At 51.3% G+C, this 70577-nt stretch overlaps 2 protein-coding genes across 2 annotated transcripts; one reads left to right on the top strand and one right to left on the bottom strand.

Moving 5' to 3' along the window:
- Positions 1-1119: 1119 nt before the first annotated feature.
- IL9 (interleukin 9) lies at positions 1120-3935 on the top strand. The gene is made up of 6 exons (XM_021702092.1): positions 1120-1236; positions 1334-1372; positions 1458-1490; positions 2677-2816; positions 3574-3583; positions 3828-3935. Exons 1-6 carry the CDS (start codon positions 1120-1122, stop codon positions 3933-3935), a joined length of 447 nt encoding a protein of 148 aa, XP_021557767.1.
- Positions 3936-17249: 13314 nt separating this feature from the next.
- On the bottom strand, positions 17250-54271 carry SLC25A48 (solute carrier family 25 member 48). The gene is made up of 7 exons (XM_021701981.1): positions 54118-54271; positions 49467-49510; positions 44731-44802; positions 42433-42691; positions 27005-27262; positions 24473-24606; positions 17250-17372 (listed from the first exon to the last, which is right to left on the bottom strand). The coding sequence occupies exons 1-7, from the start codon at positions 54161-54163 to the stop codon at positions 17250-17252; spliced, it is 936 nt and encodes a 311-aa protein (XP_021557656.1). The 5' UTR covers positions 54164-54271.
- Positions 54272-70577: the final 16306 nt, after the last annotated feature.

The raw sequence follows: 70577 nt of genomic DNA, 5'->3' as shown, positions 1-70577 counted from the left end.
CATAGTGATAAAAACAGCCACATCAAAGGGCCAGGAAGCTAAGATACAATGTTTTAAACGATAAAAAATGGGCTCAGGTCATGATCTCGAGGTAGTGAGATTGAGCCCCCTGTCAGGCCCTGCACTCAGCAGGGAGTTTACTGGAGATTCTCTCTCCCTCTGTGCCTCCCCTAACTCACTCTCTCTCAAATAAATAAATAAATCTTAAAAAAAATAAAAGATAAAAAATGGGGATGACAAATTAGTATCTACCTCATTTGGTGGCTTCATGTAGTACATGGCTTAATTCCCATCAAGTGCTTAAAATGGTGCTTAGTAGGTAGTAAGTGCTCAATAAATGTTAGCTGTTATCCTATTTCAAGCACCTAGTGTTGACTGGATGCTGTGCAGTCCTACATAATTTCCTGAAAGACACTAAGGAATCCTCAAGGCCAATTCTAATAGCCACTGTTGCTACATTCTTGCTGGTACAGTTGAAGAGTTCCTCTTTCAGACACCTGTTTAAAGGAATACTCGCACAAAGATGCATTTGTATGAGGTGGAGGATCTGGCCCCAGATATGAAGAACACCGTTAAGATTTGAGAATAAAGTATAGTAAGATTAAGGTTGCAATGACTTCACCAGCGTGATCTTGCAAAACCCTGACAGAGCAGCTCACAGGCATGATTTCTCATTCTCCCACCCCCTCCTGGCCCTTCATTAGAATACCGATGACTGGCTAGTATATCAGCATTTCCAATAAAGTAAAAAGGGGAAAATACAGACCTGGGCTGTCATGGAAAATATTCTAACTCTCACAACTAGAGTATCTGCCTTAAAAAAAAAATTATGGTTTTAAGATCTTTAACTTTTCCTTCAGCATCTCTGTACCCAACTTTTTGAAAAGCATCTTTTCTGGGGAATGACATTTCCTAGCACAATGTCACATAGTCTTTGCCAAGTGACTCAGTTCGATGTATACATATTTTTTCTTTCAATGTCAAGTGACCCAATCTTACATAGAAAAAGTGGGCACCTGGTATCAGTTTGATGTCAGGGTTTTTCCAGGTTTGCAAGGGAGCTTTAAATACGACTCGATTTCAAGGCATCGGCAAGCCAACTTGCACCTCCGTGTCAAAATGCTCCTGCCCTCAGTGGTGCTTGCCTCTGCCCTGCTCCTCTGCTCCATGATGAGCCAGGGGTGTCTGATCTTTATGGGGATCAGGGATGTCACGTACCTCATTGACAAACTGCAGGTAAGCTGCAGAGGGGGGTGCCAGTGGGGAAGGCGACATAACGTAAGAATGAAAAACCCACCACCCATTATGGGTTTTGCTTTTCTACTTACTTTAGGAACATCCAGCTTCAAAATGCACCTGCAGCAGTGCCAATGTGAGTCAATGCTCTTTTAAGACCTTTCCAAACTTATTTCCACGTTTGCATCCGGCATCTTCACTCTGGAATTTTTCTTTTGCAGGTGACCGATTGTTTGTGTCTGCCCATCCCTTCTGTAAGTATAGTGGAACAGTATAATCTTGACGTTGTGTTCTTTAAAAGTTCTCAAGTAAAAATGAATTGCTCTATTTGATACTTTAAGTAAGAAAATGTTACTCGATTGTAATTATTACTGCTCAGTGTTTCCTTTTAAAAGCAGGCTCCTGAAATTCTATACCATATACATCACTTTGTATTTAGTCAGCTTTATGCCCTTCTCAGAGGTTTGAACACTATTCAATACTTTCAAACGAATCTTGTATGTCTTTTTAGATTAGTGTCCAGGTGCACAATTAAATCACGCCGGAGCTGAGAATATCAGAATATAGCTTATATCATATTGCTTACTGATTTATTTCCTAAAACTCTAGGGTTGCAAAACAAGTAAGTAAAAGTAACTCTTTTTCTTTCCTCTTGCATAAACTCTCCAGGTGCTATACCTTCTCTCTCCTTCCCTCCTTTCCTATCTGTCTTTTTGGCTGATTTAGGTTGTACAGTTTGAATGGGGGGAGTTTAGGATGTCTAAGGCAGAGGGAAAGTGGAAAGGGCTTCCAGAGGGTCATTCATTCCCCACATAGGCAAAGAGGAAGTGTGGCAGGAACTTTCTGGTTTAGGTGAGGAGGGAGGTGCCTCCTGCATTATTCTCCCCCCAAGCAAAGCCTGGGAGAATCTGAACTGCTCACCCTAGCTGGGGTCAGATATCACATCCCATCAGGGTACATCCCTTAGGTGAGACGAGTGTGGGGTGCCTTCTGAGGACAAACCATGCATCTAAAGCCCAGGCCAGCCCCTCAGTTTACATTCCATGATTTTAGCTACTGCTGAAACACCAGCTCTATTCAATTGACACATCCCATCAGACTGGTGTGATCTCTCTACTTTGGAACTTACTGTCACAAGACATAGAACAGAGGAACATCAGGTGCAAAGGAGACTAGAACTAGTTGTTTTCCACCATCCATAGGCTTTGTGTTCCTTGGATGGAGCATCTGGAAATCTCCAAGGAGTGTCACTGAGGAAAAATGGTCTTGCCTTGAAAAGCTAAAGATCATCTCCTAGACTGGGAAGGGACCTGTCTAAATATAATACCAGTTTAGGTTACATTGGATAAATTAAAATAGCATCTGAAAGCATTCTCTTTGCGATTCTTCTCAAAGTGGTCCTCAGAAGGTTTCTTTTAATAAATTCTTTTTATTTACCAGGACAACTGTACCACAGCATGCTTCCAGGAAGGTCTGTCCCAGATGACCAACTCCACAGTGGAAACAAGATACCCCCTGATTTTCAATCGAGTAAAAAAAACAGTCCAAGTCCTAAAGAACAACAAGGGCCAGGTGAATTTGTTTTTATCTGTGATACACTCTACTTAGTTGTTTTCATGTGAGGGTCAATGACAACTCTATCGAAATGAAAAAGGATGGTAAAGTTGGAACTGGTAGTTCAAGGTCAATAAGAGACCTCTAAGAAATTTATTCAGAATGACAAAATTAAAGTGAGATCTGCCCCGGATAGCTCATTATTCCCTCCAGTTTTAAAAAATACTCACACCCATGTTGCCATTTTCTTCTTTCCACCCTATTGAATAAGGAAAGCATCTGTCCTGATTGTAAAAAGAAGCTGAAATCTAGAGGATCAGAGCTGTGCCTCAAATGATGCTAAATTATACGAGAGCACCTTCTCTTCTTCAGCATATGCCCTGGTCCCTGGAGGGAAAGGAGGGCGTGAACTCTTTGGGAATTAGCATCCCCCCAGGTGTCCCCAGAAGGCTGAGAGCCCTTCCCTCAGCTACTTAACTGAGCTACTTACAGTCAACAGCGTGTAGTTCTAAATGCTTAATATTTATTGCTTCATTACAATAACAACTGTTTCAGTGATCATTTATCACCCTCACTTTATGGAAGGAGGGAACATGCTCAGTGAGGTTCACCAAACTCCCTAAGTGGCAGAATTGAGATTGGAAGTCTGGTCTATCTGACCCCAAAGTCCCACTCTTAGCCATAGGGCTATTCAAAGACCTCAAAAGGATAATGAAATGTTAGGACTCGAAGAATCCCAAGAAAAGTTTTCCTCTAATGAGGAGATTTAGGACCACTTGATAGGTGTCCGTATGTGTGTGTGTGTGTGTGTCCGTGTGTGTCTGTGTGTCGTACCCCTGAAATGGCAATACAAAGCCGCTTACACTGTCTACACAACATGCTAGCCCTGGACCTTCCTGTGCATTCGCTGTTTCAAGCCCCTGCTGCCTGCACACCCCGCCCCACCGCACCCCTACCCCACCTAGGGCTGCAAGCAGGGTGGTTCCTGGTTCACACTGTTTTCGTCACTCTGTCTTTGCTAACTTTTCTCCCCACAGTTTTCCTGTGAACAGCCATGTAACCAAACTACAACAGGCAACACACTGACATTTCTGAAGAGTCTCCAGGAAACTTTCCAGAAACAAGGGGTGATGGGCAAAGTATGAAGATGAAATATTATTTATGCTATTTATTGAATGAAAAAGCTTCCTGTTTAAGTTGGGGCCGTTAAAAAATCAAGTAGAGCCATGCTAAATCAAAATCAGTTATAATTACCTTGTTTAAAATTGTATGTCTTTATTTTGGAATAAATATATATGAAGGAAAAGAATACAATCTGGTCTCTGGGTGCTTATTCGCTCCTTGCTGCTCAGAAAAAAGAAAGCTACAAACACCGTTAAGGGACTGAATAGATCAAGGACTCCTGTAATAACAAGATTCCTGATCCTGAACAGACTGGGAGTCCCACTGGCTGTGCCTGGGGACACAGAGGGCACAGTTAGGAAGGGTGTGTGGGGACAGTCTGAGGGCTGCTCTTAAGGAGGCTCAGGGCACCCTACTTGTGGGTGCTGAGGGAGGGATACTCAGGGCACCATCAAGGAGGGCAGGGAACTGAGAAACCACCTGTGCACCTGAAACGGGAGAAGGCAGTGTGGTAAGCCCAGGAGGTGGGAGCCTCCCCAGGAATGTGGGCACCTACACACAGAAGACAGCAAAGTACTTGAAGTTAAGCCAGGGGAAGACCCACAGGGGGGACCCTCTGAGTTAGAGCCACCTTGGGATCAATAGTCACCTATTCACCCCCAAAGACCTTCTGCTAGTACCTACCCCATGTCAGGCAGAGTGCCCGGCTGGGGCGCAGAGCCTAATGGGGACTCTCCCGCAGGGATCCTTGGACTAGGTTGTTGGCTTGGCATGCTGTGGCTGTCTCTGATGGTACATTTTATATTCAGCTTGACTAGGCCACAGGGGGCCCAGATATTTAACTAAACATTGCTTCTGGGTGTGTCTGTGAGGGTGTTTCTGGACGAATTAGCATCTGAATGGGTAGACTGCGAAGCTCTGCCCAGTGTGTGTGGGCCTCCTGCAACTCCACTGAGGGCCTGAAAAGGCAAAGGAAGAATTGGCTCTCTGACAGCGTGAGCTGGGACATTCTTCTACACTTGGACTGGGACTTACACCATCAGCTCCCTGGCTCTCTGGACTCATATTATTACCACACCAGCTGCTTTCCTGGGCCTGGAGCTTGCAGACAGCAGAGCATGGGACTTCTCAGCCTCCTTAATCACCTGAGCCAATTCCTTGTTATCTATCTGTGTATCTATCGCTCCAGCCTATGGGTTCGATTTCTCTGGAGAACCCTAAGTAATAAACTATCCATCTGACTTTAACACTCAACCTGCCACTTCCCCCAGGACCCCAGATCCTGTCTTCTGTTCCACCGTACTTACTACCTTCTAAGATGCTCTGGCATTTCTGACTTTACCACGTCTATTGCTTACTACTGTCTTTCTCTCCCTGCCCAGATGCCAGCCCCCTAAGGGCAGAGAACTTCATTAGCTCACTGGTGTAGCCCAGATGCCTGTCCTGAGTCTGTACCCCTCCTGTACCAGAGCAGAAACTCCATAAATACGGACGACTGAATGAAAGACCTTCAAGAGGCAGAAGCAGAGTATGACCTGGTCTGGAGCTCAGGAATGTGCTCACCTGGAGAAGAGAGGGCAACACACTACAGGACTCAGAGAGGTGAGGTCCCTTCCCAGAGCTCCAGGCTGGCCCCAGGCTGGGGGTTCAAATGACCTGGCCGCGTGGGAGGGGGCCGCCCGCCAGCAACTTCCTGCCGGGCCTGTCTGGCTCTGTGGGATTGGCAGGGTGGAGGCAGGGTTAAGGCGAGGGTCTTGGGGTTGGGCTGGTCTGACAATCATAATCACCCTCTCCCCCACGACCTAAAGGGTTAGAGGCTTGGGAAGAGCTTACAGGAATCTACCGTGGGGAGCGTTTTTCCAGGTACTGTCAAAATTAGAATGGCTTCCCCTCCCTATTGAGCTGGATCAGCCTTGGGTCCTTTTGATCATAATAATACAGAAAGTTCAGAGCATCAAGAATTCCTCAAGGAGCTTTGCTCGGCTTTTCTTTTTATCAGTTATGATGTCAAGCAATATCAGAACTGACCTGAACTTTATTTCATTTTTTTGAAAAAGGTTTATTTATTTATTTTAGAGAGGTTGGGGGGGACGGTGAGGGGTAAGGACAGAGGGAAAAGGAGAGACACTCTCAAGCAGACTCTTAAGGACCAAGAGTCAGATGCTTAACCACCTGCACCACCCAGGTGCCCCAGAAGTGACCTGTCCTTTAAACAGCTCTTGGCCAAAAGTAAGATTCTTTGATAGTCTAAGTAGCCCTGATCCCCGGAGTTGTGCAGACCCTTTAGGGATGGGGTGGGCACAAGCTCGGTGCTGCACGGCAGCCAAGCTCCTCCTGCCTGGCGGAGATGGAGAAGGAGTTTTAGCGAGGAGTGCCTCGGCCAGGGGAGCCCAGGTCAACTTCTGGGGTGCAGAAATTGTGGGTCCATGGGGACATCCAATCATAATTGTTTTAATCTTAGTTTTCACAGAAAGAAACAAGTTTCTCAGTGATTTATTTACAGTGACGCAAATATGAAAGGGCAAAGTCAGATTTTCTCAGTCAAGAGGTTTTCAGAAGGGGACCCATGGTTTAGCCTTTATCCTCTCTCAGTGCCAAAGGCTGTAAGCATTTTGTAGTGGACGCAGACCTTAAGACAAATAGATAGTCGTCACAGCCTGTTGACCCACCTGCTTCCCAAGAGAAGCGACAAGCATCATGTGGTAGTGGTGGGTGGGCAGGCCGGGGGCATAGGTTCTGCCAACGAGGATTTCTGAGCATCTCCCGTAAGAGTGGGTACCAGACTCTATGTTCCACTATTACTGTTTATAGTAGTATATCCCAGCATCTCCCACATGATTTCTTCCCCGACACTGGAAGTTCTGAGCACTAAGTGTCCCCCGCGCCCTCCCTCTTTCTGCACAGGGCTCCCCAAGCTGGGTCTTGCTCCTGCGAGGCACCCTGAGCACAGAATCCAGGGGTGGCTGTCTTGCCTGGCTCCCTAGCTGGTCTGGGGGTCCCAGTGCACAGGGCACTGAGGAAAAAGGTCTATCTGGCTAATACATACATTATTATCTATTCATATTAAGCATGTAATTACTAAGCACTTACTCTGTATGCCATAAGCATGCATTATCTCATTTAATCCCCTAATAAGCACAGGAGGTAGGGATTATTATTTCCGTTTTATAAGTAAGGAAATCGAGGCTCTGAATGGTTAAAGACCTTCCCAAGGCCCTATACCTAGTGAGACCTAGAGCACGACCCCTGCCCCAATGTCTCATCCCAACCCTATTGCTCTCTCCACTCTGTTCTTATTTTGTGTATTATCAGGTGTGTTTCCTCTGACTACAGTCTGAGGGTAAACAGATTCATAATAATACGGGTCCACACTCCCTGATTCCAAAACCCGAGGACCAGATAGTTTTCAGAATTGAAACTGGCCTTCTAGAAAGGGAACACATAGCTCAGATGCCTTAAGTTACATAAACCCCAGAGCAGGGCCTGGGGCAGGATTCTGTAATGAAATACAGAATACAGAAATATTCTGCAAAAAAAAAAACCCCACATGAGCAGTCACAGAAAGTAGTCAGGTTTTGCAGCCAAATGAGTCTCAAGAAATCTTGGGCTTTCAAGACTGTTTGGATTTCAGAATTGTGATAATTCCCTACTCCTGGCCCCACTGACAGAAGGTGGGGGCACTCCCTCCCAAGGGCTTATCGGGGGCCAGGCTGGGCATCTCCCGAAGGGACAGAGGCTTCTGTAGCCCCCTGGATGGCCGCCACAGGGCCTCCAGGGTCTTGGCCACAGGGGCCTTCTCTCGTCTCCTCCACTTGGGTTTTCTGAATGGCCCCCCCCCACACACGTTTCCCAGTGCAGTTTACAGCCTGCAACAATGGGAGCTGCCACCTCAGCAGAACTCCCCCCGTGCGGGGATCAGAGCGAGGACAGATGCTGGTGGCTGGTGATGATTTCTGAACACAGCCTGGGGGTACAACCAGCTGCCCCAGAAGATGGGCTGGGAGATGAGCTGCAATCCACTGTCACAGATGAGTCACCGCTGTGGCCTGGTGGTTTCCCTCAGCTGTTCTGCAAAAGTCACATAACCCACAGGATACACCCCTGCAGGCCAGCTCAGCGTAGAGTTCTCAGGGCCTGTGATGAGGTGCGCAGTAATTACTTTCCTGCCTCAGTCAGGAGAGTTGAGATTTATCTAAAAAGCACCTCGGAGAAAGGAGAAGAAGGAACATGTATTGAGTGTTTACTGTGTACCAAGCACTCTACTAAGCATGTTTTATGGAATATCTAGTTGGATCTTTACAAGAACCTCGTGAGGTAGAAATATAATTCTTGTATATAATTATTCCCGGTGCGCAGATGGGGAAACTGAGGCCCAGAGGGGTTAGTATAACTTGGCCAGGGCACACAACTCACGGGAAGTGAAGTCAAGGTTCGGACTCAGGTAATTGGCTCTAGAGCCACATCTTACATCTAACCAGCAGGAGGGTGGAAGCTCTCAACACAGCCATCTGCCTTGTCCAGGTTACCCAGCCCCAGTCCAGGGTACACTGATGCTGACCAAAGCCAAGCCCACAGGTTACTGGCCGTGACCAGTCCCCATCTGTCTGTCTATTTGCCCATCCATCCAATTTGAAGCAGGAAGATATGGTGAAGGCTCAAGCCTACCATTCCTTTCCGAGCCTGCTCCCCTCACCTAGTCTAGACCAAGACCTCTCTTCTGCTGCAAAGGGAGCCCTCAGAAGAAATGTAAAGACCACCCACCCACTTCAAGTGTACAATTCAGTGGTTTTTAGTGTCATTATAGGGCTGTGTGACCATCACCGTGGTCTAAATTCCAGAACACTTTCTTCACCCCCAAAAGAAACCCTGCACTCATGAGCAGTCATTCCCTATAGACCAATAGTCTACTTTCTTCTCTATAAATTTGCCTCTTCTGGATTTTTCCTATAAATGGAATCATACATTATGTCTCTTTCTGTAACTGGCTTCTTTTACTTAGTATGATGCTTTCATTCATGTTGTAGCATGTATCAACACTTCATTCCTTTATTGCCAAACAATATTCTGTTGTGTGGATATACTGCTTTTTATTTATCCACCCATCAGTTGATAGACATTTGGGTTGATTCTACTTTTTGGCCATTATGAATAATGCTGCCATGAACATTCACGTACAGGGTTTCATGAGAACATATGTTTTCATTTCTCTTGGGTATACACCTAGGAGTAGAATTGCTGGGTCATATGGTAATTTTTGTTGTTGTTAGAGAGGAAGAGAGAGAGGGAGGGGAGTGGAGAGGGGCAGAGGGAGAGGGAGAGAGAGGATCTTAAGCAGGCTCCATGTCCAGTGCAGAGCCCAATGTGGGGCTCGATCTCAAGACCCTGAGGTCATGACCTAAGCTGAAATCAAGAGATGCCTAACTGACTGAGCCACCCAGGTGCCGCTAGGTCATATGCTAACTCTTTTTAACTTTTTGAGGAACTGCCAAACTGTTTTCCAAAGTGGCTGCACCATTTTACATTTCCACCAGCAGTGTATGACGGTTCCAATTTCTCCACATTCTTGTCAGTCATTGATATTTTCTGTCTTTTCAATTATAGCCACCCTAGCGGTTATGTGGTGGTATCTCATTGTAGCTTTGATTTGTATTTCCCTAATAACTAGTGATGCATCTTTTCTTGTGCTCATTGGCCATTTGTATATCTTCTTTGGAGAAATGTCTATTCAAATACTTTGCCTATTTTTTTATTGGGTCACTTGTCTTTTTATTGTTAAACTGTAAGAGTCCTTTATATATCCTGGATAGAAGTCCCTTATCTGATTAAAGATCTGCAAATATTTTCTCCCATTTTGTGGGTTTTCATTTTATTTTATCGATGGGATCATTTGCAGCACAAGTTTTTAACGGTGGTCCAAATGGTCTATATTTCATTTTGTCTCTTGCACTTTTTTTTTTGTCACTTGCGCTATTGGTATTCTAAGAAACCTCTGCCAAATGCCAGTTCATAAAGATTTATTCCTATATTTCCTTCTGTGAGTTTTATAGCTTTACCTCTTACCTCTAGGTCTATGACCCATCTTGAGTTAATTTTCATATATCGTGTGCAGTAAGGTCCCAACTTCATTCTTTTGGTATGTGGATGTACAGTTGTCCCAATACCACTTATTGGAAAGACTCTTCTTTCACCATTGAATTGTCTTGGCACCCTTGGAAAAACCAATTGGCCATAAGTGTAAGGGTTTATTTCTGGACTCTCACTTATATCCCATTGATCTACGTATCTCTCCTAATGCCAGAACGACATTGTCTTGATTACTGTAGCCCTGTAGTAGGGAAGTGTGGGTCTTCCAATTTTATTTTTCTTTATCAAGATTTCAGCTATTCTGGATCCTTTGCATTTCCATATGAATTTTAGGATTAGCTTGTCAAATTCTGCACCCCTCTCCCCAAAGAAAAAGCCAACTGGGATTTTGAGAGGGGTTGGATTAAATCTATAGATCAATTTGGAGAGTCTTGCCACCTTAACAATATTTAGTCTTCTGACCCATGACATAGAATACTTTTCCATTTATTTAGATCTTTAAAAGTTTCTCTCAACGAGGCTTTGTAGTTTTCAGTGTACAAGTCTTGTACTTCTTCTGTTAAAATATGCCTAGATATTTCATTTTTCAAATGGTATTGTAAATGGAATTGTTTTCTTAATTTCATTTTTGGAATGTTCATTGCTAGGGTATAGAAATATAATTGATTTCTGTTGTTGATCTTGTATCCTGAAATCTTGCTGAATGTGTTTATTGGTTCTAATATTTTTTCAATGGGGTCCTTAGGATTTTCTATGGACAAGATCATATCATCTGCACATGAGGTGGTTTAGTTCTTCTTTCCAACCTGGATGTCTTTTTTTTTTTTTTTTTTTTTAAGATTTTTTTTTTTTTTTTGAGACAGAGAGAATGAGAGAGAAAGAGAGCACATGAGAGGGGGAAGGGTCAGAGGGAGAAGCAGGCTCCCCGCCGAGCAGGGAGCCCGATGCGGGACTCGATCCCGGGACTCCAGGATCATGACCTGAGCTGAAGGCAGTCGCTTAACCAACTGAGCCACCCAGGCACCCCAACCTGGATGTCTTTTATTTCATTTTATTGCCTAGTGGCCCTGGCTAGAACCTCCATGCGATGTGGAATGGAAGTGAGAGCAGCCTTCCTTGTCTTGTTCACGATCTTCGTGGGAAAGTATCTAGCCTTTCACCACTGAGTGTGACGGTGGCTGCGGACTTTTCATAGATGCCCTGTATCAGGTTGAGAAAATTCCCTTCTCTTCTGTTTGTTGAGTGCTTTTATCACCCACGAGTATCAGACGGACGTCGGAGAGGAGAGGATGACAGCAGACACCGGTCCTGGCAGGACTCCGGGCAGGGGTGAGGACCTGAGAATGGAGGGCTTCTGGATTGCTTGTCCTGGAAGACAGCAGTCTGACACAATAACACCTCCTGCCATTAGCACATGGGGTGGCATAGGGAGTCCCAAAGATGCGCTTGATGTAGGCCCCTGAGTAGTTCTGATGGAGAAGCCAAGGCTTTCCCAGAGGACAGAGCGGGGCCCGGGGCTGGGCAGATATGGCTGTGCATGGACCGCGTGGCCACGACCAGACAGGAATAAAGATGCTTCCACAGGAGTCCCCACGGAGGGAAGGCTGTGCCCCAGGACGAGACGGGAAGGACGCCGGCATAGGATGGAGCACCTCCCAAGAGCCAGGAGCCTCTCCCTGTACCCCAAGCCCCCCCAGAGTCATCCCCAGGAGAGGGAGGAGAAGGAGAAAATCCTGAACTGCCTGACTTGAAGTTTCTGGAGTTTTACCACGAAGCGGCAAAATTACTTTTTACTGCCATCAGACGGAATGGAGGCCTGGAAAAAACTAAACTTAAAGAAAAAATTTAAAAGGCTTTATTTCTCTGTTGTACCCCTGAGGGTGTGGTGGACTCATTCAGCAGACACTCGTGAAGCATGTGGTGAGTGCCAGGTGCTGGGCTCAACACACAGGTAGGATGCAGGGGTGTGTCCAGGACGTATGGGTGTGGACCCACAGGCCTAGCTGGTCCGTGCTGCTGGGACGCAGGAGGCACAGGAACTGGGGATGGGTCCTACGCCTGGCAGGGGTGACTAGTCTCAGAGCATGTTGGCCCCTCCCCACTTTTAGCCATGGGAGAGAAGCAGCGATTCTCTGGATGGTTATTCTAGCTCCCAAGGTACTCATGGGCTGGGCTTCTCTGCTGGATCAAATGTTTACTGGAAAGCCTTTCTTTGATGTCAGCCTGGCAGCAAGGAGCACTAGAAGTCAGCATCCTGAAGGGCTTGCATCCGTGATTCATCAGACATCCCAGGCATCAGAAGAACCACATCAGTATCCGTATCCACCCTACCCCGAGCGTGTTCACTGCATGTCCATTTGGAGGTCCAAAGGCCGAGGGCCCAGGCACCTGTAGTTCTTGGGGTTTCACCTGTAAAGACAAGGTCAAAGGAACACCACAGCAGCCACCCTGTGTTGCAAACAACCCAGACTCACAGAGAGGAAAGGAGGTCAAAACAAGAAAAGAGAAAAATCACATAAGTGATCCCCTCCCCTGCCTTCTCAAACTCCTGCTTTTTTACTTTATAGTTTACAAAACCACGTTTGCATTTGATTCTTACTGAAGCCCTAATAGGTAAATAATGGAGACCCATTGTTAAATACCCCATTTTACAGATGAGAAAACTGAGGCCCAGAGTGGGCCAAAGTTTGCCAAGCTCACGAAGGTAGCTGAGGATAGCCTGGACTGGAACGCAAGGCGGAATTCTCTCTCGTCTGAGGTTCGTTCCACCACAGAGAAGTATAAGGACGACAATAAGGTAGATGGTGAGATCCCGAAAACAGGAAGAGAAGCGTCATGGGGCTCAGATACTCTCACCACGGAGGACCCTGGTCACGAGCTACCAGCTCACATCTCTGGATGGTTCCGTTGACCTCTGCTGCCACCAAGTGGTGATTCTGCAGTTCATGAGCTGAGGGAGGCCTCTGGTGACTGATTTTTTTTTTTTTTTTTTTTGTACTGCAGCAGGAGGGAAGAGAGAAATCAAGGAAAACAGTCTCAAAGGGGAAAGGAAAAGAATCTAAGGATATTTTCCCCACTGGGATTTAAGCTAAGAATGGCAATTAATCTGTGCCAGTTCTGCTGGCTGCTGGTGGCTGCCCAGGGCCCTCCGCTGGGGATTCTCAAGTGGCATTCAGCGCGTCAGGAAAAGGCTCTATGACTGATTAGGGACACCTGTCATTGGCACAGAAGGGAGAGTGGCATCATGGACACACACCACAGCACAGCCAAAGAGCAGTGGCCTTCCCATGTAGTTCTAGTGAGAGAGAAAATTCAGAATAATGAAACCATTCTGGAAACCAGACTGTGGACAAAATATTTTATTGGGCTTTGTTCTCCATGTGACCACAAGGCCCAGAGAAGGCCCATCCCAGCACGCTCAGCGCCACCACCTCCCAAGTGCCTCATCAGCCCTTGCCACTGCTCAGATGGGGAGGCCCTCACCAGGCTTCCTCTCCTTCCGCCGCGCCCGCCCTGCCCACCTGTCGCAGCTGGGCAAAGAGAAGCCTGACTGCCATCTTTGCTTTCCTCCTCAACTGCGGGGAGGGGTTCTGTGGGCCAGCGCCACCCACAGAGATCTAGACCGAGAGGAGGGTGCAGATCTCTGTAGAGATCGCTGTAGCGATCTAAAGAATGAGGGTGGTCAGTGTCCCTTGGAAGCCAGGCAGAAACATCTGATTCAGAAATGACCCAAAGAGGTTTTCGATGTTTTTATTTGGAAACGTGGAGACAACGGCACTCCTCTACGAACTCCCAGCGAGCCCACAGCAGGCGTGGGGGGCAAGGTCGATGTTACCCAGCTTTGCACCAGGAGCCAGTATGGGTCGGAATTAGCTGGTGCCAGTTGGCGGTCCACCGCTCCCTCCGCAGGCAGCTGCTGAGTGGCCCCAGCCAGGAGGTAAGGAACAGAGTCCTCAGATCGGGGAAAGAAGGGATTCTGCAGTCAGCGCCGATGGCCAAGTGCCCACCCGGCCCAGAGCACGGGTGGAGGGGAGGCCCTCTTTCTCGTCCGTAAATCCACTCCCATGGCTTCTCTGGATGGCCGCCTCCCGTGGTAGCCAAATGAGGCTGTGGGCAGGCGACACCCACTCTGGCCAGGTGACGCTGGCTCTGGGGGAAAAGGATGAAAAAAATAAGGCTTTCATCTAACTGGGGTTATCAGTCAGCAAGATCTAAGGGGCAGCAACCCATTGAGAAAATCGTTTCTGTGAAGCAACCGTTGACAGAGGATCACCAAGAGAACAGATGTGAAGCGCGAAGAGGTTGTCTGGGGTTATTCCTAAATGTTCAAAAAAAGGTATTCCAGGAAGAATGTATCTGCTTTCCTTGAAATTGGATTTCTCAGGAATTGAAAGTGGATCAGTGAGGTTTGGAGCAAGAAGGTCACAGCAGGAGGCAGGCCAGCATTACTCCGGGAAGCTTCTGGGACAGCGGATCCTGGTCGGTGGGTAGAGATGGCCCAGCTGGAATCAGGGGCTTCCAACAAGTCGAACAGCTGACACCTGACAAGGCCGGGACCCCAATTCTACCAACAAGGGTCATCTTTCTCGTGCTGAGTCTGGTATCTCCCTGTGAACAGATAAAACTAACCACATCCCAAACTACCGCCTCATGCAGCATTCACTGGGTTTCACACAGCCCTTGGGTCACTCATATGTGTGATCCTGGGGGAGAAATAACTGAGAGGATGAATGAAAAGTCAGCGTTCTTCCTCCACGGAGCTGGTGGGGGTGAGGGAGGACTCTGCCCCTGCTTGCTGGAAGGAGGCTGGAGGAGCCGGGGGTTGGACTCTGCTCGCTGCAGACACCGGGAACAATCCCGTGCCTTCCCACCACCTACACCCAGGGATGAGAGAGTCACCCTCCCACCCCCTCGCGGGGACCGCGGGGCTCTGTGGCTCTCCGACATACATCATGTCTCACCTCGTGCCCAGTCTGGACTCCCAAGGGAGGCACAGGTGTCCACGTCTTCAGAGACCGGGTGCTCCTGCCGCCTAGAGCATGACCTGCCCATGAACTCAGAGCTACTTGGTAAATCCAAATCCAGGACTTGATAAAGGGCCTCGGAAGTTGTAACTCCTTGCATGAGACTTGTGCAGGATGAGGCTCCAGAAAAGTCACCGGGGACCCTCCACCGGACAGCCACAGCCTCCAGGCCCACGCCTGCAGAGCCAAGGCCAGCACCCATCTGTGCCTCATGGCCCGTGAGAGGACTTTCAGAAAGGGGAGCTTCCGACTGGGGTGCTCACTGCTCTGAATGGCCCAATCCAGGACCATCAGAATTTGGCTTGCTAGAAACTTCTTCCTTCCTCCCGAAGTAGCCAATCAGCAGGCTGGTGACAAGTGGCTGGTGCGACATCTCAGGCAAGCATCCAGCCACTCCGTGTGCTGCCAGGTCTTGCTTGGCCCTCCAGCCACCTTGCTGCTGAGTATTTAATCACATAGACAGATGCTCCTGAACTCTTAAATGGGAAGAATGAGTAATAAGATACTGCATAAAACAGGTATTGTATTTTGTTCTGTTTATTTATATGTTCGGTTTTTTTCCCCACAGTAAAGAGGCACTGATTTTATTACAGGATTTTCTGGAAAGCCACTTTCATCTGGTTACAGGGGGGAGTGGCCGGTATCTGAGCACAGCTTTGAGAACCAGACCATTCCTCTGCCTTGCCCCGGACAAAACCCAAGGACGGTCGTGCTTCACTCAAGATGTTTAAGTATGCAAAATGTGTTACTCCTGTTTCCCTTTTGTAAGAGAGGGCCAAGAGCCAGGCGAGCCGTGAAGGTGGGTGCTTTAGTGAAGAGCTGCAGCATTTGACGTAAAAGCCGGCGTTCCAGGGCTTGCCCTGGGCTCAGTCTTGTCGGCCTGATCCATCACGCCCTTCCCGGGGTCTAGGGTCTGGCCCCATCCACACATGCCAGCAGGCCCCTGCTGCCCCACGGGAGGCAGCAGGGCGGTTTGCTAGACCTTTCTGACGAAGACCATCCTTCTTGAGAGAATTTGCAGTCACCAAGACTGAAGCGAAATGGTTTCTTTTTACCTAGAAAATTCAGTGACTCATCCCCCTTGATCTTCTCAGCTCTGCAGGTTACCAGTGTGGAGCCAGAGAAGGAGAAACAGTGGGGGAAAGAAGAGAAGGAGCTGAGAGGATACTGGAAGCTGATCGTCCATCTTCTCAACAATGTTTCTGAGTGGCCATCTCCGTGTGAGGCACCAGTGATAAAGAAGTGAAGAAACAGTCGTAGCTCTCCCGGGACCTTCACGCCGGCTAGGGAGTGAGGAAAGTCATCAGGCAGTTATGATGCAAAGGGGATGTGGTAGGGGCTGAGCAGGGGCTGTGGGGGAGAGCCTACAGCAGGCACAGCTCATCTTGGCTGAGGCATAAGGGCAGGCTTCCTGGAGGAAGAGACTTCTAGACTAAAGCCTGGATGACAAAGAGAAGTTGGTGAAGCCAAGGACAAGCGGGGGGAGGAGGGGGGGCGGTTAAAAGATGGTGTCAGGCAGGGACAGCATGTGCAAAGATCCAGAGGCAAGAGCGAGAATGTTATTTCCAGGATGCTGGTGATGTTGGGGTTGATGACTAAAGCTTTACCTAAAGGGCAATGGGGAATCACTGAGGGCATTTAACTAAGGGAGTCACTTGCTCAGATTGCTTTTCTTAGAACGCTGGGGCCGCAGTGATCTTTTGCAATGAGAGAGGGACAGAGAAAGGATATGGGAGGCAGGGAACGAGGGCAAAGGCTGTCCCTTCAGGGCTTTGAGAGCCCATTGATGGCCCTCAGACTCATGCTCTGAGTCCACTAGGGAGGTGGGGAGATGGTGCCCTGTAACAGAGGGTGGGCAGTGTGCTTTAAGTCCTCATTTCTGGGCCTCAGCCACTGAATTTGTAGAGTAAAGTGAAATACACTTCTCTCCAAGGGCTGTTGAAGCTGCTGGATGGGAAAACAGATCAGTGAGCTCACTATCTACAGGCATATTCTGTGCCGATCTCAGTTACTGAGTACCCGGCTCACCACCAGTCACAGGTGGGCATTTCAGAAGGGCCTTCTGATGACCAGAAGGGTGGCCACTGTCGCCCCAGAAGTGACACAGATTAGATAGGAAATGAATGACAGGGACGTTTCAGAAAGTCACGACGTGTCCATGGCAAAGAAAAGGGTGTCAAGCCCCAGGGAGGTGCAGCGGGCTGGGAAGGAAGCACACTGACCTGACGCTCAGGGGCTGGTCACGGTGTGGTCCCCGCGGAGCGCCTGCAGCGAGAGCTCATACCCAAGGAACATGGCGGCGCTCATGGGGAAGCCGCGCACAGTGTTCACCGTGATGCCTCTGAAAAACACCTGTGACAGGAGGCAGCGTTATCAGAGGAACTGACCCAGACCCTCTGCAGCGCCACCACGGAGGCGCAGAGGACGGACTGGGGATGTTGGCCACTTGTCCCAGGCTGGACTCTATAGAGCCCAAAGGACCCTTGCAAGCCTAAACCACCCTGGATGCCGCAGTCATGCCCCTGCCTCGACCCACATCCCCTGGGACTGGGCTTTTCCTCCCAGGCCTGGTGCACATACACTAAATACTGGGGGCAAACTGTTGACCATGAACACCCACATACACTTGCTTAATTGCGGCTCTTTCTCATGTACATACCCACACGCACACGCATGCACATGCACGCACACGCATGCACACACAAGATTCTCTGGAACCTGGAAGTCCGAGCTCTCCACTGCACTCACTCTGCAATGGCGGACAGAGCAACCAGGTGCTTCATAGGATGTCCCCCAAGGGGCAGAGCGGGGAAGAACTCAGGCCATACTTTTAGGCATGAAGTGGAGACACAGCTTTGGCATTCGATAGCTGTGTTACTTGGGCAAGTGGCAAAGTCTCTGAAACTCAACTTCCCAACTGCAAAATGGGGTAACAATACTATTGAGCTGATATGACTGCTGAAGGAAACGAGATGATGCTTTCAAAGCTCTTACACCGGGCCTGCCATGCAGCCAGCGTTCATGAACTGCTGACGGTCCCATCACCCTCATTGTTAGCAGGAGCCATCCTTACGCCGAGTGACACTCAACCTTCGGTCATTAGTATGAGTGCCAAGGGGACTGGCCTGTATCAATGAGCTGCTTAACTCAGCCATTCATACGAGAACCCTGTATTTGGCTTCTATCCCTCCCATCACTAGGGCATATGATAAGATGCTTCACTTCCTCCCTGAGTCGTCCTGCCTAGTGCTGGGTAGAAACTGGTCAGTGTAATGTGGTTCCAGCCCTTGCCCAGTTTAAAACCTACTTGGAGGAGATAAGCCCCATGTGGGGATAATTACAATACAATCTAGAATGTGATGAGAACAGATCAGGGCTTTGGGGGAGGAGGGACCTGTCCTTACATGTCTTCCCTGGGAAAAGACAACACATCTAAAGGAAACCCTACCCAAGCATAAGCGACCCAAGAACTGCCAGGAATACGACGTACACCTGTTTGCCGACTCCTGTATATTTACTAAGTGTAATAAAGAGAACCGGTAGTGTAATTTTGAGGAAGTAGAAATCCAGCCCTTTTACATTTCCCCAGTTTCCTTGGTTGTGAGGCACTGTGGTGTCAGGGTAGGAAGAGGCCACTGTCGTCGGCCAGGATGTCACGGGGTCTTCAGGAGGGGCACCTGCACCTTAGAACTCCATGGCAGCCTGCAAGACACAGCCTGGTTGTGGTGGGGGGAGAATGGCCTCTGTGGGTTTGGGGGAAGCCTTACCCCTTACAGGGAAGGGAGCTGATGGACAAGGACCCCAGAGGGGAGCAAGAGGTTCAGCCAAACCCTGGAGTGACTCAGGCAAGGGGCAAGCAGGACATTTGTAACATCTAATGTCTAACCTTTCTGGAATTCCCCAGGCTCACCCAGAGTGACTGAATAACAGCAAGGAACTGGCCCAAGCTCCAAAAGGAAAATTCCACACTGGGTGCCCATAAACACTCCCCTGTGGGCCTGGGCTTGGCTCTGCTCTATGAGGTCACGCCAGGCAGGGCCCAGCTTGGAGTGTGGGCCGCCTCTCCCACAGTGCTGGGCCCTGCGAGAACCATGGAACACTCCAGACATACAGACATGACCTCCCTCCAGCAGCCCTGGCCTGATCTGCTTGAGGTCCAAAGATGGCAAAGTGCAGACCTGCTGGCTCTTACCCTGAGCTTTTGGAAGACAAAACCACCAGACCTAGTCTCTCCTCATGAAGCCTCGATGGCTCCCCACTGCCCAGGGAAGTCTACACCCTTCCCTGGCCTGCCAAGACACTTTTGCTCGGGCCCTGCACTTTCTCTGGGCAGCCTCTTACACCTGACATTCTGGGCACGTTAACAACCTGTCGTTCCTCCAGGGAGCCAGCTCTCTTCCACCACTGGGTCTCTTCTATTCCATCGGCTGGAATGTTCCCCGGCCTGGCTGCACTCTCCAGCAGTCTTCCCAGGGCCACCCCAAGCTGGACTGTGACTCACTGTCTTCTGTGCACTCAGGATCTCTGCCATCACAGCACTTCTCACACTGTCTCTACCCACCCATCATTTGTCTGTACCCCCATTAATAACCTCAGGGCAGTGAGAGCAGGGCTGTGTGTGGTTTACCTTGGAACCCTCAGCATCTACACCTCTGAATCCCCAACATCTACACCTCAGAACACCCAGCATCTAATGCTTTTCTTGGCCCAGAGGGCCCTTTGTAAGTCTTACTAAATGAATCAGTGGATGGATGAATGGATGGATGGAATGAACAAATTCCTTGTTGTGAAAAGGAAACAGTCTCTGAGCTGAAAGAGTCCTGCTGGTGTTAGTGGTAGTGGGGGATTCCGGAAGTGGAGGGATGGCTCCAGTCCCCAGATGGCAGAACCAAAGGGCAACCAACTCTGCTGCCTCAGGAAACGGCTCTTCCTACAAATGTTCCTCTCCACCTCTCCTTACTGTCATTCAATCTCAAGCCGCTGTCACAAACCCCCTCCCAACAGCCACCTCCATGCAGCTGAAGGATACCAAGTCCCTCCTCTGGCCTCCTCATCTCAGACAGTAACCCTCCCAGTGTGCGCAATGGCCCAAGTGGCCCATGACGAATGTCACAGCAGGCAGAGAACGGACTCACAGCAGGGAGAGAATGGACTTCTTTTTGGATTCGGGGATGCCCCCAAAGTCCTAGACTTCTAATTCCCTTTATCAAAAAGGCTGCTTTCCCAGTAATCATTAAGCGGGTTACAAGGAACTGCCAAACTTGGGTACCATCACCATTATTCTACTCTTTCCCAAGTCTTCATTCCCACTGAGTTCTCCGTCCATAGTGCAGCGGGGACAGGTGGGCTTACCCTGCCTCAATGAGCCACAGTACAAACTGTTTGGGAATGATGCTCCACAGAGCCGGCCGCACAGTCAGCTGGGACAGGAGCCATCCACTGGGCCCCCAGAAAACCCATTCCTCCTGCTGCTGGGAAGGGCTATGAGACAAGCCAGCTGTCCAGGGCTATGTGGGATGTTTTCTTCATGCTATCATTTATGTTTACATGCAAACACATATACAAACATACAGCACAGTCCGTGAATATTTTTGGAATATGTTATAAGAAACTCACAACAGTGATTACCTTTGAGAGAAGACTGAAGACCAAGGAAGGACAATTAGACAGTATATCCTCTTATATCTTTTGAAACTTCCTATGTTCATGTATTATCTATTTTTAAAACCAACTAATAAAAAAATTAAAAATGACTTTCAGTCAGTGAGTGGTTAATCCAAGCTGAATACTGCTGCCGCTATTTAAAACCTGTCTCTGAATATAAACTATGGACCAACGCTACTGAGATTAAAAAATCAATCCTCTGACTTCAGTTGCCTTCCAGGACTTTGTTTTTAACAGAGCACAGTAATTTTTGGAGGAAATAATATCAGCAAAATATTTAGCCTCTATAGACTTTATAGAATTAGGACACATTAATATTTTGACATTAATTTGAATAACTTGACACATTAGTATTTTAATTAATAGTAGACAAGAATATCTCAAATAAAACAGCATCTTTTTTGAATCTTTCTTATGTGTCCCTCTGTGCTTGTTGGTTGAATCACAGTGCTTCTGCTAAAACAATAAAAAAGACAAGTGAGGTGAGGATTCTAGAAATGTGGCAGAATGGGAAATGCCAGCAATCTGTTTCCTTACCTAGATAAAAACTGCGCTGATGGAATCTGTCTGATGTAACTATTTTGGAATTCTGGGGTTTATTGAATGCTTACAACTTCAAGGAGAAGGTTTGGACAGTAAATCTGGTTAATTTCAATCCATTTTAGCTCTTAGCAAAATAGGAGCTACCCATCCTCCACCCCCAGACCTGTGGCAGGCAGGTAGGTGCACAGACGCTCTGGGAGCAACCTGCACACACAGCTTGTGGAAGCCAGAGTTGGCAATGAGGACCCTGTCTTGCAAATACTGGAGATCTGTGTTTTGATCACTGATTGCTGTTTCTGATCACAGAGGTGCAAAGAGGAAGTTAGGCTCTGCTTCTTCCTCTACCCCACTGATGCAAGTCCTTCCTCCTCTGGCCAATGCCCCTTTCCCCCTTCATTTTTCTCTTTTTCTCTTTTTCCCGTCTTGGGAGCTAGACGTTAAAGACTAGGACATTCAAAAGCAACTGCATGTATGGGGAAAGTTGGAAAGTAACCATGCATGTGCAGAGAAAGGCTCAGAAAAGACCTGAGAAGACCTTAAGTTTACACTTCAGGCTGATCTTCGGCATAGAGACAGCCTACAACAATCAAAAAAGTGAAGCAATAAACAGTAACAAAAGACACTAGACACTGGGGAAGGAGGGGAGAAATCTGATTTCCAGAGTTACCACATAATTCAATTTAAAAGTCTAATTTTCAATAAAAAATAACAAAGCATAAAAAGAAACAAGAAAGTATGGTCCATTCAAAGAAAAAATAAATCAAAAGAAACTATCCCTGAAAAAGACCTGATAGCAGATCTACCTAACAAAGACATTAGAACTGTCTTAAAGATGTTTGAAGAACTAAAGGAAGATATGGAGAAAGTCAAGAAAATGATACATGAACAAAATGAAAACATGAATATGAAATAGAAAATCCAAAAAGAAACCAAACAAAAATTCTGCCGCTGAAAAGTACAATAACTCGAGTGAAATATTCACTACAAGAATTCAAAGGTATATTTGAACAGGCAGAAAAAAAAAAAAAAAGAGCAAACTTAAGAATAAGACAATGGAGTGTGCCTGGGTGGCTCAGTCGTTAAGCGTCTGCCTTCGGCTCGGGTCATGATCCCAGGGTCCTGGGATCGAGCCCCGCATCAGGCTCCCTGCTCGGCGGGAAGCCTGCTTCTCCCTCTCCCACTCCCCCTGCTTGTGTTCCTGCTCTCGCTCTCTCCGTCAAGTAAATAAATAAAATCTTAAAAAAAAAAAAAAAAGAATAAGACAATGGAAATTATTGTGGTTGAGAAAAAGAAACAAGCCTAAGGGATCTGTGGGAAACTAACAAGCAAATCAATATATGCATTGTGGGAGTCCCAAAGGAGAAGAGAGATGGGGCAGAGAATATTTGGAGTAATAATGGTCAAAAACTTCCTAAATTTGGTGAAAGACCTGACTATAAACATCAAAGAAGCTTAATGACTCCAAGTAAAATAAACTCAAAAAGACCCACACCAAGACACATTACAATCAAACTTTTGAAAGCAGCAACATAGAAGGAACACATTACATACAAAGGATCCTCAGTAAGTCTAACAGCAGATTACTTATCAGACACTTTAGAGACCAGAAGTCAATAGGCCAACGTATTCAAAGTGTTAAAGAAAAAACTGTCAGTCAAGAATCCCGTATCCAGGAAAACTATCCTTCAAGACTGAGGGAGAAATGAAGACGTTCCCAGATAAACAAAAGCTGAGGGAGTTCACTGCCACTTGATCTACCCTGCAAGAAATGTTCAAAGGAGCTCCGGAGGGTGAAATGAAACAGCACTTGAATCTGTATGAAGAAATAAAAATCTCAATAAAGGCTAAGACACGAAGAGAGTGACATCAGCATCGTGGAAGTACAAAATGTCCCTATCTTGTCCCCACCTCAACAACAAAAGTTGGGCATCCATCCACCCATACAGGTGCCTCTGTGGGAGTTGTGGGATCCAGCACCACATGCTAAGGGACCCAAAAGGCCTGCCCACCTGTGTATCAGGTACTAGGCAGAGAGCCTATGAACTGGCTCCAGCCCCTCTCAGCTGCAGTCTGAGAGCATTTGGAGAACAAGGACTTGGCCAGTATATACGTGTGTGTGTGTGTGTGTGTGTGTGTGTGTGTGTGTGTGAGAGAGAGAGAGAGAGAGAGAGAGAGAGAGAGAGTTTGTGTGTGAGTTTGGATGCACTGGAGCAGGGAGGGCGGGGGATGAGGCAGCCATGTGAGGAAAGGTCCAGTGTTCAGCAGTAAGACTGACACTAGTAAAACTACTAATACTAATACTAAAGCCAATGACAAGCAGCTCTTTGTAAATATACTCTGTGTGTTATGCATGAAGCTAAGCACTTTTTATATGCCTAATTTAATCCCACTAACAAATATCCCTGTTGTTCATGGTGAGGATGATTATCCTTGGAGAAACTGAGGCCCAGAGGGGAAACAACTTGCCTGGATTTCCCCCACCCAGCTCATGAGTAGCCAGGCTGGCTTTAACTCAAGTCTGCTGACTTGAAGGGGCAAGCCACGAAAGCTGGGGGCCCACAGGAGGCAGAACATGCATGATGGTTTCTCTGAAGGGTACTAGGGGGTGTCACGGGAGGCAACACAGACAGGGATGATTTTGTTTATAGCCTTGGATGCCAAACTTGGAATGCTGTTCGTCATCCTAGGACAGTTCAGAGACAGGAAGGGGCTTGGATTTAGACGAGCCCTTTGGGTGCAGGGAGGAGGAAAGAGAAGATAGACAAGGCCAGGTTGCAGGCTGCCTCATAGCCAAAACCAGAGGTGACGGGGTGTGGACTCGAGTGGGGTGAGGGAACAGAAGACAGAGCGGGGGACTGGATGTTGTGAGATGCGATGGACTGACGTGGCTCTGGGACCCCCTACTTGGAGGAGGGCGAGGCACTGAGCAGTGAGTGAGGACGCTGTGCCCCCAGCCTTTCCTGATGAGAAGGTAAGCTTTGGTGACACACAGATGCGGGCCCAGGTCCTAGCTCTGCCATGCACCAGCTGTGTGACCTCAGGTAGGTTACCAGTCCTCTCTGAGCCTGTCTCCTCCACCAGCCTGGGGCATGGACTAAACGAGACAAGGATCGAAGTAGGGCTTGACATGGTAACCTCTAGTACTTCGGTTTCCTGATTCCCCTCTGTAATCTCACATCCCCCCAAATGTCTGGCCCACCTTCCAGGGACTGACACCGACCCCACATCACTGCGGTGGGGCTTACTTTAAGACCTTCCTTCCGGTAACTCTGGGAGATACAATCCAGGATGCCTTTGTATTTGTTTAAATAAACCCCGTCAGCTTGGAGTCGACTTTTCACGACATCCATAGGAGTCGCTGTCCCCCAAGAAATTGCTCCTGTAAAGAGAGAGAGACAAACAGGTGTCAGGGACTGGCTGGTTGGGGTCTGGAGGGGACGTGGCTCCCTGCCCCTCTCTACCACTGACAGGCTTAACAAGCTGCTGGGGGAAGCGGGCAGAGCTCAGGCAGGACCTGTGAAGGCCATCCCTGGACTTCCCTCACCACTCACTGTGGAACTTTGTAGAAGTCTCCTCCTCTAGGCCTTGGGTCTGCCATCTGTAAAATGGGGCAACAGTACCTACCTTCATGGGGTTCCCGTTAGGCCAAATAAATGGATGCACATGAAGCATTTAGCACAGTGACAGGCCCACAGCCAGCGCTTTGTCAGTGGACACCTTTATTAGCAGCTTTTACTGGAGACACAGGAACAGGCCCCACCAATACTTCACAGTGCCTCTCCGGGGCACCAGGGGCGAGAGCCCAGAGTGAAGGCTGGGGCAGAAGGCTTGCAGCTCCCCAGAGACAGAAGGGACTCTGAATACAGAGACGCTAAGCGAACACTTGCAGACAGGCTACTCGCCAACGGAGGGCCAACTAAGGCCTGAAAAGAGCAGGAAGGTCTTTACAAATCTTGCCCCTTTTCCAGACATCTGAAATTGAAGCCTTGGGACAATGTAACACTAGGTCATCTTCACTGGAGAAGCTCAGGTGCCCTAGTTTGAGCGCTTTGATGACTTTAAAGGACTCTCAGAAAACAATGCCAGGTTACTGTAGAAACACTAAAATTGGCACATCCTTAGACAGGAAGAGAAAAACAAACTGAGGCCAAAGTCCAAGGCAGCTGGTTTGCAAGGTTTACTGATTGCTGCCCAGAGACTCCCAAATGAGGCCTTAGTCTGTCCTGGACCCTCTGCCCATCCCAGCCTCCAGCCCCCGTGGCCTCCTGCCCATGATCCTCTGGGAATCCTCTGCACCTCCCTTCCCTCTTGCCCCCTGCCGGGATAATGGGGCTGCTTCCCCTGGAGACTGTCCAGGTGCTGCCCTGGCATACTCGCCTGTTCCTCAGCCCACGGGCCAGGGTTTTATAAAACGTGGTCTGCCTACCAGGCCACTCAAACCTGCTCTCACCAGAATCAAGAACGAATGGGGCCTCGTGTGTCTTCTCGGCCAGCAAGTGCTTACTAATCACTTACTAGGATCTGGCACAGGCCAGGCCTCAGATGCATGGGGGCAGAGGGCGGACATTGGTGTTTGGTGGCTAAGACAAGGGCTTCGTTATATGCTTGTGGAGTTTCGAGCCTAGCTAATGATGATGGGGGTGGGGGGGGAGGAAGTGGAGGAGGAATGATCATTTTCTTCTCTCCAGAAGATCTTTCCCATCAACATCACACATGCCATGTTATCAGCCTTCTTAAAAAGCAACGCTCTCTTGACTTCCCTACCCCACTCTGGCTACAGCTGCATACCTCTCTTCCCCATCACAGCCCAGCCAAACCCCAGACATGCCATGTGTCCTTGGACTGTCCAATTTCTTCCATCCCATTCTCTCCTGATCCCGCTTCAGTTGGGTGTTCACACCCTTCTCTTTGCCAAAATGGGTCCTGTCACAGTCCCTGGTGACCTACATATTGCTAAATCCAGGCAGCAGGCATAGCAAGTACAAAGGCCCCGTGGTGGGGAGAAGCCAGGCATGATCAGGGTGCAGCAAGGAGACCTGTGTGGCTGGAGCAGAACAAGCAAAGGGAGGGGAGCAGAAAAGGAGTGCAGAAGGGTAACAGGCAGCTGGTTCATAAAGGGACTGAAATCCACTGTAAGAACACGGATTTTTTACCCTAAATGAAGTGGGGATGCTGTGCGATTTCTGAGTAGGGAGAGTAGGTAACCAGTCCATGGTCACCGAATGAGTAGATGAGGATTTGAATTGGGATCTTGCTGACTGGCGAGTCCCTGCTATACTGTCTTCATTAGCTGTGTGCCCTTGGGTCGGTCACTTAATCCCTCTGAACCCCGGTTTTCTCATCTGAAAAATGGGGAGACTGACTCCTCCCTTACAGAGTTAATGAAATTCTCACATTCAAAAGGCTTGCTGTGTCAACATTCAAAAAAAGGTGAACCCCAATAACAGATTTCCTCTTCAAAGCTCAGTAATACCTGACACAAAAGAAATGGTCAGAATACATCTTCTGACTGAAAGTCCAACGACCCTGAAGAGGGACTTGCCACTCCCACAGGTCCAGAGGGAAGGAGAGGCAAAAAAGAGGGAGACCATTCCCCATACCCAGGCTTTCCTGTGTCTGGCCAGGTCTGGCACATAGTGGGTGCTGAACACAGAACTGCTGGACGAGTGACTGGATGAATCGTGCCCTTCCCTGGGCTGACAAGGGTATGATGGGCTCCCCAGGCATCCCACTACAGGCATCAGCCCAGGGACAGGGGTCAGTATGGCTGTCCTTACCTGCCAGGCCGCCAGCCAGCCACACGGCCCAGGGGCTGGGGCCTGCGCAGGCCTCGGGTGTGATCCAGTCGTTCAGGAACACATAGGGGATGAAGTAGAGACAGTAGCCCGGGACATCCCTCAGCAGCATGGCGCCAACACCTCGGTACATCCCTGCCAGGCCCTCAGTCCGCACGATGGTTGCGATGCAATGCACAGCTCCCTGGTAGACTGGCTGCACCCCAAGAGCCACGGCCCTGGGTTTCAAACCAAGGTTGCCTGCAAAGACAGGGGGGAGAAATGGCAAGGGACACAGGGGACAAAAGACAGGCCAATCTCCAGCACTGGAGCCAGCCCGGCCCACTGACAACTTCCACTCACATGGCCTGCTGGTTTTTACCAGAACTGCTGACCGTAGCAGCTCACACCAAGATTCTCAAGTCCCAAGAGGAAGGCCAACACATGCAGCCAGCTGTGCAGCCAGACTGGAGACAAGGTGTGCCGGGAGAAAGCACCAGGTGCCTGAATGGTTTCTGGTCAACCATCACTATGTCTTTGTGAGCAGCACCGACTGCCGATGTCCAAGATCAAAGATGAGCAAGCTGTACTCAACTCTTTCCTGAAGCAGAGGTTGCAAATTCAACGTACTCCGTGTCTGTGTGTATGTGTGGGTACTTGTGCACAGTGTGGTAAAAAAGCATATGAGGTTTGGACCTCGACTGCTCTGGTTCCAAATCTAGAACCCTCTACTTAAAAACTCTTTGACCTCGGTAGGCCACCTTTTTCGGCCTTTGGTCCCTTAACTTGGGCGCCTGGGTGGCTCAGTTGGTTAAGCGACTGCCTTCGGCTCGGGTCATGATCCTGGAGTCCTGGGATCGAGTCCTGCATCGGGTTCCCACCTGCTTCTCCCTCTGACCCTCCTCCCTCTCATGCTCTCTCTCTATCATTCTCTCTCTCAATAAATAAATAAAAATCCTTAAAAAAATTATTAAAAAAAAATAAGAGAACAGGCCAACAATTTATTGTACACAAAGTTGCTAAGAAAGTAGATTTTAGGGGCGCCTGGGTGGCTCAGTCGTTCAGCGTCTGCCTTCGGCTCAGGTCACGATCCCAGGGTCCTGGGATCGAGCCCCACATCGGGCTCCCTGCTTGGCGGGAAGCCTGTTTCTCCCACTCTCCCTGTTTGTGTTCCCTCTCGCTGTCTATCTGTCAAATAAATAAACAAAATCTTAAAAAAAAGAAAGAAAGTAGATCTTAAAAGTTCTCTACACACACACACACACACACAGTAACTATAGGCTATGACAAATGTGTTAACTAACCTTACCTTGGTAACCACTTCACAATACACATGCATATTAAATAATCAAATTGTATACCTTAAACTTATATGTCAATCATATCTTAATAAAGCTGAAAAAATTTTAAAGGAAAAAGAAGAGAACAGGTGAGTATACATAAAATAATACCTACAGATTGCTCCGCATGGTACTGGAAATGCTGTAGGGGGAGAATAAGTTATCCACAGGTTATCACTGAGACTGAGGTGACCAGCATGAATCAGGAGGATACATGGGCTGGAGAGCCATCTGTTCTGTCCCTCCAGCCTTGGCCAGCAAGCAATGGCCCTGTCTCTTCCTTTTAATCCTTCCTCCAGGCTCCCCTGTCTGCTTCTCTGATGCTCATCTCCCCTGCTACAGACCCTTTAGCTCAGCTCTGACTCATGACTAGAGAGGCCTCCCAGTCCCAGTGCAAATATAGTGGGCTCTTATTCTCAACATTCCGTTCCTAAAGAACTAACGTGATATGACGAGGAAAGAAATAGAACGAAGCTTGCCTGTGACACACACCTATTTTACCACCTGGGTTTCATGCCCTGTATGTGGCATCTCACTTTGGTTTTGCACTTTGCTGACAAAGAGGCAGTAACTTTCATTACCGAACAGCTGAATTTCCAAGTTCCCCAAATAGTCCCATCCTTAAGATGAAAGGTTAGGAGCAAAGATTCAGCTTCATGATTCCATAGTCCAAACTGAAGGTTTGAGAGTCAAGTGCAACCTGTCCTTTCGCTTATCCCAGAAGGAGGTGAGATAGAAGGGGAGCTTTCTATTTGCCTGGGGAAGTGTGCTTGAACCAATGAATCCTGTATTTTCTTTTTGTGTAAGGGGAAGAGACTAATCACGGCCATGTGCATTCAGCCAACTACAGTGTGGGCAGGAGGCTGAGTCCCATTCACTTCCACAGCAGATCCCCCAGGAAGGGAGTAAGGGCGGTGGCCACTTCTGCGGGCAAAGGGCCCTCTAAGCTCGGAGCAAGATCAGACCCTATGGTCTTTGAAAGCCCACTGAGATAGCACTGCACACCCCTTCCTTTCCCAAATCCACTATGATGCTGCCAGGGTCACCCTGGGAAATTCTGGGATGAGACAGAATAGATATAATTGTGTCAGCATCTGAACTTTACCTGGGTCATGCTCATGTCCAGATAACAGTGACCTGACCCAGGAGTCAAGGTTTTCATGAATCAACTACAGGTATGATGTAGCTCTCAGAAGTTACTGATTGAAGGAGAGTGTCCTGATAATATTCTGCTTGGGTAGAGGTATAGATGTTGAAAAAAATACTTGCCCAATCTTCAAGATGCCCTGTCAACAAAAAACCTGTACTTTTTTTTTTTTTTTTCCTTTTCTTCCCAGGATAACCAATAAGGAACTTCTCTCATATTCTACCAGGTTTGTTACATAAGCAATCTAGTTTTTATTGCTTGAGAATTATCCATTTATGGCTGTTAGAGCAATATAATTGTCATGGGGACTGGCATCCTCCGGAATACTGACATGAATCTAACTGGCAGCCAGTTCCTTCTGGACACAAAGCCCCTGGAACTCCTTCTAGCTCCCTCATCCCCAGTGTTAAAGCACGCACACACATACACACTTATTTGGAAATAATTTCCGATTTGCAAAAAAAAGGGCAAGAAAGAGAAATTATACAAACAACACCTTTATATATCCTTTCCCCAGATTCACCTATTGTTAACATTTTACCTCATTTGCTTTATGGTTTGTGTGCACTCTCTCTCTCTCTCCCCTCCCTTCTCACTGAACAGATGCCCCTGTCCGAATGCATAAACTTTGCCTGGGCTATGTTCATCTCCAGGTAACAGTGACCTGACCCGGAATCAAGGGTTTCATGAATCAGCTATGGGTATGATGTAGCTTTCAGGAGTTACTGATAGGAAAGTATCTGATAAAAATCTTCCTTGTTTGGAGGTGCCAATGTTGGAAAAATATTTGACAAACTTTGAACTGGCCATGTCAACAAGACCCAAACTTGTGCTTTTGTTTTTTTTTAACCTTTTTTCCCAAGGTAAGCAATAAGAAAATTCTTCTGTACACACATGCATATTTTTTTCACATGTACATACATATTATCATTCTCTGAACCATTTCAGGATTAGATACCAAATGGTCCTTTACTCCTAAATGCTTCAGTAAGTGTTGCCTTGCTTCAGTAAGTGTTGCCTAAGAATAGGGATATTGCCTTACCTGTCAGAGTAGTTATCAGTTTCATAATCTACATTAACAATAACTTTACCTAATGTACTGTCTATACTCAAATTATCACTTGATCTCATACTGACCTGTATGGCATTCCTCCCCTCAGGAGTGCAGAATCTAGTCTAGCCAGTTTCTGCATTTAGTTGTCACAGTTCTTCAGCTTCCTTTATTTATTTTTGTTTTTAGTAAGCTCTATACCCGATGTGGCGCTAGAACTCACCACCCCAAGATCAAGAGTCACACACTCCAACGACTGAGCCAGCCAGGTGCCCCAACTTCCTTTAATCTAGAGCATTTCTACAGCTTTTTTGTTTGTTTTTAATGACACCAACATTTTTTAATGAGTATGCTGCCTCCCTCCTTATGAATAAAACCTTTCTCATTTGGGGTTTGTTTGATGTTTCCTTGTTATCACATTGAGATGATGCATTCTTGGCCAGACTTCCTCCCTGTTCTCACCTCTCCTCCCATGAGGACTAATGACTCTCAGGAGCCCCTGGTCTTCTTCTCTGGCCTCCTATCCTAGTTTTTATTAGTTTTCTTTTTAATTTAGATATAATTTACATTCAATAAGAGGTGTAGCTTGTACGTGTACAGTTGAAGAGTTCTGACAACTGCACGCACCTGGGTCACCACACCCTACCGAGAAAATGACGTCTTATTCTTGAAGCAACCTGTTTTGGTCACAGCCCACTAAGACACAGTGAAGATTCCAAGCCTACCTACCCTCTCCTGCTTGCCTTTCAAGGTATAAGAACTCTGTGACATCAATGATGTGTCACTCAATGAGAAGCAAATCTTTCAACTGGTCGATGGTTGTTACGGGCCCATCTGCATTAGCAACAGTGGCCCCGGGCGATTCAAATGGGACCACAAAGCAGAAAACAGCGGCAACTCTTATCAGTTGCTCCAACCAAGAGATGCTCCGAGGCTGGGCCCCGGAGGCGGGAGGTGCGGTTTGGAAGGCGTAGCCCAGGAGGCGTGGCCCAGAGAGCTGGGGCTGGAGGGAGAGGGGAGGCGTGGCCTGAGAGGCTCAGCTTAGGAGGCGTGGCCCGGGGAACATGGCTTGGGAAACAGGGCCTGGGGAGGCGTGGCTTGAGAGGCGTGGCCCGGGGGAGGCACGGCTTAGGAGGCGTGACCCAGGGAGGTACGGCTTGGGAAACGTGGGGTGGGAGGAGGCGGGGTATGGGAGACAGGGCCTGGGGAGGCGTGGCTTGGCAGCTCCACTTAGAGAAGGGCTGAATCAGAGTTCTTGGTAACTCTAGCTGTTTAAAACAAACTTTGGTGACCTTTAAAAATGGACTTGGGAGGTTGCCGGCAAGCAGCTTTTGGAAATAGGCACAACTCCCATCCAACTGAAATCCATGGATCTGCATGTTGTTTGTGCAAGGAACCCAAGGAAGGTGGTGAGGTGCTGGGTGAGTAGTCTGCTCACACTGAACCACCAGCTCTCAGCCTGTTGTTCCTGAACCTTCAGGGCTTGGCTTGGAAGTATACACGTGCATGTAAAGGGATTCATATAGGGCATATTCATATAGGCCCCATATCATATAGGGCACAAAATGAATTTAGTTTCTCTAATTAGAATTTTTTGTTCTAAAATGAGGATTAAATTATGAATCAAATTTTGATCATTTTTCATCATGAGGCTTTGCTATTGACACTTTTTTCTGTACTCTAAATGAAGACCTTATACCTTTTCCTATGATACGTATGGATTAAAAACCTGAAACACTCAAGATGCATGTGGTTTTATTTGTTTTTCCAAATTCAGCTAGGACCAATTCAAGCCCCCTATATCAAGACAGGCAGGATGCTCAGAGTCAATGAAATTGGCCCCTACCCAGCTCCTAATCTTCATCCAGGAGCAGAGGAGAGCCTACACAGTTCTAAAAAACCCCCCTCCTCCAAGCTCCCTCACCTCGACCAGCTGGCCTACCTGGTCCGTGCTGCTGGGAGGCAGGAGGCACAGGAGCTGGGGACCATCATTCCTTAGACTACATGGTGTGGCTGTTTGACTTCACTGCTCTGCACCAGGGGAAGGTATCTTGCTCACTGGCCCCTGCCTGGACCAGGAGGTCCCTCTGGAGGCAGGTGCCTCTGCAGGGCGTAGGAGTTTCCAGGTTTGGCCAATCCTAACAGGTACCCACACAGCCACGTCTTAGGAGTTCTTCCACTTCAGAGGGGCTGAACCAGCCTAGATGCAGGCTGGGTCCCCACAGATTTGCCTCTCAGAAGCCAGGGGTATAGCCACAGCATACTGCTGGGCCCTTCCCAGATACAAGCATGGAGAAGTCTCATCTCTTTCCTTTCTCAGATATTGCTGTTCAATTTCTTCAATGGGCCATAACTGTGGAAACAGGAAAGTCAGCCGAAACACAATGGCTGGTCACTGATCCACTGCACTGAGAGGGGGCCGGCCCTCAGAAACACAAAGGCCTGGCCACTTTTTAGAAGGGAAAGTGCCATGAGACTTCTCCTGTGTATGTATAGTCAGACGTGGAATGAAAACACAGCATTACTTCTCAATAGGTCACTTTCTACAGAAAATCCTTAATAACTAAGCCATCCACAGATGAGGTCTTGCAGGTCCCCAGTCAGTGATGTGCAGGGTTACCATGTTTTCTGTGCTCAAATACTTCTAGTCCAGTGGGCTCTCAAATCGAAGTTGGGAGCATGGACTTATTTCAAGGGACCCACAAACTGGTAGGCATTACAGATTCACAGGACTCCTAAAGTAACTCACATACACGTGTGACCATTTTTCTCCTACGTGTAGGTGCTATTGTGGGGAACACAACAAAAATTTACTTAAATATACTAATTATCTATAGTAACTTCTTACCGTATGAGGTTTCTTAATCCACAGACACTTAATGTACAGCTGCTATTATATGGGTTGGACCCCATTTAATGTATTTAAAAGGTTTTCTTAGGAAAACATGGGACCGCCCCCCCCCACCAGCCCATGCCAGAGGCTCTACCCCTTTTATAAGGTCTGTTCTGGATGCTATTGTTTTCTGAGCATGTTGTTTTACCCTAACCCATGCAGTGAGTTTCCTGATGACATGAGTAACACACTGTGGCTTTTCCCAGAGTACTGGGACCCTGCGCCTGACACCATGTCCCGTATGTGCCTCAACATCCATTCAATAAATACTTGAGCATCTGACTGGGCAGCTCGCAGGACTTGGGCCTCCCAAAGGTTCCCTCCCATGCCTGGCATTCTTCCAGGCTTGGTCCTATCTGGTCCTTATGCCAGAGGCTGCAGATCCTAAAAGCAACTCCTAAATCATGGTCCCAGCTACCGCGCTATTCCAAAATGCCACGGAAGCTCTGTGATTTGGGTTTGAGCAGGCTGGTCAAACGGCTCTCAGTTCCCTCTAAGTGGAGCTTCCTCAGAAAATTACCAACCAGGAAGCTCTTGCCCAGTTCCTATTTCCAAAGAATCCAGCAGTTTCCTTATGATCTGAAGGAATCATCATAGGCAAATGGTTTAGCAGAAAGAGCCCTGGATTAGAAGCAGCTGGGGTTCGCTTTGCTGCTCATTTGCTATTTACTGTTCAACCTGGTACAAGAGACTCCACCACGCTGGCCCTCGGTTTCCTCCACCACTTACAAAAGGGGAAGAATAAATAGCCTGCCACCTCTTTTGGCTTTTGTGAAAATTGAGTGACAATGTTGGCAAATGTACTTTACTTGAGGCAAACAGTCATTCCTATTTTTATTATCCCTATCCTGATATGACTCCAGATTCCGGAAGTGCTAAAACTGCCTGCAGCCAAGCCTACTGTGGAAGGCTGTGGATGCCCACACAGGGCCAACAATTACCAATACTAGTGCTGAGTCCCCAAATCAGGACAATACCTGCCCTCATCAGTTGATTGAAAGACCAAATGAATGTGTCACCCACGTACGTAACCTCACAATGGTGTGTTACACTGTATGCACCGTCATTCATTTCTGCTAGCTGTGTGGGACCACAGTTTGGGAAAGACTCAGCCAAACCATCCAGAATTCAGGGACTCCTCTTGAACTACATGGCTCAATGCCTGGCCTCTTCACAAATTTCCTCCCTTCACTTTTGGGCTGCTATGGCTCCAGCCCTCACTTCCTACTGGCAGCCCACAGCCTACTTGACAAGAAGGTTCAGGCTGTATGGTCCTGGCTTGTCTCCAGCCCCTTGTCATGCTCCAAGGATTCCTCCTGTCCCCCCACACAGACTCTCTTCTTCAGGAGTTAAATGGAGCAACATTCAGGGAGCTTAGCATCAGTTATTCTTGTCCTGCAATGGGAAAATCTTGAAAAATCTGCTGTATCAAAAGTCTGCTCCTCCCCAAGGCCAACCTGCCTAAAGAAGAGTGTTTTTCTTGGCAGCCACATATCTTTATGGTAGCAATAAAACTGTGTTGCCAAAGAGACAAACTGATGTGGTCAGGGCCTCTGAGGCACAGTTGGCGACCTTCCCAGCCAGACACTGCTGAAGATTCAGAAAAATCAGAGAAATGGTTTCACCCCATTTTGTCATCATGTAGATCCTTGGGCTCAGACGGCCTTTGTGTTCTGGTGTGTGGCTGATGATCTCGTTCAGCCAGGTCCACCCCTCATGTGGCCCTCTCTGATGTTACCATTCCAGCCCTATTTATCTTGCCTAGGCATGCTCAGAAATTAGGACCTCAAATCCTGGCCACACTCTGTCCCCTTCATTCTGTTCAGGTCATCTTGAACACGGTAGTGCCAGGCCTTGTGATAAGGGCTCTCCCAACCTCCTTCCTCTTGCCCTCAACATTCTCTCTGAACTGTCTGTTTTGTTCTCCTCTCCCGGCCCAGAAACAAAAGGTTTTTCCTGCCCCAGCCCTTGCTCTCTGTCCTTAGTGTCACCTCCTAATTCAGCCATTCATTCTCCCCTCTTGATTCCCTTTTGCCTACTTTGGTGACAAGAGTTTCCCAGGACTCTGCCTGCGGGGGCAGTGGAGGTGGACGGCCCGGGGCCATGCCCGGTTGCAGTGAGTCACACCTGAGGGAGCACGGACTCGTCACCCAACCTGAGCTTCAGGTTCCCCATCTGGAAGAGAAAGAGAATGACGGCACCTCTTTTACCCAGCAATGGCAGGCGTGCGTTAGCACAGTTCACATGGCATGGGATCAGCCAGGACCACGGCCGCTGGTGCTGCGGGAGCTCCTCCCCGAGTCCTTCCTGAGTCTTCCCCCTTCATCTCCACCTCTTCCTTTCTGCAGCTCACCTGCATGTGCACCTCATTCATGGCCTCAGCTGTCCCTTCTCTGTCACAGCCCAGACTCCTCTTCCAGCCCTGACATTCCAGCGGCGACACCTGGCACACAAACCAAGCCAGACTCGGCATATTCTCACTCAAGCCTGCCCTCCTGCCAGGCTCCAAAACAACCGCACTGACAAGTGTGTATGGATCACGTGCCCCGCACCAAGTGTTGCCTCACACACTTCGCCTGTCATTTCATTCCCTGGGGGGGTCGGGGGGGTGGGGAGGGACTCCTCCCTCACAGTCACCCAACTGTGCAGTCCTGGGCCATCTCAGACACTGCCCTCTCTCCTGCCTGGCCCCACTGATTCTCCACCACCGATACCTCCAATCAGCCACCCCCTCCATTCCCAAAGCCCAAGGCCCTGGGGCCCCTGTTCCCGTTTCTCACCTGGTCTGTGGCAGCGCCCCCAAAATCAACCCGCCACCTCTACTTTCCCCACCCCTTCTACCTCTCCTGAAGGAACCACCTTCCTCCCACATAGCTCTGCTCGGGTCATTCTGCTGCCCAAGATGCCTGTCTGCTGAAAGGCCACCTAAGCCCACCCTCAGCTAAGAAATCCAAGCTCTTCACAACTCCCCCTGCACCTTCCCCTCCCCGCACTGTAGTCAGAACTCCGACCCTGTGCCTACAGTGCTCCTCAGTCCGAAACATCGCTCCATTCCCACGTGCCCATCTCCAAAGCCCAGCCAGTATTCCAACACCCCATCAATGGCCGCTTCCTCTCTGGAGCCTTCCTGACCTGCAGAGCCAGACTCTGAGGTTCCAGAGCCTTCCACAGGCCCTTCTCATTCTGCTACACGTTTGATTCCCCACCAGACTGTGCGCTCCCTGAAGGCAGGGGCTGTGTGCCTGACACCTCTGATTTATCTACTCTGCTTGGCTCCGAGCAAGAGCTCGGGAAAGGCTTGTGAATGAAGGAGCCAGAGAGTGAGTCCCAACAGGGGCACACTCAGCGCTCTGTCTCCAACGGGGCCTGGTGCAGTCATAGGACCGTCGGCCGGCACAGAGTTAATGCTGAGTTCTCCTCCAGTTCCCAAACTGCCCTCCCGGGGCGTTGAGGCCTTTGTGATTTGCACATTAATGAGGCTCCCCATGAAAACACAGACCAGAAAGCTCCCAGACTGGGGAGAAGTGAGTGTCACTGGCCATCGGCCTCCGGGATGTGACTTGGCCCGGGCAGTGGAGGGACTACCCGCCTCCAGGACCACAGCCCTGAATTCCAGTTCGGGCCCAGCGGGGCACCCAGGGAGGCTCATGCCCACACAAAGGGCGAGGATGACTTCCAGAGGGAGGGTTTTTCCACCGGTGCCTTATAGTGCAGGCCAGCCTCTCTTTGCTGCCAACCAGGGGCGCCAGGAGCAACCTCCGTGAAGTTGCAACAGTTTTCATGAGGGCTAACTGCTGTTTAGTATGCAACCCCAGTGGGGGCCACATGGAACTTCCCTCCCAACTTCAGCAACTGCTGATGGAATGTGGTTAAAAAAAAAAAAAAAAAAAAACCCTTCTGTATAACAATTTCACAGTATGTGCCAAGAATCTTAAAAATGACCAGACCCTTTGACTCATTCATGAAGCAAAGAGCCCACATATTTAGGGAAATAATCCTACAAGGAGGGCAACTCCGTACGGACAGATTTCCCGATCACATCACTATGTTTAAAAGAGGACGAACCAGCAACAACGTCCATGTCCCTCACTAGGAAGGTGGCGACCTAAGTGTAGTAGTACAGCGAACATTTATTTTAGGTGTGCGGGGTGCTACGCACGATGCTCGGATCGTCACGTGCAGTCTGTCATCCTGTTCTCTCCCAGTTACAGGGAGCTACTGTGATGACGGCAGGTTTGCAGATGAGTCAACGGAGGCTTGGTGACGTGAGGGGAATTATCTAGAGTTCCCGGGTTGTGGTGGAGGGAAGACCAGAAGCAGGTAGCCTAACTCCAGAAACTGAATTTTTGCCACACTGTATCATCCCTCTCGATACGTGTGTGCGCACACAGGCACGGTGATGGAATACTGCACGTCTATTTTAAATATTAGTCGTCTCTTGCTAATAATTTTAAATGCCATTTTCATAATGCCATAACATCATGGAAGATGTGTGTTATAAAACTGAGTTAAAAAGAGGATATGAAACTGTCTGAGTACAACTTCTTAACATATTTAATCTATGTATTTAGAAAAGGAAAAGGAAACACATTAATGTATTAACAGTGACTGGATTTGGGTGGATGGACATTTTCTCCCTCCACATTGAATGTTCTAGCTTGTGTACATTTTCAACGACTGGTCACCATTAATAGATCGTCAGGATGAGCTCAGTGGCTTTATATTTGCAAGCCTTCAGGTAAGCTCACCTCTTACCTCAATGCGGCCTCCATTCTCCCTGTCACATGTCCCAAAGGAAGATGCCAGAGGCCTCCAGCCCCCTGCACAGTATACAGGGGCAGTCCCTCACAGCCCATCACCTCCACCCAGGAAGTGGTCGGGCCGTTCTGGGGTAAGGCCACAAACCATGGACAATCCCACATGCCTGGCCCGAGGCTGCCTGGAAATGCCCATCTCAGCACAATCACCCTGCAGAGCAGGCCTGACCCAGGACCGAGACCACAAGTTCGCAGCCAGGACCAGCCCCACGCTACCCGCCCACGCACTGCTTTGGGCTTCACGGTGTGGTGTTTGCATCTGCTTTTGTTCTTAATTAAATTATCTGACAATTTCCAATCCCGGCCATGTGGCAAACGTGAGCTGGAACGGAGTCGAAGGCACCCCTCGGACAGGATGTGGGCTTGCCACAGTCCCCACCACTCCCTATTACTCCCCTGCACCAGAGTGGACACCGGCCGGAGCTGCTGCTTTTGTAACAGCAGAGTGATAGGGAAAGTGAAAGATGTTCTGTGTCCAGTTTCGATCAAAAGAGGAAAAATGAAATGTGGGTTAGCAAGGCTGTGGGTGTCAAGATAAATGGAAGAGGGTACCTTTTCCAGGCACCTCTGCTCGCTTATGTTACCTCCCTGGTCCCAGTGAGTCTCTGAGATTCCGTCTCTGGCCTAGAGGGTCTCTGAGGGACAAGTAGAAGGAAACCGCATCCTCCTCCCTTCCTGGGGAGATTCCTGGCAGAAAGCACTGCCTGCCTGCCCTGCTCCAGCCCCAGTAGCGATCCTGCCCAGCCACCAAGGACCTTCCCGCAAGCAGCTGGGGTGGGAGGTGAGGAACGGCGGGCCAGGCACAGAGGGGCTGCCCAAAGCCACGGAATTCAGACCCATCCCTGGGAATCCATGAGCTGTGCCCATTACTTGAGCAATGTTATTTTGGAGACATGCTCCCAGCCCGCTTCCTCCCTCAAGTTTGAAGCTGGATTTGTGATGAGTCTGTGCAAAGGCCCAGGTGTTATCAAAGCTGCTGTCTTCTCAGCTTCCACAAAATCCCAGGGCAGAGACAGCAACAGAGCATCAGTGGGCCCTGAGTCAGAATGCCTGGGGCTGCATCCTAGCTCCACCTCCTACTAGGAGAGTGACCCAAGGCCAGCTCAGAAGCTGCTGAGGCCTCAGGCTCCCCTTTGTTAACCTCTAGGAATTGGGTTGATGGAAAGATAAAACACTTGCAGAGCTCTTAGCCTAGGGCCTGGCGCAGGAGAAGGGCTCAGTAAATACTGGTTACTCTGCCCCCGCCCCCCCCCCCCCCCCCGCTGGGACCTGGCTTCGCCCAGATCAGAGGCTTGAGGAGCCCGGCTCAGACAGACCCTCCAATCTCGGTTTCTACCCTGCCTGCACTTGCTCAGGTAAGCTGCCTGTCTCCTTTGTCTCTGCACTGCCTGCTAAGCCCCCAGGCCCAGGTGCTAATGACCTGGAACTTTGCAGGGCTCAGAAACATTGGCCTGCAGGAACCTCCCTTGGCTTCTCATTGAGAGCCTTCTCAGGGTTCACACAAGGCCAGTTTCCTGGCACACTGAAAAGGACAGAGTAAACACATGCTCACTTTCTGTCGCTGCCTCAAGGGATCGACTAAAGCGAACAGGTTTCCTTCTGGCACGACAATGAGCTGACAACCTCAAGCCGCGGAGAGCTACACCTCGGGCTCTCGCAGCCCTGGCGAGCAGGCAGGGATAACCCTCAATGCGTCCCTGACCAGGTGCACAGCCCTGATCTGCACCGATCCCTCTACCCTCCTACTACCTGCCTCAAAGCCCTTCCTGACCCCCAGCCTGTCCTGCTCCCTCCCCACCACCACATTTGGAGTGGCCCAATTCCTGTCTGCTGGAAAGAACATGACAGGAGGAGTAGGATGTAGACTCTTGTTCAGTGCTACGTCCCTAGCTCCTAGCTCTGTGTCTGGAACATAGCAGGTGCATACGTACCATGTTGGGTAAATGAACAGGGCTAACAGCCCTATGGACCTCACAGTACTATGGTGGGTGTTAAGTGAATGAGGCACACACGGTATCAGGCATACGGTGAGTGTCTTGGCAGCTTTAGCAGCTGCTGATGGGGGCTGCTCCCGTCCCTAAAACTGGCTGCCCCTGCACACCCAGCTTTGGGAACCTTCTTGGGTCTGCCCATTCCTTGACTGCCTCCCATCCTTCCTCCAAGCTCCAGAGGCTTCTCGCCTAGCCTCAGCATCCCTTGTAGTTCAGGCCTTGGCTTGCCGAGTTAGTTACCATTCTAGCACCCTCTGCAGGGAAGGGAGGGGTGGAGGAGGACAGGACAGAGGATGGAATCAATTCATTTGCTTCCAAGTGTCCCAGGTGTTTCTAAGGAAGGCATTTTTCCAGTAACAGCTCCCTGGTGTCCAGGCTGGCTGTGCCTTCCCTCACCCAATAGAGAAATGCACGCCTCACCCCTCCTCCTCCCCTTCCTCCTCCCCTTCCCGGGTCAAAGTGCCCAAGTTGTGAAGGAGGCAAGTCTGCCCCCAGGAGCAGAGGAGACCCATCACTGGTAATTCTGCCAACATCTGGACCCAACGAGTTTGAAGACTTAGGGAGAGAGGTTTCCTCTGCCCCTGTGACTGACACAAGCTGTTCTGAGAGAGCTCAATACCAACCTGGGGGCCAGGCCTCCTGGTTCTCAATCTGCTCACGATGCCCTTCATTCCTCAACATGTTTGCTTTTGTCTCTAGGACAGGACCAGATCAGCGAGCTTCACACGCTTCTGTGAGACGCCACCCTTTGCTGAAACTAAACTGTACCAAGGCATGGCTCAGTATGTCAAGTAGATGGAGGTGGGCTCCCCTTGCCCTGTATCTCTCTGAATGGCCCCAAGGAGGGTAGGCTGCAACCCTCAGGATGAGCCAGCCTGCTGTGGTCCTGTATCACCCCACATGCCGACAGTGACCAGGGGCCTGCGGGCACTGAGCCTCCCCCAGGCATGACCCAACTTCTTAGGACAGCTGGTCCCAGGCTCTCCATGGGCCCCAGTGAGGATACCAGCATCATGCTCAGGGGATGTGCAGTCTTGTCCTGGATACCTCCTGGGCTGGGCAAGATGTGCAGACTGAATCAAGGCACCGGGACTGGGTGCAGGACAGCGGCTGGGCTGGACAATGCTCCCGAGTGCACTATCGGGGCTTTGGCTGTGGAGCCCAGCTGAGCCCAGCCTCTGTGGCAGAGGGCTCACATGCAGGCCATTCAGAAGGCTGCCAGGGAGAGGGGCTTTATCCAGGAGAGCTGTCAGCCCAGATCAGATATCTGGGGTGTCAGGAAGGACCACAAATCCAGCCCTTCCATTATGCAGGAAGGAGACAGTGGCCCGGGCAGGAGCAGAATCTTGCCTGAAGAGACAGAGTGGCATCAGAGCCAAGAACCAAACCTGGAGATACTGAAATCTGTCTAAGACCCGAGCTCATCTTTCCTCGAGAGCTGGTACTTTCTACTCTGCACAGCAAGTGCCTTCCCATTCTTTCCATCCTCCTTTATCCAAAGCACAGCAAAGACACACACATTCCTTTCTCGGGCGGGAGGAAGTAACAGACTTGGCAATGGGGCAGGAGGGCTGTCTAGCACACCGAGAAATGAAGCTCAAACCAGAACGTCGAGGAGGGGAAGAGGAGCGACCCCTTCCCCCTGCCACGGGTGGTGCAGGGGTGAGGCCTCGTGGCGGCACTCCCTGGTGTTGGGGATGGGGACAGGTGTGGCTTTGAGACCTCTGAGTCCCTCAGGGCCCCGGGCCTGATTTAACGTTCTGGGTTGCTCTTCTAAAATTCTTAAATTTTGAACAAGGAATCCCCCGTTTTCCTTCTGTGCTGGACACTGCTAATGATGTCGCCGGTCCTCACCTACCAGTCATTCAGTGCCTGTGTGGCCCTAAGTGTCTTCACCTCTGGGAGCCTCAGCTTTCTCCTCTGTAAGACGAAAACTGTAACAGCACCTACCTTACAGAACTGTTAGGAAGACAAATTAAGAGAACGTACCCAGAGCTCTAAGCAGGTGCCTGGCACGGAATTGATAATTAATGACAGTGTCTACTATAGATCAAAATGCTAACTGCAGACTCTTACATGACAATGCAGATGCTCTGCTCAACGAAAAGGAGATTAGCAACCACAACCCAGATCTGGCGGACCAGGAAAGGGCCACAGGTGCCCAGACGCCAGGCCCCCTCCCCTACTCTTACCTTCCTGAAATGGCTGTGTTTGCATCTGCAGCCGGATCTTGATGAGGTCCACGGGCGTCCCCAGGCTGACAGAGACCACACCGGCCACCATGCTGGCCAGAAGAAGGTCCGACAGGGTGCGGGACCGGCTGGCCTCGGACTCCCTGGCGTGGTGCTGGCTGAGGAACCTCTGCGTGTTACTGAAGACCCCAAACACCACCGAGTTATAGACAGCGATGCTGGCAAGGGGAAAAGACATGCCCTTGAAGAAGCCAAACACCTGTGGGAAAACCAGGGGGCAGGAGCATGAGGGCCCAGGGCTGTCTGCAGGCCAAGCGCCAGGCTCCCCGTGTGGTCCTGGGCACAGACCCTGCCCTCTTGAAGCCTGCAGGCTGGTGAGGTGACACCACGGGAAAAATAAATCATTATGTCAGCGACAAGAATAAAAAAAGGATGCTGAGGTGATTGACGGCAGGGACCAGGTGGGTGAGGAGTCGCTCTCCATTCCCGGGCAGGGCATATTCCGGCCCGGGGCAGAACCCGCTTCTGTAGGCAGTTTTGTTTCCTGAGTCAGGGTGCCCTGGGCCTGGAACCCATTTTTGCCAGCAGAGTGGCAGCGTTGTTGGGCTGGAAAGATACCAGGCTGCATGGAGCCCTCGTGGGTAGTGGACTTGCCGGGCACCCCATACCCTCCTCATTTGCCACTCAACCAAAAGCATTCTCTAAGGCACTTGCCATGTGCCAGGCCCTGGGGGACAACTGTAAGAATGAAATACTCGCTGCCCTCACTGAACCCACACTCGGGGGAGAGGGGGCAGATAAACTGACAGGTGATTAAAATTCAACGTGCTAAGTGTGTGGTGAGGGTCTAAGGGAAGGGGAGCTCCCAGAAGGACAGCACCAAGAGGCTTCTTCTACACATAAGCAGAGACCACAGCAGAGGGTGCTGGAGGCTGAGAGGAGAGGGTCCTTGCCACACTGCACTCTCGGGGGAACATCACAGACACTCCTCTGAGATCTGGAATATTCCACAGGCCCTTGGAGGAGTCAGGGCAGCATTCACTTTCAGCCCTGTGCCAAAAATGAAAAAGTACCAGGAAGCTGTTATCCCAACTGTAGGCTGCACACAAACCTGGGTGTGTGCACCCTATTTGCCAGAGCTAGGACACCTCGCAAACACACACACACACACACATACACACGTGCATGCATACCACACATGCACACACACACACCCCACCTCAGGTTCTTCTTCCAAAACAAGCTCCCTCAGATAACGTGGGGACATCACTTAGCCCTGAGGGGCCGTGTCTCCAAGGAATGCCCACAGTCCCCACAAAACGCCCCGGGGTTGGGACTGTGGCTGGCAGGCACTGTGGACAGTGTGTGCCAAAAAGTAGAATCAATGGCCACCTCTCAGAGAACTGGGGAATCACACATCACCCTGCACAGCTTGAACCAAGTTTGCAGTCCATTGTAAAGCAGCCCAGCAAGAGAGTTTGAGCAACGCCCTGACACAAAACACACCTCTGAGGAAAAAGTCCAGGAGCAGGCAGGAGGCTCCTGAACCCCAGGGTAGTTGCTAGGATGGAGGCTGTGGAGACGGTGGTCTACAACGGGGCCACATTTCCAGGGACTCAAGGCAAAGCCCAGGGCTGCTATTGACCATTTCTTTAAATTGTCAAGTCATTTCATCATTAATTAGAAAATGTATTTTAAATTCCCCAAGGCAGGGCCTTAGAAAGTCTTCCGAAAGCACATCCTCATTCTTAAGAAGGGCACCTGATACATCTTCCACAAAATATTACTCAGGTTTTCCTCTTCGGAAAGGAAAACCTTGGGTCCCCTGGTTTTCAGCAACCTGAGGGACAAGCCAGCTCTGGGCATCTGGAATCCCAAGTGCCTGGCTCAAAGCCGCCCCGGATGAAGGGAAGCCTGTGAGCGCACGGTTTACCGGCCTCAACTCTGGCTGTGAAAACTGACAAGTCCCCTCGTTTCTGCAGGAATTTTCCACTCTGTGATTCTAGATTCCTCAGAATTTCTCCAGAGAGGTTCCACAAAATCAGTTTTCCCCCCCCAATAACAGTGCACAAGATGGCAGGGTTAAGTTTGGGTGACCCAATATTTGAGGTGTGGTGTGAGATGAGGAGACAGGAGGCAAAACTGAGCCAAATGTGATGAGCAGGAATGAACAGGCCTCCGGCCTGACGGGCTGGGGTTGGGACTATGGCCACGGCGCCCAGGCGCCAGGCAGGCTTCGAGCCGTCTGCAGGAGTCCCGGGGGGGTACTGCTCCAGCGCCCACCCCAGAGGCACTTACACTCTCCCTCCTATACACTGTGCGGATGCAGCTGAGGGTGCTTCCATAGTTGGTGCCGGCCTGCAGGCGAGTCTGCGGAGAGATGCAAGGAGGTGAGGGCCCAGGCCGAGATGATTCACGCCCTCATTGCCCCAGAGATGCTAGGCTTGTGGCACTGAGGCCCAGAGAGGGGAAGGCCCTGTCCAAAGTGACCCAGCCAGTAAGGAGGGCTGGCTTTCTGTCCCCTCCAGGCTGGTGCTCTGTCCTCTGCCCACACTGCCTCCTTCAAAGTCCCATTCCAGCCTTGCTGAGTGCGGCAGAAGTCGTCTTGGTCTGAGAGAAGAACAAAAGTCCATTTGTTGTTAAAAAATGATGCCTGTTGGGGGACATGTGACCCCTGCCTCTTGAGTACAAGCACTACTCCGGGGCTCTGCCCCATCTGCTGCCCATCACTCTGCCATCCTAAGGATTCCCTTCGTGGCTCCAGAGCCCCTTCATCTCTCACCTGGACGGTGGGCTGGTTTCGCCACTGGCCTCCTGCTTCCCTCTCAGTCCCTGGCCTGCGTCTACACAACAGTCACACTGATCATTTCTGACAACAGCGAATCGCTATTTACAGCTCACTGGTGGCTTCCCATCAGACTCAGAGTAAACCCCTCACTCTCTACCAGTGTCAAAGAGGCCTGGGTAGACACCGAGCCTGCCTCTCACCCCTGCGTGCCCCTTCCTCCATGGCCCTGCCCTCTGTGCCTACCATGTGGCACATCCCCCAGTCCCTGGCCTCGCCTTCCCCCTCCCCATCCCTGCCTGAGCTCTCCACTGGCTCTTCCTTCCCCCAGAAGGCTCTTCCTCCAGGTCCTGCTTATCTCTGGGGGCTGAGCTTCAATGTTGCAATGGCGTTATCTCTCTGTCTGTTTACTTTGGGTTTATTTGGGCCCCCTCTCTATGGCAGGGCTGTCTCATATTTCCTTCTTGTCCCCACGCTGAGCATGGCCCTGGCATATGTCCCCTTTGCACTGGCTAAATGAGGGGCTGGAGGGGAAGACATGTGTCCCCTAATGGAGGCTGGCTCTGGTAACAGACGGCAGACAGCCACAGAGGGTCTGAGGAGCCTCACAAAAGTGCCAGGGCACCCCCCCTGAACCTGGTAAGAAGGAACTCTGAGAACCACAGAAGGGGTGACCGGACCCTACCCCCTCGAACCAGGGTCCCGTGAGGACTAAGACCCAGGGTGCAGACTAACACGTCATGCCAACAGCCTGAGCTCAGTGTGTAGACAAGGAGCGAAGACTCTGGCAGAACACACATCATAAAAGTGTTGGTCTCTGAGGTGAAAATCACAGGCGATGTTTTTCTACACTGAATGGTGTTTCATTTCCAACTTTCCTATGACAGACAGGGGTTACTTTCATTATGTTCAATTTACGTAATTTAAAAATAATTTTAAGTACACAACTAATATGAGAATAAATTTTCTGAATAAAATAATTCCACATTCTCCCTCCCTGACCCCCGACCCCAAGCTAACCACCTTGGCTAATAGCATGGCTGAGAGCTTCATTGGCATTCATCTCAACAGGGTTAGAGACCCAGATAGCCATGGGAAATCTGTAGCACTCTCACAGGCATGATAGGTAAATGGTATCGTATGTTTTTATAAGTGTTACTTTCATAATCAAAGAAATGTAGCGGTTGACTCATTCAACCTGTATGATTGAAGGCCTGTTTTCCAACAGCCACTGTTCCACTCAGGAGATTCAGCAGTAGAGGAAATCAACTTCCTGGCCTCGTGGAACTTAGAACCAAGTGGGGATGGGGAAAAAAAAGAGTCAATAAAAGGCAATTCCCAAGCAAATATTTATGTCTGATGATGACAAGTACCATGGGGAAAAACAGACCCCGGGGTCAGAAGTGTGGGCTGCTTGAGGGAAAATGCAGTATTTAATTGTCTGGAGGTGAAGACATGGGGGAAGGCGCAGCGAGATGAGAAGTGGGCTTTCACGGTGGAGCAGACCCACAGAGCTCTACCTTGGGGTGGAGTATCCCCAACCTGGACAAGATTATGGGCGAGGGGACGTGGGCACAGGCCTCCATTTAAGGCTGGCGTGGGGGTGAATGCTCTCTCCACTGGCCCCAGCGCTGACAGGGCTGCCTCTGGGGACTGAATCCACAGGTTGAGGCCCCAAGAAGGATCAAGTTCCACTGAAAAACTCCAATGCCTGAGTCACTCAAGCAAACCGTACATGAGGAAACTCAACCCAGGAGTCAAACCCAGATCACAGAAGAGTTTCAAAACCATGGAGCAACGGCCCCCCAGCCATGCTGAACACTTGAGGAGGCTGCCACGGAGGCCAGCCACATAGCACACGCCTCCAGGGCCTCCTTACAATAGGGGCTGGAATTTAGTGTGTGACAATTGCATTCTTGGGAAAGTACTGGGCCTCTTCCAGAACTTATCTCACAGAATCCCACAAATGCTGCTCAGCCTGGGTACTGTCCCCGTTTTACAGATGGAGAAAGCTGACTTCTTGTATTAGTTGTCCTATAGCTGCTGTAACAAATTACGACAAATTTAGCGGCTTACCACAACGCATATCTGTTCTCTTACAGTTCGCTAGCTGGTCTAAAGGCGGCTGAGCCCTGATCAGGAAACCCTGGTCACACTGCATCAGGCATACACCTGAAATGCACCATGTGGGCAGAGAGTCAGGTGAGAATCCGGATCCCAGCTTCACGGCCACCAAGCAGCCAGGGCTGGCTCTCCCACCAGTGATGGGACATCCACGGGCAGGGAAGGAGCCTCTGACCTGGGTTAGCAGCCCAGGTGCTTTTAGCTCGGCTCTTCCCAAGGCAAGGCCTGGGACCTTGGACAAGTCACAAGTCACTCACAACACACAAGCATGTGTGTTCATCAGGGTAGGAATGGCTCACTCATGACTCTATGCTCAGTGCCACAGGGGCGATCTTCACAGCAGCCCTGCCGGGAGGTGCTCTTTACCCATTTTTCAGATGAGGCGAGCAAGGCTTGGGGAGGTAAAGTGCTGCACCCTGCTCACAGGACAGTAGGTAGGCAGGCTGAGACCGCACTCCAGATTATTCTGACTCTAAAGCTCTTGCCCGGACCTTTCTCAGGTAGGGACTCCAGAGAAAATGTCAGCCAGAAGAAAGGAAGGAAGGAGCATGTTTTGGGGAGTAACGAGGGCCCTGAGCCACATCCCTGGGCTGGGCCCAGGCCAGCCATGAAGGCTGGCATCACCAGGCTGGTACCCTGAGCGAGGAGTTTCTCAGGCTGGGCAGACACTGGATTTGATGCATCAGGAAGGGCTCTCTCAGAGGCTCAAGGGGCAGAGTGGACAGAAGGAGGAGCACTCCAGCCTTTTCGGGCGGCCAGACTTGCCTGTGCAGGGAGGGGGCACCTCCAACAAGCTCCACCAGCCCCTGGCCAAGCTGGGGGTAAGGGAAGGATGTTCTAACCAGGGAGACACAGAGGTTGCCTGTGCTGGGAATATAGCTGGAAGGCCCACAGGGGCAGGGATTGGATTTGCTTTGTCTACTACTGATGCCTTGCTATCCCCATACCGTCTACACACAGAAAGTGTCCGGTATGCATTTGATGTATGAGCAAAAGGCAGGGCCCATACGGGGGACACAAAGAGCCAGGAAAGATCTTAAGCTATTTAAGACAAATAGGCTGATCCCCCATCAAGAAGAAAGCAGGCCTCGTCTCTGCCCTAGGAGGGGCCCACTGTCATACAGGGAAGAAGACGGGGGAGGGGGGGTAAGTGACTGTAGCAGCCACTTGGGAAAAGCCTGAGCGGTTCCTCTTAGTGCACGATCCAGGCAAAGCTTTAGATGGAAATGTGCAAGTCATGGGTGAGAAGGCACTATTTGGGACCAGCTGTGTTCCCAGGGTATGGCTCTGTAGTCCTGCTCACCCCTGGGAACAGGGGGCGGGGATGGGCGTGGAGTCAAAGAATGTCCTTTTGTAGAGCTCCTCACTCCCTCACTCCTCAATGCTTTAACACCTGGCATGACCTCAGGCAAGCCCTTTCCCCTTCCTGGGCCAGTTTCTCTATCTGTAGAACAAGGGGCGTGGATGATTCCCCCCCCCCCCCCCCCCAGATGGTCCTGTTGAGTCCTCATACCTCCTGCGCTTCCCAGAGTTATAATGGCTTCCCATTCCCAACCCAAGTCCGCAATCCTAATCTGATAGTGAAGGCCTCCCAGGGTTGAGTGCTGACCCACCTTTCCTGGATTCTGCTCTATAGCTGCTTTCAGAAACCTGATGCATCAGCCAAACCGGCCATGCTGGCTTTTCCCAAGCATGACCCCCACACAGCGTCCCCACCTTGGTGCCTTAGCTCTTGCTGCTCTCTGAGCCTGGAACATCTTTTCTCATCACCTGAAATCCAACCTTAAATTCTGGACTCAGATGCCACCTCACGCCGGAAGCCGTTCCCGGTTCCTCAGTTGCCGAGACTGGCAGGGGATCCGTTCCATTGCCTGGCCCTCCCCCACAGCCCCTGAGAACCTGGAGGCAGAAATGCGGCATTCACAAAAACAAACCCGCTGCCAAGTAACAAGAGGAGAGGGATGATTCCAAACCAGTCCTCCGGGCCCGCACCCTCCGGGGTTGGCACAGAACCTCGGCCCTGGGCTGGAGACTGTCTTGGGATCAGAAACAGCAGACATATTGCTGGAGGCAGACTCACTCCAGGCCGCTTTCCAAGAAGTAATGGCAAACATGGCCGCAGTACCTTGACCGTGTCTAGAGGGTGGCCGACGATGACGCTCGCTGCCCCTGTTGATCAAAGAAGAAGACCTGGTCACTGAGCCCCTGGACTCCTCACGTGCACCGGCTGGCTCCTGGGATAAGACAGACGGCTCGGGCACTCACATCCCCTCGTTCAGTCAATGCCCAGTTCCCAGAGCCCTCCCACCCCCCGGCAATGTGCTAGGCACCAGCCCAGGCACTGGGGAAGGCATAGAAAATGAAGTAAAACGTGGGCTCTGCCTCTAGAAACAAGCACCCCCAAAAAAGGACAGTGAAGGTGCTGGGACAACTGGGTATCCGCATGCCTAAGAATGAAGTTAGACCCCCTACCTCATATCATATACAAATTGAACTCAAAATTGACCAAAGACCTTAATGGAAACACTGAAACTATAAAAATCATTTACTAAAACACAGGGGAAAACTTCTTGATCCTAGAATGGCAAGAGATCCTTAGATATGAAACCAAAAGCACAAGTCACAAAAGAAAAAATAAATCGTGTGTCACACCAATTAAAAACCTGTGTGCAGCAAAGGACACTATCAAGAAGGTGAAGACAACCTATGGAATGGGGATAAATATCTGCAAATCATATAGGTGATAAGGGTCTAGTATCCAGAATTTATAAGAAATACTTAAAACTAAAAAGTTTTTTTTTTTTTTAAAGTAGGCTCCACACCCAACAGGAGGCTTGAACTCAAACCCTGAGATCAAGAGTCACACATTCCACCGACTGAGCCACGCAGGTGACCCCCCCCACACAAATTTTTTTTTAATGAGAAAAGGACATGAAGAGACATTTCTCCAAAGATAATATACCCATGGCCAATGTGTGCATGAAGACATGCCTAACGCCATTAGTCATTAGGGAAAGGCAAATCAACATCACAGGGAGATTCCCTTCATACCCACTAGGATGACTATAATTGTTTGTTTGTTGTTGTTGTTCTGTTTTAAAGGAAAACAGTAAGTGTTGGCAACGATATGGAGGGACTGGAACTCTTGCATGTTGGGATGGGAATGTATAATGTTGCTACCACTGTGGCAATGGCTTGTCATTTCTTCAAGAAGTGAAACAAAGAATCACCATACAACCCAGCAATTCCACTCCTAGCGGGAGACCTAAAAGAACAGACCACAGGCACTGGAACAAGCGCATGAACACGTATGTTCACGGCAGGACTATTCGCAATGGCCAAAAGGTGGAAACAGTCCAAACGTCCATCAGTGCGTGAGTGGGTAAATGCCATGTGGTAAATCCCTCTGATGAATCTTGTTGGACATCAGTGGGGATGAACGAAGCATACTGCAGTGCGGATGAAGGTTGAGAATGGTACACTAGGTGCAAGAGGCTAGACACAGAAGGGTCCCATTGTGTCTGATTCCATCTACTCAAATTATCCAGAACAGGCAAATCCACGGAGACAGAAACCTGGTTAAGGGTTGTCGGGGCTTGGGGGGAGGGGAAACGGGAGTGACTGCTTGATGGATCCAGGGACTTCTTTGGGCATGAGGAAAATCTGGAACTAGACAGAGCTGACAGATGAACAACACCGTGAATGCACTAAATGCCACTGAATTGGATGCTTGAAAATGGTTATTTCTAGGTTATGTGATTTTTACCTCAAAGAAAAGGGGGGGAGGTGTGAAGAGAAAACCCAGAAACTTTTCGGTTACCTACAGGTTACTTCACTTTTTCTAGACCTCACTTTTAGCAGGTGTAGGTGGGAGTCATATTAGCACCTACCTCACAGTTCCATTGTAAGAATGAAATGAGCTAATGAAAGTCAAGTACAGCAAAGTCCTGGCTCTTATAGGCTGTTCAAAAAGAGATGCTGTCACTATCCAGTTTTTTTATTATTATTATTTGTTTGTTTTTTGTTTTTGTTTTTGTTTTTTTAAAGAAGCCCTCTCGGACATGGTGATGATACTCTGAATTTTTCTTCTCACAGAAAAATGCCCATCCACACAGAGTCACAAGGCCCAAACAGCTTCAGTGGGAAGCAAGACTGCCCTGAGGTCACGTAGATGAAGAAGCCCTTGTTGTCGAAGTTGGTGACTGTGAGGTTGAAACAGGAACCAATCCTCTAGAATAAATTCCCTGCCACGCTGATGAGGAATGAAGCGTCTCTGCTAGCAGGGGTGATTTAACCTGGTAAGGCAGTCCTGGAATATGAGACAGGTAGAGAGAGAGGGGCAGAGGAACCAGCTAACCCCAGAACAGACGTGTTCCATCTAGAACCACCAGACCTCTCTCAGCCCCTCCTTCCCATGGAAGTGGGCAGAGGCCGAAAGGTGACAAGCAGAGGGAAGCTGGAGTATTCACTCTGTAGAAGCCCCTCCCAGCAAGGGAAGAAAGGACTTCTGGCCCCCAGACTCTAGTTGCTTGCTCACTAGTGAGTGCCCCCTTCATTGTGGGCATCCCTTAGTCCAGGGAAGCAGCCTCAGAGCTCACCTTGGATGTTTATCTCCCTGGTCACTCATTAGCCCACACATCTGAAAGCAGGGAATGCAAAGATCAGAAATGGGACAGTCAGGTCAGTGGTTTCCAGACCTGAGGACCTCACGGACCAGTAAAACTTCAAACAAAATGTAAAGGATGTCATGGTGGAATTTTATTCTGCAAGTTCATTAAGAAAGAAAACACCTAGAGATGAGTACAGGGGTTAAGATGGCCCTGGAACCAGGCTGTCTGGGTTGGAATCCCAGGGCTCAAGCTAGATGCATGGCCTTGAGCAAGTCACTGAATGTCTCTGTGTACCCATTTCCTCGTCTGTAACATGAGGATATAATAATTGTAGCTACCTCACCAGGGCTACAAAGAAATATACATCAATAGACATGAGACCAAGGCTAATTTATAGAGCCAGAAAGTAGATTCATGGTTGCCCAGAGGGAGGAGGGGATGGAATTTAACTGTGAATGGACATGAAGGATCTTACCAGGGAAGAAAATGTGCTAGAACGAATTTACGGAAATGGCTGAAACACTGGTAAGGTTGCTAAAAATCACCGAATTGTATACTTGAAATGGGTATATCTTATGATGCATAAAATAGCCTCAGTGAAGTTGTTTTAAAAATACCTGTGGCACTTCAACAGCACCTGCTACCGACTGAGTATTCAGTTACGACGCTCATCCTCACTTCATGGAAGCAAGAAAACCCCCAAACCAAAAGACAACAACAAAATGTTAACATGAACAAAGTGAGGACGATCGCAGAATAAAGGACAATCCACTACTTACTGTGTGACTTGGGGAGGGCCCCGGAGTCATCAGAGACCTGCAGCTACTCGGACAGCCTTACCCTCAAACCCAGCCAAGGACAGCCCGACTAAAGTTGGTCTGGCTACGTAAGGGGATAGCCTTAAATACGGAAGGCTCTCCCCCAGAATGGCTGATAGTTGTCCAAAGAGGGCCTGAACACAGCTAGTGGGTCTCTGGGTACAGCCCCCCACTCCATGGTAAAGTTAGGAGAGGAAGGTCTAGAAAGCCTGTGCAAAATAACTGCTTATGGTGAAAGGGACCTCCTCTGCTCATGACAGCAAGCAGCAGGGGCCCTGCAGCCACCTGCTGGGGGACAGAGGCGGGAGCAGCCCTCAGAAAGGGATCCTGGAATGCTATCTGATCTGTTGCTCTTTTTATTTGTTTCATTTTCATTTTCCTATAAATCTCCTGGTCTTCATTCCCAGAACACTCGATGGGGCACAAACATATTAATTATAGCCTCTGTCTCAGCACCTCAGGTTTTTGGTTTTGTTTTTGCTTTTGACTTCGGGCAGGGGTTGCATTTGCCAACATCCCTTTTCTGATAATTCTCTTAGATGGCCAAAAAGAAAGATATTTTACAATACGTGCTAGTGCTTCTCAAACCCTCCCCACACCCCGTCAGTAGCTGACAAAAGTAGAGAAATAAACCTACTGTAAAGAGAAGATCAGAGAAGCAAGGAAATGGATGCAACTGTTGCCCAAGCCGACCCATCCCGGGCCCAGCAGACAGCCGCTCCAGGAGCGGCTCCAAGGGAGGAGCGGGTCCAAGAGTGCCGCGAGGAGTGACAGTCGATAAAGGCTGAAAACAGGAGGGGTTCCTCCTATCTGGCAATGGGCACCTGCAGCCAGGCGCTGGGCTCCCAGCTCGGCGCGCCCCGCACCCTCCAGCCGGGGCGCCCCCTAGGGCCGGCCTGACCGCGAAGCCGGGCTCCCCATCCCGCGCCCGGGACAATCGCCACCCTCACCCACAAGTTCTTGCAGCCGCGTCCCCCCACTCAGGCGCACAGCCGGGCTCCGGAGGGTGTGTGCGCGCCTGGGCGCTCCATTGGCTGTCGGCTTCGACGGCCGGTTTAATAGTTACCGGGGCCAGTTCGCCCGGTCCTCACTCGGAGGCAAAGCCGCAGCTCCGGGGGAACCCGCGACGCGGGTGGGGCAGCGGGCGAGGGGCAGCGAGGCCAGCAGCCGCGGGGCTGCGGGGCACTCCGGTAGCAGGCGGCGCGCACGCTGCGCGCGTGGTGGAGGCGCACGGGTGCGGGGCTCCCAGACCCACCACGGCACGGTCTGTAAACTCGGCGGGTCTCTCTTTTTCTCCCGAGCACACTCACCTCCCGGGACGCTCCCTCCCATCCAGGGCTGGGCTCACCTCCGATCCAGCCCGCCGCGAAGTCTTCCAGCTGGAAGCTGCCCATGGTCGGAGCCGCGGCGCCCCGCGCTCCTGGAGCCGGGTCGGTGCCCAGTCCGAGTCCGCGGCGCGTGGCCCGCCGGCCCGCGTGTCGGGGGAGGAGTTGGGAGCCTCGAGCGCCCCGCAGCTCCTACCGCGAGCCCGGTCTCCGCGCCGCCCGGCCCGAGAGCCGCCGCGCTCTCACCTCTCCGAGCGCCCGCGGCCGCGGCTAGCACGCCCCCAGCGGACCTTAAAGGCGCCGCACCGCGCCGCTCGGGGACACTGGGGCCCGGGGCGCCGCATTCCTCGCCCCCCCCCCCCCCCCCCCCCCCCCCCCCCCCCCGGCGCCCACGCCTGGCCACCTCACACCCTCTCTCCAGGCCTTGAGGCGAAGATGCCGGCCCTGCCTTGTTCACACTTCCTCCGGGACACGGCAAGGGATGTCAGGGAGAGTTTTGCAAAGTTCATCACAAGAGGTCGAAAGGGCGGCTTTATCCCCAAGTCGGCAAGAACGGGATCACAAGCACCAAGAGCTCGCTGTGATAGGATCGTAAAACAGCACTGAAGGAACGCTAACTGAAGGCGCAGCGAGCAGCGTGGCCACAAGCCCTTCGTTTTCCGAGGGGCTGATTGAAAGCTAGGAGACAGTTTCACCATGAAAGACACAGGACACACAGTTTTGCAGGTCCTTTTTGGAGGTTAGGGACTCTTTCTCGGCCACAGCCTGCACGCCTCTCTGGCTGCAGAACCCTATCTATTCAAGACTAACTCAAAGAGTGTGCGGAAAGTCCCTAGCCCAAAGGTAGGCTCCAAGTCAGCTCTAAATAAATACTCGCTCTCTGGAGGTCTTCAGGCCAGAGTCTGTGCCCGGGGCGCTGTGCAGGGTTCCACTTCCTCCTCGCAGCGGCTGTGAACAGGCGTTCCTGTCAGCCCTGCCGCGGGTCAGGTCTATATGTCCGCTCGGCGGCGACAGTACCCAGTGAGTCCATCAAACACTAACCTAGGTGTTTGATATAGAGATAGGAAGCTATCTCTATAGATACGGTTCGCAGCCCAAACCAGGTGACTTTAAGTATGGGAGATTATCCTTGATCGCCTGAGTGGGTCCCACCCAATCCGTTGAAAGGCCTTAAGAGCAAAACGGAGGGGCACCTGCCTGGCTCAGTGGGAAGAGCATGCGACTCTTGATCTCGGGTCTTGAGTTTGAGCCCCCTGTTGGGTGGAGAGGTTACTTAAAAATAATTAAAAAAAAAAAATTAAGAGCGCCTGGGTAGCTCAGTTGGTTAAGCCGCTGCCTTTGGCTCAGGCCGATTTCAGGGGCCTGAGAGATCGAGCCCCACATCAGGCTCCCTGCTCAGTGGGGAGTCTGCTTCTCCCTCTCCCTCTGCTGCTCCCCCTTGCTTGTTCTCTCTCACTCATGCGCGCTCTCCAAAAATAAAAAAAAAAAATTTTAAGAATTAAAAAAACTTTTTAAAAGAGCAAAATGGAGGCTTCCCCCAGGGAAAAGAAATTTTGCCTGTGGAATGCAGTGCCACCTCCTGCCTGGATATCTCCAGCCTTGCAGCCTGCGCTCCAGGTTTCAGACTTGCCCAGCTAAACCCCACACTTACATAACATACGTATATCCCCTACCGATTGTTTCCCGGGTGGGACCCTGCGTTCACCTGACACCGCTCTGACAGCACTGATTCCAATCAGCTGTGGGCTTTCTCTTCTGTCTCCCAGCCCCGGGAACTGATGCTAACTGGCATCCCTGTCATGTCCCACTCAGCACCCAAGCAAGCAAGCACCTGGACATTCAGGGTCATGTCTAATTTTCAGGTACAGCTCTCCAGGGGCCTAGCTCCCCTCAGATCCAGGCTCAGCCTACACTGTCCGCCCTGGGCCACCCAGGGAGGCCGAGGGGTAGTCCTCTGTCCCTCAGATATCCTCTCTGTAGGGAAGCTCTGCACCCAGCCAGGACCCAGCCGGAGGTCCACGCTCACTGGGGCACATGGCCTGGCTGTGTGCAGGTGCTTTTGGCGCAATGGGAGTTCCCTGACCTCCTTCCAAGAAGGAAGGTGATTTGATGCTAACTTCCAGCAGGACACCAGCCTTGGCACCCCCACATCGTGAGGGTATGGTCTAGAAGAAGGGGCCTCTGCTGGGCCTGCTCTTCTCCCGCTGACACGTCCATATCACCTCACCCAGGCCATCATGCTGCCACCATCCAGGCCGCCTCCTTCCAAAGCAAGACGAAGTCTGACCACTGAGGTTTGCTGAGAAGGGCCTAGAAGCCTGCTGAGGAGTCAGGGCTCACCATCAGCACTGACCCCCAAGCTATGCCCCGCCTACCAGGTCTGGGGTATGTGCTGGGACAGTTCTAAGAAATGAAAGGTCTCCCAAGAGTGGCCTTTCTGTGAGTTCACCACTGAGCAAGTCAACAGGTGGGAAGGCCCACTCTCTTGGAGGACCCCCAGGCCGATTGTCATTCCTCAGTCCCATGTCAGCAGTAACTGGCAGGTCCTGAGTTGGCAGGCAGTGGCCCCGAAAGCTACTGCTTAAACTGCTAATGAGTGCAACAGAATGGAAGGTGTGGGCTCCTTTCCAGAATACACCACTGTGCTCCATTCCCAAATGTGTGCCACCAATCTGCGCATGAGGCACCTCACCCGACAGGCAGGGGGAGGACCCAGGTCTAGTGGCAGTCAAGGGGCAGGCCTGGAGCATCCCAGACCACTAGGCTGGGGGACCTGGCCGAATGCTCACTCTGGGGAGGGGGTCTGGTCTGTGGCTGACTCCTGGCTTCCCTGCTTGGGAGCATTTGGAATGCTGCCATACACATTTATATTCTACCCTTGGGAGGGAGCGGGTAGGGAAACTGAGGCACAGAGAGGTCAGTTCCCTGGGTTGCTAGGGCCAGAAAAATCCCCATTTCCTTTCTCCCTCAACTCTTCCTGAGAGGTACCCTCCTGGAGCATTTCCCGCTGCCGTGGGGTACACACGTGGGATGGGCTGCTAACCTCTGACCACCTGCGGCCCACTTCCCACCTCTCCTTCGCCTTTTCAGGGGACGACTTCCCTGAGCCCCAGCTATGGGCCAGTCTCCGCTCTTGGGAGCTGACAGAGAGGAGGCAGTTTGGGTTGCCCACAGGGAGGTGACGGTGAGAGCCCTGGGAGGGAGCTGTGTGCCAGGCGGCTGTCAGGGACGGCCTCCAGGCCTCAGGCTCTGGGCGCCTGCACTGCATCTCTCCAGCCTCACGGCTCTGTCTCCTCAAGGCTCTCCCAGCCAAGCCCTCCCTCCCCATGGGCCTTGCCTGAGCAGCGCAGTCCTGGGTCAGCGGACTCCTGCCCCATGGCCTGCGGCTGTGGCCCTGCCTTCTGGAAGCCCACCCCCGCTCAGCTCTTCTCCCCTTCTCTGCTGTTCCACTCTCCCTCCTTGGTGCTTCCTCCCCTGTGTGGCCCTCCATGCGGGGTTTCTCGGGGCCCTCATGGCCCCCCTGTCCCAACCACGCCTGCGCCTCTCTGCTCACAAGAGCCACATCCCATCTCCCACTCAGACTTCACACACCTTTCTTTACTCAACTCCGCCACCTGGGAGGCCCCACATCATCTCTAATGTGACACGTCCCTTGAACTCTGTAACTCCCAAAGTATTCCTCTTTCCCCACCCAGCCGTCACCCAAGCCAGACCCTGGATGTGGTCTGATTCCTCTCTCTGCCCCAGGCCTCATGCCATCAGCCATCTCCTCCGTGGCCCTGACGCCCAGCCCTTTCTGACCTCTCCCTATGTGGCCGAGCTCAGGTCTGTACCACTGTGTGCCTACATCAGGGTGACAGAGACGCTCTGCCCCGTCCCCTGTCTAGCCTCCAGCCACTACCGCAGTGAAATTCTGAAACCTTCCATCTGCTCCAGCCCTCCTCTGCTGAGGGACCTCCCATGACTCCCCATGGCCTTGAGCATAATTCCAAAACCCCAGCTTGGCATGCAAGGGTCTGTGGGCCTGGGTCTGGCGGCCTTTCCACTTCTTACTTCCTACCACCTCCCCTCAGGCTGGAGCCCCAGCTGGGCAGTGTGCCCTCCAAACCCCACCTGCTTTCTGCATGCAACCATGCACACATGTTCTCCTATTACAAACGCCCTCTCCTCTGCTTCCCTGGCTAACCCCTGTACCTGACTCCTTTGAGACTCAGCTCGGCCCCTACCTTCTCCTGACATGCCTTCCATGAAGCACTCACCACCCCACTCCACACTGGATCTGCTCTCTCCCCGGTGTGTTTCCAGAATATCTCGGGCATATCCATATCACAGCTACCACCCTCTAAAGGTTAGTCTGTCTTCCTGAGAACAGGGTGCTGCCTTATTCTCCTGTAAGCCTGCAGCACCTGGCACAGGCCCGGTGGACAGCCACCACTCAGTGGGCCTTAAATGGGGAAGGCTGTGGAGCAGAAGTCAGAAAGGCCTGCTGACTGCTGACAGCTTAAGACGGGGTCCAGATACAAGGCAGAGCAGATGAGGCCCTGGGCCTTTCTTGGCATGTCACAGAAGCCTGGCTCCTTTCAGGCCCTCAAAGCTACCAGATGTTTTTCCACCTCAGGACCTTTGCACTAACCACTCCTGCTTGTGGCTCCCTCCTCTTGCACTTCTGGAGGAGAGCTTCTACTTCCTTCAGGCCTAAGGTGAAACATCCTCTTCCTAGAGGCCTCCCCAGACCCCTGGGCCAAGGTCAAGCCCTTGTCCCTCTTGAGGCATCCCTGTTTCTCATTCCACCCCTTACCATGTTGGTCAGTCCTCGAGCAATGCCTGGGATGCCTGGGAGCATAAGACTCTTCTGACTCATCCACCGCCACGGCATCCTAAGCCTCGGCCACGGAGCAGATGAACAGGACTTCCTGACTGCTGAATGCAAATGAATGGAGTGGAAACACATGTGTATGTTGTCTTTTTCTTTGGGCATTTGCACCTGTTGCATCCATCCTGTACTGGCCTCAGACAGTGGGAGCTCTCTGGTTCCTTCCCTGACTCTAATGGAAAGAGAAAAGAGCCCCTACGGTGATTTTTAAGGTGCTGTTCGAGCTTCTCATTTGGGGCAACGTTCCCTCCCTTATTGACAGTTCTTTGAGAAAGTCTATTCAGAGCATGTTCAGACTGTATTTGGTCCAGCAGCAATTCAATTTGACTCCAAGTTAAGAAACAGAGTTGCAGGGCTGTGCAGGGGGGCAAAGCAGCCACTGGAAGACTGGGTGGCCTGGGCTCTACTTCTGGTGCTGCTGCTGCCTCCCTGGGCCCCGTGGGCAAGTCCAGGCCTCAGTTTCCCCTTCTGTCTTTTGGAGAGTACAGATGACTTCCATCTTAGGCAGTATCCAAAAAGTGAAATTCTGGGCCACAGCGACACCAGCTCTGGGCGTCTTGTCAAGATGTGCCAGCAGAGGGCACTGCCATCCAGCACTTGGAATCCCGGGAGGAAAAAACCAGCTTGGCGGCCCCAGGGGGAGTTTCTGGGCCCAGATTCCTTGGCCCGGGGTTGGCAGAGCATACACTTGGGCAGTGAAAGAGGAGCTGACCTGGGAGGCTCAGAGGAATCTGAACGTGCCAGAGAGGACTTCTGAGAGGACTTCTGAGGATCCATCTGAGGCTTTTCCGAGCTGACTGTACTTGGAGGGAGAATGCCCCAGTATCAAGACCTTGAATATACCAGGGTCTTTTTTTTTTTTTTTTAAACCAGGGCTCCAAGCTGGCCCAGTACTATATGCTCCACCTATAACATCTCATTTTATTCTGTGAGGAAATTCCCCATTTTATAGGTGAAAGGAGTAAGGTTCAGGGAGGTTAAGCAATTTCCCCAAAGCCACACAGCCAGTGAATGGAGGATTGATTACACACCTGCTGTATGACTCCAGGGCCCAGCTCTTAACCAAGGTGCTGCCTCTTGGCTAAGACTCAGAAAGTTGAGGTGACTTTCTCCAAAGCCCTTGCTTGCCCCCATCCCTGCCCTGGCCCATCTGCATAAATGTCCTAAATTCTGTGCTTTAGTTTCTCCACCATCAATAAGATGGTATGAACATTTGCCAACCACACTCATATTCTTAGGGCTTCTGGAGCAGATGCCCCAGTAATCATGGGGAATGCCCTGGGATACCCTCTGTCCTGTCCTCCCTGACAGACTCCCATGGGCCGAGCTGGTTCTGTGCACGTCTGAGAGCAAGGAAAGCCTGGCCCACCTTGGGCTTTTCTTCTCAACTGATGGACATCAGTGGGCTGGTGCCCAGGACAGGTGGAGGCTAGGCAGGTCAGGGGACCAGGTAGATCTAGAGTGGACTGGTTTCTGCAAGAGGAAAGGGGCATGGGAGGAGGGGTGGAAGGATCCAGTACAGCAGTTGAGACCACATCCCAAAGTCCCGGCTAAACACCTATTGGGGACCAACCTGCCGGGGATGCAGAAGGCTTGAGCTGCTGACTCAGGAGAGAAGTTTGTGTTGAAGACGTTTGCCCCAGCTCTGCCATGTGGGGGGGTCTCCCCTATCATGCATTCTTCAAACATCAGCTACAGGGTCCTAGGGGGAGGCCAGGAAACTCCATACTCTGGATGACCTGTAAAGAATTCAGGCCAGGAGGGACAGAAGAAAGTCTCGAGGGCAGACTCAGAAGCCGCAGGAAGGAGGTGACATCTAAGCGGATCCTAAAGAGACAACCTGGGTTTTGACCCATGAAGGTAGTAGAGAAGGGCAGGTGGGCGGAGGCAAGAGCCTGAACAATGCCAGTCAGGGAAGCAGGAGACCCTGAAGAGGCTCCTTGCTGTGGGAGGGGAGGCTGAAGGCTGGGGGTCTGATGGTGGAGGACCTTGGCCAGCAAAGTGACTATAGGTGGTCCTCAGGCTTTGTGCTGCTCCCTGTGAGTGGACAGAGGACCCGTCTTGCAGCCATCTGCATCTCACCGAGACAAACCTCCCTGACCCACGCTGAGGAGGGCTTGGGCTCCTTGCAAACCAGCTTTTGCTCTCAGCGAGGACCTGGTCATCTTGTCCCGGGAAAGTGGAGGCCTGTGCTGGTCAAGCGTCTCAGAAGGGCTGTGGTCTCCCTCTCCACACCTGCCTGGGCAGTTCACCGTCACCCCGGGACACGCACAACCAAATGCCCTCTGCATGAGGGTGGTGGCCAGGACTGGGGAACGGGGCCAGGGGACAGGTGGGCAGGGATTTGAACCCAGGGACAGCACAGGCCTTCTTACTTGCTACGTATCACCTTAAAGAAAGACACAGGGTGTGACCAGACCTCCAGCTCTGAACCCACCCAAATCCCATTGTTCTCTGCTCCAGGGTCCCTGTGAACGTGGCAAAGAGCAGACCTCTGGTTGTTAAGAGAGGAGAGATTTTAAAGGACTCCAAAGACCTCTCAATTCTGTACAAAGTACAAAGGAAAACTTTAAAAGAACAAAATCCCAAACCATATGGATTATATTTTCTCTAAAAGAAAGATTTGCTAAGTGACAAAACCTGTGGCCAGGGAGGAGGCTCAGGCCCACTACAAGGCCCCTTGGGGCCCGGGCAGCAGGGAAGCCACCCACTGGCCCACACCCGCACGGTCCTGTGGCAGCTCCCCTGTGACGTCAGCCGGCCACAGCCCCACCTTCTCCCTCCTGCACACCAGCCTCAGTGAACGAGCTCGCTCCCCCTGTGAGTCACCAGGATTGGGCTCTGGATCTTGTATGACAGCATTTCGGTGGCCAGTGTCCAGGAGGACCCCCAGCACTTACATTCATGCCCTTGTGAGGTCTCTTTCCACACTGAATGACAGCTCATCTGCGTGACCCACAGAGTATGCCGAAGGTGACAATCCGGGACTCGTGAGGCTAGGTGGGAAGAGTCCAGCTGTGAGAGCGAGCAAGCAGAGCCTCCAGCCCCCGTCAAGCCTTCGGGTGACCACAGCCCTGGCCGATACCCTGACCGCAACTTCACGAGAAACCCCAAGCCAGAGCCACCCAGCCAAGCTGCTGCCAGGTTCCCGACCCTCACAACTGGGAGAAAATACATGTATGTCATTATTTGAAGCCACTGAGATGACTTATTACAGAGAATTCGAGATCTAATAGAAGTAATGTAAGCATAATGTTAATGTTCATTATGGTCTAAGCATAACAGTCAAAAGCATGGGGTCCAGCTGAGATCTGTTCACAGCCTGGCTCTACTATTTTCTGGCTCTGGGTTCTTCACTCGGCCATTTAATCAACCTGCGCCTAGACCTTCTCATCTGTGAAATGGGAGCGCCAATCATGCCTAAAAGAATCATTCTTTTTTTTTATATTGTATTTTAAGATTTTTAAATTTATTTATTTGAGAGAGGGAGAGCGAGAAAGCATGAGCAGGGGAGGGGCAGAGGGAGCAGCAGACTCCCCGCGGAGCAGGAAGCCTGACTTGGGGCTCGATCCCAGGACGCCAGATCATGACCTGAGCTGAAGGCAGGCGGCTCAATGACTGAGCCACCCAGGCGCCCCTAAACGAAATCATTCTTAACTCCTCCTCATTGCACGTGAAGTGCTCAGCCCCGGGCCGGCACAGGGTAAACAATGGCAGCGAGGTGGCGCTTACCCTTGTTACGGCCTCTGTGTCCTGACATGTGTTCGTGCATGTGTCTGTGCCAGCACAGAACTCCCAGCCGATGCCGGCTGGACTGACGAGCAGCAAGCAGACTGCTCTTCCAGATAAGCCCATTCCCTCACCCTGGTCGTCTCTTGCCCCAGATCCTTCCTGCAAACTGCTCACTCCAGAAAACTCTCCGTCCCGAAACACTGGCGGTTTTCTTGAGCACGCGAGCCACTCAGGTTCGTCCAGCTCCTTCAGGAGCACTGGCGGGGGGGCCCTGCTGATGCTTGGGAGGCCGCTCGCGTGGGGACAGGAAGCCACACGGCCACCCCAGCTTGGACTGGCCCAGGAGAGAGTGGCCCCCGTTTCTAAGAGGCAGCCAGACACTTCCCAGCCCAGTCCATTTCTCTGAGGGCGGCGAGAGCCCAGGGACACCCGCTGGCTGGACCCGGCCCTGTGGGACACGAAAGGGGGAAAGACCAGTCACCCCCTCCAAGAACAAAGCCAAGGAGTCTTCCAGCAAGGGCACTGAATGTCTTCACCCTACTGTCAGCCCAGCCCGAAGGGAAATCATATGAGTGGCTCAGAAATTTTTTAAAAAGTGCATTTTTTAAAAAAGCAATTCTTGGAGGTAACCAAAGTACGGCCGCCTGATTCCTCGCACGCGTCCTCTCAACTTTGCCATCCTCGGGCAGATGGGGGAGCAGGGGAGGGTGTCCTGCTGGGTGGAGGGACAGGGATCCAGCCATCACAGGGGAGGGGTGGGAGCATGAAACCAGTGCCACGGGACAGAGAGGGTGAACGTGGGTACCAAGAGACTGCTTCGAATAGGAGCCACGGCTCACTGCCCCGGGGGAGGCGGGGGAGTCCTGTCATCGTAACCGCGTACTTCAGCCTCGGGGCCATCTGCTGTGGCATGGGGTGAGCCTGGCGTTTGGGGCCAGGCTGGGGCACCAGGACATCTTACCCGCAGAGGTCAGGGAGGCAGGTCTTCGGTAGCCGTGTGTTATGTTGCTTTCCTCTGCTTGCTACTCCCAAGCGCCATAAGCCAGGGAAGGAAAGGGGGCAGGGAGGGAAGGCCGGTGGGATGGCCTCCAGGAAGCTTGACGGGGGGTCGCTGGCCCTTTCCTTGCTGTGTGGAGACTCACTGAGGAGGGGTCTAGAGGAAAGAGTTTTAAGTACTCAGGCCCCGAGGACAGACAGACCCAGGTATGAATCCCAGCCCGCTGTTTGTGAGCTGTATGAGCTCAGGCATGCAGCCTACCTCTCTGAGCCTGTTTCTTCATTGGGAGGATGGAGTGGACACAGCGTCTATCCCTAACCCATAGCAAATGCTCCATACATGGAAGCTGCACGTATTTCTCCAAAGCATCCCGTTAGGGCATCAGTTGCAACCCTTGCATCTTAGTCTCTGGTCTGTATCCCTCGGTTGTTCCGTGGACCCTGCTCCCTCCCTCTGAGCTTGGGGCAGGCTAGAGCAGAACCAGGACCGTGGGGAGGTCCGAGTGGGCCAGGCTGACATCCCCTCTGTGGAGCCCCTTTTGGGGCTGATGCTCTCCATTTGTCATCAGGCAGTTTTGCTGGCTAGGAGGGCCAAGGGAGCCCCCAGGGCTGTGGGGTCACTTCCTGAGGCTGTGGGGTCGTGGGGCAAGGCTGAGCATCTCCCCTCCATTCTCCGAAGAGAAGGCAGCCCCCAGGCCTGCCGAGTCGGGACCCTGGTGTGGAGCTGCACACCAGCAGGGCACAGGGTCCCCGTGTTTGTCCCCCACCGAAGTAGACTGAGAGGGGATGGAAGGGCCTGCCAGCCTTCGGGATCCTCCTGCCCACTCTGCAGGTCACAGGCACCGAGGCAGAGGGTCCCAGGCCAGTTTGGGAGCCTCACCCCCAGCCACCTTCACCTTTTGCTGATGAGCAGGCACTGGGGCCCATTCTCCTGCTGCTACCAGCTCCGGTCCCTCACGCTGTGGCTGCACCAGGCCTGGGCAGCTCCCCGTGGGCTCCCGGCCCCCTGACGGGGAGGAAGGAGGCCCAGGGCTGGTGTACAGCTCCTCCCCAGGGGTTCTGTAGCGCAGCATGGGTCCCGAGGCACAAAGGCCGTGGCCCCTGAAGGCAGCATCCCTGGAGAGAGGGCCAGTCAGCCTGCTGTCATGGGAGTGGCCTGCCGAGACCAGCAGGATGGGGCAGCCGGGCGGAGAATGTAAGGACCTGGGGATGGTGCCCAGGCTTGCCGAGACTGCCTGTATGGGAAGGAGACAAGATGATGGTGAGCCAGGCTCGCAGGTTCGGCCAGAAATCCGGGACTGGCCTGGCGCTGGCGACTGCAGGACCTCGGCACGGGTACTGGCCTGGCTTGCTGGGTGGGGTCCCTGGACAGAGGTCTGAAGGATGCCAGGGGGCCTGGGGCTGCTCCTCTTCCCCCACCCACCCCCCACTCACAGAGCACCCGCAGCTGACGGTCATGCTGCAGAAGCAGCCAGCCAGGGCCTCTTCCCTTGTGCGTGGGTCTCGGGAGCCCCCACATGACCTGCCAGGAAGGACCAGGCTGGGAAAACTCTCCTCCTTGGAGCGGTAGTAAGGGAAGAACCCGCTGGGCGGTTCTGGGTCCTCAGGGAATGGCACCTCTCTGATGTTCTGGTCTCTGCCTCGGTCCCTGCCAACCTCGCGCAGTGGGGCTGGCTCCTCCACAGCCAGGAGCTTCCCGTAGGTGCGGAAGAAGGGCAGGTACTCCGAGGCCACCAGGGGCCCATACGAGAGGTCGAGGCTGCTGGCCTGGAGGTGCTGGGACAGGGGCTCTGGGCCGTCCTCCTCCAGGAGGTTCTGGGAGACCGAGACCCTGGGATCAGACTCACAGCTCTTCTGGGATGACTGGGAAGAGAAAGGGGTTCCACCTGTTACGGCAGCCCAGCTTCCCTGCCCCCGAGCTTCGTCCCCGTTCCTGCCGACACTGGAGGCCAGAGGGGTCTTTCTTTCCAAAGCATAAACCTGAGTGCAGCTCTCCTTTGTTAGAGCCCAGCGGTGGTGGCCAGCCGTGAGTAGGTTACCCAAGAGCCCTGGAGGACCTGACCCCACCAGCATCTGCAGCCGGCCTTGCGTTCCTCTCCCCTGCTCGCTCCACTCTGTACACACCAGTCTCCTTGCCCTTCCTCGGTCACACCCAGCTGGGCCCAGCTTTAGAGCCTATGCCCAGATCTGCCTTTCGCCTCTCAGTTCAGAGGAGCCTTCCCTACCCCTGCCTCTCCCCACTCCTGCCTTGAGTCCTGATCACTTCACCCCTCACATCTCCCACACTGGAATGTTCTTGCTCTGTGGTCTGCCTGTTCTGGTGTGTGGTGGTCTTGTCTGTCTGATGCTCCTGGCTCATGGCAGGCATGCAACTGATACTTTTCCAACAAATGACTGGGCTAATCTGCTAACTCTCAGGTCATCTCAAATTCCCTTCACTGTCCAGTCCAGCCACACAGACCTCTTGGTCCTTCTCACTCGCCAAGCAGCCTCCCGCCTCAGGGCCTTTGCTAATGCTCCTGCCTAGAATCTCTTCCTTCTCCTTTTCCCTGGTTAACAACTTCAGCCCTTGGCTCCAGGCCACTCTCTGTACTTCTCTGACTTAGCCGCATCACTCTGTTGTTGACTCCCACCACCCTGATGCCCCTCATTCAGAGCACCCACTCCTCTGCTATGAAACATTCATCTGCATGGTTACTTATTAATATCTCTCATCTTACTAGTTACAAATTCCACTGAGGCAATGCCCATCTGTCTTCTGCATCCTCCGGACCTAGAACAGCCCTGGCACATGGCAGATACCAAATATTGGAATAAAGGAAAGAAAGGTGGGAGGGAGGGAGAGAAGGAGGAGGAAAGAGAATATTACACTAGGTTTGGCCAGGAACAAAGTCCTTGCCAGACTCCATGTCAATAGGAAGGGGAAGACATGTCTTGTGGGGAGGTTGGGGAGGGGAATGAGGAATTACTCCCCAGGCCCAGAGGGGACAGAGAAGCCCAGAGCACCTGTCAGTAACCTTTGTCCACCTTTGCCAATCAGGATCAGACCCAGATCCCATGGGTACATGTGAGGTCCGGGGGGTACCCTGTGGACTCTGAGTCCCACAGGAAGGACTTATAGTCTGGCCCTAGCCTTCTTGATCCTTGCTGGGGCCTCTGGCCTTGAGTTGCCCTCCCTGATCCCATGTCATGTGGTCGTGTTGGTCCTAACTCCTTGTGTGCAGCTTCACCAGCGTAGTCCCCACTGGGAGTCCTAACCCTGGGTGAGAGCCCAAGGCCCGAGAGACTGAGAGCTCCAGAAGAGCAGGGACCAGGCCCCCTTCCCCTGAGTCCTGGTGCCCAGCTCAGGGCTCCCTGTGCTAAGTTTCCACCACTCCCTAGACACCCCATGGGCCCTCTGCAGTCCTCTCTCTCAGACAATCCACAGGAGGCCCGTTCCAGCTTTGCTGGGCCTAGGAAACAAGACGGGCTAGAGGCGGTGCCAGGGTTTGAGGCCAAGTCCACCCTATTCCAAAGCTGTGACCTGTGTGGTATTGTGGTCTGAACCGTGTGGGGGCACAAGATATGTACCCGGGGTCCCTGGGAATGCAACCTTATTTGGAAATAGAGTCTTTGCAGATGCAATCAAGTTAAGATGAGGTCATACCGGATTAGGGTGGCCCTAAACCCAAACTGCTGTCCTTATGGGAGAAATTTGGACCCAGACACAGAGGGAGCATCATATGACGTTGGGGGCAGAGACTGGAGTGGTGCTGCCACAAGCCAGGAGAGCAAGGAGCCGCCAGAAACTATGAGAGGCAGGGAACACATTCTCCTTGAGCCCGCAAGAAGGAACCTGCCTTCAGAACTGTTCGAGAATGCATTTGTGCTGTGTTAAGCCACCCAGTTGGTGATGATTGGTTTGGGCAGCCCCAGGACACTACCACATACAGGTGGGTCACAGGGCTGGTTGCATGGGTGAAGGGACTTGCCACAAGAATGAAGGTTTGCAGGGCTCTCCTGGCAGTACCTCTTGAGCAGCTTATGGGGAGAAGCCCATCACTAGGGCTGCACTGTCCCTGCAGGGGCTGGGTTCCCCGAGGCCTTACCCTTCCTGCCATCCCGCCGTGCTGACCCAGAGGCTCTCTTACACCTGAGTCTTCCCCACCTGGGCCCTGGTTCTGCTTCGCCAGTGGGTTCTGGATTGAAGGAGGCCAGGTGTGCCCCCACCTACTCTCCAGAGGGGCTAGGCAAAGCGGCACGTGCCCAACGCCACGTATGCTGTCCCTCGGCCACCGCCTCTGGCATCAATCCTGGAGCCAGCGGTGGCCCCAAGTTGTGACATGATCAAGGCTAATCTTCAAACTCGGGCGAGAAAGACAAAGCTGCCCTTGGCAGGTCCCTTCCTCCTGGCCTGCTCTTCACCCTGGCAAATTCCCCTCTGCCTGTCAGAGAAGATTCTACCATGAAGTCACAAGGCCTGGTGCCAGGCAAGAAAGCCAGATGGCTCCGTTACCACGGAGACTCCTGTCCCAGCGCCCAACACCTGTGATCCTCACCTGCCTCTAATTCCACTTAATCCAGCTCTCCCCAGAGACTCGGGGAAACAAAGGGGAGGCAGACAGCTTCGGGAATCAGATCAGCTCTCAGGGCCAGTGAGCTCGCTCGGGGGCTTGTGCCCAGAGACTCAGAGAGTGCCCCAGCACCGCCAGTGGAAGCTGAGGGGGGCCCCCCCAAGGGTCCATGTTGTTGCCGAGGGCTGTCTGGACCCCTCCTTCCCTGGGTGCCTCAGCCCGTTCGGCTCTCTGCTCCTGCCTCCTCTCCTCTGTGGGTCTTCCCCAGTCACTCGTGAGCACCAGGTGAGAGGACAGAAGAAGTGCTCATGCCGAACGCCTGCTTTCCCCCCACAGAGCCACCATCCCCAGCTTGGGTCCCAGGCCGATGCTCCTGCCCCGGGGGAAGAGACCAGCATTTGTTGTCAGCTACCATGCTGGGTGTTCCCCTCAGGCAGCCCTCGCTACAGCCCTTCGAGTCAGGAATGGTACCACTATGGTGCCGTGGTACCGTCTGGGGAGCTGAGGCTCAGCACTCGGATGGCCTTTCAGAGGTAGTCCTTAGCCCTAGGGCTGGAGACAGGAGCCCGGACACACCGCACAGGGCCACGGGACCCGGCCATCGCCAGGACCTCAAGCTTCTCCAAGCACAGGGTGACCCAGCCGGGATCCCCCTCACCCCCACCCTGGGCCATTAAAGCTTGCTTTTCTTGTTTGATAGATGTAACTCTTTAATCCACATGGAATTTATTTTTTGTAAGTGGTAATAGATAAGGCTCTAATTCTATTTTCTATTTTGAGTTATATATGGTGATGCAACATCATTTATGAATAATGTATTCCTCCACCAACCTGATTTGAAATACCAGAGTAACCCCATTCGAAATTCTTAACTATTGTAAACGCAAGTCAGTTTCTCAAAATTATTTATGGTTCTGTTCCTCTTTGTCTCTCTTGGTACCAGTGCTAAATTGTCTTGAGCTCTTTAGTTTTATCATGACTGTAATTCATTATACAGTCATATTTTTACTATTTTTTAAAATTTATTTATTTATTGGAGAGAGAGAGAGAGAGAGAGCGATTAGGAGGAGGGGCAGCGGGAGAGGGAGACAGACTCCCAAGCAGACTCCAAACCAAGCATAGAGCCCGAGGCAGGGCTCAATCCCGTGACCCTGAAACCACAACCTGAGCAGAAACCAAGAGTCAGATGCTTGGGGGCGCCTGGGTGGCTCAGATGGTTAAGCGTCTGCCTTCAGCTCAGGTCATGATCCCAGGGTCCTGGGATCAAGCCCCGCATCGGGCTCCTGCTCAGTGGGGGGCCTGCTTCTCCCCCTCCCTCTGCTTCTCCCCCTGCTCATGTTCTCTCTCTCTCTGTATCTCTGTGTCTCGAATGAAAAAAAAAAAAATCTTAAAAAAAGAGTCAGGGGCGCCTGGGTGGCTCAGTCATTAAGCGTCTGCCTTCAGCTCAGGTCATGATCCCAGGGTCCTGGGATCGAGCCCCACATCGGGCTCCCTGCTCGGCAGGAAGCCTGCTTCTCCCTCTCCCACTCCCCCTGCTTGTGTTCCCTCTCTCGCTGTGTCTCTGTCTGTCAAATAAATAAATAAAATCTTTAAAAAAAAAAAAGAGTCAGACGCTTGGCAACTCAGGCCACCCAGGTGTCCCCATTATACAGTCATATTTTTAATAATCAGCTTTATTGAAGTCTAGTTTACATACATCATAATGTGTATTACTAACAACCTAAAAATCCACATAACAACCCCAAAATTAATATACAGAAATGCCTCTCTTCAGGGAGTCCCCCACCCTGGCCTCCCAGTCCCAAGCAACAAGTGATCTGAGTTTTGATGCCATAAGTTCATTTTGTCTATTCTAGAATAAACGGAATCACACAATCTGTACTTTTGTGTGCGGCTTCTTTTACTTAACATTTTGTTTTTAAGACTCATCCATGTGTTGGTGTTCTGTTTGTGCCTTTCTACTGAGGAGCAGGATACCACTGTATGGTATAACATGGCTGGCTTATCCACTCATCAGTGTACAGACAGTCCAGGTGTTTCCATTATCAATAAAGCTGCTACGAATAGTAACGTATAAGACTTTGTGTGGGCATAGTTTTTGTTTCTCTTAGGTTGATACCTAGGATTTGAGTAGCTTGATAGTACAGTAAGTGTATATATACTTAAGAAACTGCCAAACTGGGGTGCCTGGGTGACTCGGTCAGTTAAGCATCTGCCTTCGGCTCAGGTCATGATCTCAGGGTCCTGGGATGGAGCCCTGCTCTGCAGAGAGTCTGCTTCTCCCTCTCCCTCTGACCCTCCTCCCCGCTTGTACTTTCTCTCTCTCTCT

Source organism: Neomonachus schauinslandi, chromosome 7, assembly GCF_002201575.2.
Source record: "Neomonachus schauinslandi chromosome 7, ASM220157v2, whole genome shotgun sequence".
Taxonomy (NCBI): Eukaryota; Metazoa; Chordata; class Mammalia; order Carnivora; family Phocidae; genus Neomonachus; species Neomonachus schauinslandi.
Note: the sequence above shows the minus strand (reverse complement) of the source record. Positions and strands in the feature narration are given on the sequence as shown.

Bases quoted from the DNA above. Each gene is read 5' to 3' on its own strand.
- IL9 (XM_021702092.1), top strand. From the start codon at position 1,120: ATGCTCCTGCCCTCAGTGGTGCTTGCCTCTGCCCTGCTCCTCTGCTCC. The intron at 1,237-1,333 runs GTAAGCTGCAGA...TACTTACTTTAG, and splicing joins ACCTCATTGACAAACTGCAG to GAACATCCAGCTTCAAAATG. The intron at 1,491-2,676 runs GTAAGTATAGTG...TTTATTTACCAG, and splicing joins TGTGTCTGCCCATCCCTTCT to GACAACTGTACCACAGCATG.
- SLC25A48 (XM_021701981.1), bottom strand. From the start codon at position 54,163: ATGGGCAGCTTCCAGCTGGAAGACTTCGCGGCGGGCTGGATCGGAG. The intron at 49,511-54,117 runs GTGAGCCCAGCC...TTTGATCAACAG, and splicing joins CGCGGCGGGCTGGATCGGAG to GGGCAGCGAGCGTCATCGTC. The intron at 24,607-27,004 runs GTAAGGACAGCC...CTCTCTTTACAG, and splicing joins GCTGGCTGGCGGCCTGGCAG to GAGCAATTTCTTGGGGGACA.